The sequence below is a fragment of the Triticum urartu genome, chromosome 6 (genome assembly GCF_003073215.2).
Source record: "Triticum urartu cultivar G1812 chromosome 6, Tu2.1, whole genome shotgun sequence".
Classification (NCBI taxonomy): Eukaryota; Viridiplantae; Streptophyta; class Magnoliopsida; order Poales; family Poaceae; genus Triticum; species Triticum urartu.
The window spans coordinates 412,506,509-412,576,290 of NC_053027.1; the positions used below are offsets into that span (position 1 = coordinate 412,506,509).

The window sequence follows — 69,782 nt, forward strand, 5'->3', positions numbered from 1 at the left end:
GCCCTCGTCCTCGACCCCATGATCATCACACCTCGGTGCATGTGCAAGTTCTCCCGGGTGCTCATCGACGGCGGCAGCAGCATCAACATCCTCTACCGCGACACCATGACCAAGCTCGGCCTCGAGGCCAAGGACTTGGAGCCGACCCAGATGGTTTTCCATAGCATCGTTCCCGGCCTCTCCTGCTCCCTGATCGGCCGGGTCCGACTTCACGTCCTATTCGGCGACAACAGCCACTTTCGACGCGAGCCGATCTGGTTCAAAGTGGTGGACCTGTCCAGCGCGTATCATGCGCTGCTGGGCCGGCCCGCACTCGCCAAGTTCATGGCGGTCCCCCACTACGCCTATCTGAAGATAAAGATGCCAGGTCCGAAGGGACTCATCACCATCACTGGCGACTACCGCAAGTTCGTGGAGTGCGCCCCAGACGGCGCCAAGCTGGCCGAGTCACTGGTCATAGCCGAGGAGCGGCGCCAGCTTGACCGGATCGTCCCCCTGGCCCAAGAGACATCGGCCGCACCCACCCCGGCCGAGGACCCGGCCGACGAGGCCTCGTTCAAGCCCTCCAAGGAGACAAAGAAGGTGAAGTTGAACCCGAAAGACCCCGGCTGCAGCAAGTACGTTGTCGTAGGCACCCACCTTGACAACAAATAGGAAGGCGAGCTCGTCGACTTCCTCCGTGAGAATCGGGATATCTTTGCATGGACCCCAAAGGACATGTCGGGTATCCCGAGGAAGTATGCCGAGCACAAACTTCACGTCCGCAAGGACGCCAAGCCCGTCCGTCAACCCCTGCGACGTTTTTCCGAAGAGAAGAGAAGGACCATTGGTAAAGAGGTCGCCAAGCTTTTGGCAGCCAGCTTCATCATGGAGTAAGCTGGCCGCTCCAAGATAGCAATACGCTTACTCGGGCTATCACCAGATCTTACGGGCTAACTCGACGAACTCACAACACAAAGGACACAAGATTTATACTAGTTCGGGCTACCGTTGTGGTGTAATACCCTACTCCAGTGTGGTATGGTGGATTGCCTCTCAGGCTGAGGATGAATAGTACAAGGGGAAGAACAACCTCCTGAGGAGAGGTGTTCTTGTGCTTGGTGAACTTGTGGTTGTCCTGGTCTTTCTCGATCTGACCTCTCCCCTTTTTTCCCTTAGCTACGGTGGTGGCTAGTCCTATTTGTAGAGACCATGGTCCTCTCCCCAAATATTGAGCGGGAAGGGAGCCAACAACGGCCAATTCGAAAGGGGATAGCTAGTACAGCTTATCCTGACAAAAGCAGTCTTCGCCTGCAAAAGGCTCTGGTGGTGACATCGTCTTGGGCTCCACGATGACCTCCATCTTGCCGTCCTGCTGGTCTTGGTCTTGTTGCACCGATATGGAAACCTTTGCTTGATGCATCGGTACTCCGCGCCTGCGCTTGCTTCCTTAGCACCAAAGAGGAAATAAGGACACTGTGCATGCTGGCACCTGCCTGGCGTCCGCCTGATCTCGATCGTCATGGCTCACGTCATCGGAACCTCGCGAGGTTTGCCTGGCCTTGACCTCTCCACCCCTCGCGAGCCAGTCTGGTGAGGCCGCTCCTGAGGAGGTCTTGTGTCGTACGCCTCACGAGGCTTGGCCCCTTGCGAGGGTCTTGAGTCCTCACTGGTGAAGATGGGTCATACGGGCCCGCTCGTAGGGCCACGTCGTGGGCCGCAGGTAGGCAAGTCTGGGGACCCCCGTTCCCAGAACGCCAACAGTAGCCCCCGGGCCCAAGGCGCTCTCGGGCTTGGCTTCGAGGCGAAGCCAAAGGACAAATGCAGAGCACCGCGGGCCCCAATAGCCTGCGTCCTTGGTCGACACATGGCGTTTGATTGGACGTGGGCGTCTCCGCTTCCCCTCGCTGCCTCGACAACTGCCCGACTTGACAAGTCCCTGCTGCATGCAAGGAAAAACCATCATTATTACCTTAGATTGTGGAGGCCGGCGGTTGGCCTCCCCTTGGCTATAAATGGGGGGTGGATCCCCTGTCGCCCATCTCTTCCCATTCCGCTTGCTTCTTGTGCTTTGCTCCATCGCCAGTTGCAACACCAATGGTGTTGTCGAAGAGGTTCTCGGCCACAGAGAAAGGGAAGGCCCCTCGCGAGGGGCCCGGCTCTCCGGCGCCCAAGCGTGGACGCGGCCGTCCCCGCAAGCACTCTGCGACCCTCGCCGCGGCCCCGCGTAGCCATGGCGGTGCCGCTCCGGTCGTGGCGGTCCTGTCGATGAAGGGAGACGTGCCGTGGTCGCGCGGCCTCCCCGGTCGCGCTTCCACTTAGCGGAGGTGCTGCCAGAGTTCGTCATCTAGTCGGAGAACCCGGCCGGCAACTGGCTTTAGCTCCTGCGTTTCTTCGCCGATGAGCTGCCAGCCTCTGGTCCAGGCGGGCTCTGGCTGCAGGTGGACGCTGCTGCAGCAGGGCTTCCTGGGTCATGGTCGAGGTCTCGGTTGCGGGCAACATAGCCCTTGCCCGTGGCTGGCAGACATTTGTCCGTGCGCGCAGCCTGAGCAGGCGGTGCACCCTCCACTTCAAGTATGACGGTGACGCGCCCCTCTACGTGAGGGTGTTTGGGGAAGATGGTCGTCGCGTCGGGTGCTGCCCCAAGGTCAATGATGGCAAGGAGGTTCTCGACCTTGGCGATGGTCGTGATGAGGACGAGGGTGAACCCGCCCTTGGGGCCAACCATGTCTCGTCCAGTTAGGGCGGCTCTTCCTCCAGCGACAGCCCCAGCAGTGGCGGTTACGACCAGCCGCCATGCCGCCGCACCCGCTTTGAGTGCGGTAGTGGGTCGCCTCATCGCCGCGCCTCCGTGAAGCGCGAGGAGGGGTCCGGCTGAGCTCAAGACGACGTCGGGAGCCTGCCCCCGTGAACCGCTGTAGGGGCAGACGCCGCTTTTATTTTGTTCTTCCTTTCCTTCCTACATCAAAAAGAAACCAGAATGGGCCCCAGAGGGGCGTGTATCGAACTATGATGTCAATCACTATGCTATGTTTGTTGCTCCTGTGCTGTGTCGCAACTTCGTCGTTTCGCGTAGGGATAATTTAGCTTGACTTGTTCGGAGTAGCCTCCTCCTCACGAGGCACTTGCTTGCTTCCCGGTGCCTGTCGAGGCTTCCTTGACCTGATAGGCGCTTAGGAACTGCAAAAAAATTCAAGAGGTTTATCGTTCTCCCGAGGCTTGGTCGCGGGCGCCGCTGGCCTTGACCCAGCGCTTCGTATCGCGGTACCCGAGGGGCACGGATTGAGAGAGAGAGAGGTGCGCCAACTTGTGGGCTCGAACGAGGGTACCTCGCGAAAAACAGAAGAAGGAAGCTCACGAGGGTACCTGTTCATCCCCCTCGCGAGGAATGCGAGAGAGAGTACAAGCCGACCAAAGAAATGAAGGCAGAAAAACGAAAGGGCAAGACCGGCAAGAGACACCAGAAAGAAAATTTCAATTAAAGAGGGGCAAGCCAACTTCGGAAAGCAAATGAAAAGCCACGTCTGGCACCTAGTCTAGTCTTCGACGTCTTCTCACCAGCGCGGAGCTAAGTGTTGCCACTAAGACGTGGGAGGGAGCCCCCGAGGCCCAAGGGCGGCACTCCTGAGACTCCGGGGTGTGTACAGCCCCACTCGTTATTACGTGAGAGTGTCACAGGCGCCGATCTTCACAGGCGCTGGTCCTTCTTCACAGGCGTTGGGCCTTTCTTCAGGGGTAGAACTTCTGGAGGTGCTGGATGGGTACCCCGTCCTGTGTCTCCAAGCGCGCGGCGCTAGGCCTGGAGACATGGACGACCTTGAACGGGCCCTCCCACATGGGTTAGAGCTTATGCAGCCCTTCCATGGAGAGGACCCGCCTCAGAACGAGGTCACCCACCTCGAGCGTCCTGGAGAGGACGCTGCGACAGTGGTACCGCCGCAGCGCCTGCTGGTATCTTGCCGCCCGTAGTGCTGCTTCGCGGCGACGTTCCTCCCCCAGCACGAGGTCCATCTCCCGCCTAGTGTCCTGCTGCGTTTTATCAAACGCCAGGACCCGTGCGGAGCGATGCCTGACCTTGTGAGGGAGGACTGCTTCCGCTCCGTAGACGAGGAAGAACGGGGTCTCGCCCGTCGGCTTGGTGGCGGTGGTGCAGATGGACCACATCACGGACTGGAGCTCATCGTGCCAGCCCCTGCCGCATGCCTCGAGCTTCTTCTTGAAGGTCCTGGTCTTGAGGCCCCTCAGGACCTCCGCATTGGCGCGTTCGGCCTGGCCATTGCTCCTGGGGTGCACTACCGAAGCGTAGCAGATCTGCGTTCCAAGGTTAGCACAATATGACTTGAAGAGATTACTAGTGAATTGCGAGCCATTATCGGTGATGATGCGGTTGGGGACCCCAAAACGGCTCACGAGGCCCTTGATGAACTTGACCGCAGAGCCAGCTGGGATGGTGCGGACGGCTTCAACCTCCGCCCACTTAGTGAACTTGTCGACGGCGACATAGAGGTATCGATAGCCCCCAGGCGCCCGAGGGAACGGGCCCAGGATATCTAGCCCCCACACTACAAACGGCCATGAGAGTGGAATGGTCTGGAGGCCCCGAGCTGGCTGATGGATCTGCTTGGCGTGGAATTGGCAGGCCTCACAGGACTTCACCAGCTCAGTTGCGTCATTGAGTGTCGTAGGCCAGTAGAATCCGCTGCGGAATGCCTTGCCGACGAGGGTTCGCGATGACGAATGGTGCCTGCATTCCCCACCGTGTATGTCGGCTATCAGCTCTTTCCCCCGCTCCCTGGAGATACAACGCAGTGAAACGTCATTTGGCCGCTTCCTGTATAACTCACCGTCGCGGATGCAGTATGTTGTGGCCTGCCGGGCCACGCGCTCCGCGTCCTCCTCCTTCTCCGGCAACGTCCCTTGCATCAGGTATTCCTTGAACTCCTTGGTCTAGCATCCCTCCTGGGGCTCGAGCGCCAAGAGTAGGCGCGCTCCCGAGGTTGGGCCACAGGTCGAGGCTCCTGTGGTAGGCGGCTGCAGGAGTTCCTCCCAAGGCTGAGCTATTCTTGAAAGCGGTGGCATTGCTGATGGCTTGAAGAGCCGCTCCTCAAAGATGTCGGGCTCCTAGGGCTGTTGCTTGGATGCTCTTCTGGCGATGTCATCAGCTTCCTTGTTGGTGCCATGGGGCACGTGCTGCAACTCCAGGCCCAGGAATTGTTTCTCCATCTTACGCACCTCTGCGAGGTATGCTTCCATGTGTTCGTCCCTTGGCTCGTATACCTTGTTGGAGAAGTTGACAAGGAGCTGCGAGTCGCCCCTGACGGTGAGGAGCTTTACCCCCAGAGCCGCTGCAGCCTTTAGGCCGGCTATGAGGCCTTCGTATTCCGCAATGTTGTTGGAGACCTTCTCGCCCTGCTGGAAGCAGAGTTGCACGGCGTAGTAGAGCTTGTCCTGAGTGGGCGAGATGAGCACTGCTCCATGATACGTCCATTTTGCATCATGCTTTTATATCGATATTTATTGCATTATGGGTTGTTATTACATATTATGTCACAATACTTATGCCTATTCTCTCTTATTTTACAAGGTTTGCATGAAGACGGGGAATGCCGGCAGCTGGAATTCTGGGCTGGAAAAGGAGCTAATATTAGAGACCTATTATGCACATCTCCAAAAGTCCTGAAACTTCACGGGAGCACGTTTCATAATATATAAAAAATATTGGGTGAAAGAAGTTTCAGAGGGGCCCCACACCCTGGCCACGAGGGTGGGGGGCGCGCCCTACCCCCTGGGCGCGCCCCCTGCCTCGTCGGCCCCCTGGTGGCCTTCCGATGCCCATCTTCTGCTATATGAGGTCTTTCGTCCAAGAAAAAATCGTAAGCAATCTTTCGGGAAGAAACTCCGCCGCCACAAGGCGGAACCTTGGTGGAACCAATCTAGGGCTCCGGCGGAGCTGTTCTGCCAGGGAAACTTCCCTCCAGGAGGAGAAATCATCGCCATCGTCATCATCAATGATCCTCTCACCGGGAGGGGGTCAATCTCCATCAACATCTTCACCAGCACCATCTCATCTCAAACCCTAGTTCATCTCTTGTATCCAATCTTTGTATCCAAACCTCAGATTGGTACCTATGGGTTGCTAGTAGTGTTGATTACTCCTTGTAGTTGATGCTAGTTGGTTTACTTGGTGGAAGATCATATGTTCAGATCCATTATGCATATTAATACCCCTCTAATTATGAACATGAATATGCTTGTGAGTAGTTACATTTGTTCCTGAGGACATGGGAGAAGTCTTGCTATAAGTAGTCATGTGAATTTGGTATTCGTTCGATATTTTGATGAGATGTATGTTGTCATCCCTCTAGTGGTGTCATGTGAACGTAGACTACATGACACTTCACCATTGTTTGGGCCTAGAGGGAGGCATTGGGAAGTAATAAGTAGATGATGGGTTGCTAGAGTGACAGAAGCTTAAACCCTAGGTTATGCGTTGCTTCATAAGGGGCTGATTTGGATCCATATGTTTCATGCTATGGTTAGGTTTACCTTAATACTTATGTTGTAGTTGTGGATGCTTGCAATGGGGGTTAATCATAAGTGGGATGCTTGTCCAAGTAAGGACAGTACCCAAGCACCGGTCCACCCACATATCAAATTATCAAAGTACCGAACGTGAATCGTATGAACATGATGAAAACTAGCTTGACGATAATTCCCATGTGTCCTCGGGAGCGCTTTCCTTCATATAAGAGTTTAACCAGGCTTGTCCTTTGCTACAAAAAGGATTGGGCCATCCTGCTGCACCTTATTTACTTTTATTACTTGCTACTCGTTACAAATTACCTTATCACAAAACTATGTGTTACCGATAATTTCAGTGCTTGCAGAGAATACCTTACTGAAAACTGCTTATCATTTCCTTCTGCTCCTCGTTGGGTTCGACACTCTTACTTATCGAAAAGCTACGATAGATCCCCTACACTTATGGGTCATCACTCGAGCCCCCGCGCCCTGGCGCGCGAAAGCACCATCGAAATACATGACCCAGCCGTCGGGGGCCTCGCTTCCCGACGAGAGGGACCGGTCTTCGCCTACTTCAAGTGCCGGGGCGTCTGTCCATTCTGCCACGAAATCAGCGAGCGCGGCTCCCTTGATGACCCTGGTAGTGCTGAACTCCAACTGGAATGCTTGCAACTCGATGTTCCACTCAGCGACCCTTCCAGCAGAGTTGGGGCTCCTGAGCACTCTCTCCAATGGGTAGGCTGAGACGACCTTGATGGGGTGGCCTTGAAAGTAGTGCCGCAGCTTTCGTGAGGCCACCAGGAGCGCGAGAAGGAGCTTCTGAGGCATGGGGTATCATGCTCTTGTGTCCCGTAACACCGTGCTGACGAAGTATACCAGGTGCTCGACGAGGGTAGGCATGCTGATGAGGCTTGCATCTTCCGGAAGTTTGGGTGCCTCCTGAGGTGGTGGAGCCCCCGACGCTTGATCGCTTGTCGAGGCCTTTGGGGGTTCGAGAGCGTCGTCCTGCTGAGCTTGCTCTTCTGCTGTTGTTGCGGCGGCCCTTGTGGCGCCCTCCTGGTCTCATGTTGTCTCTGCTGGGGGTGTAGCTCGGCGCTACGCGCCCTTGGCTTGGTGTTCTTCCCGAACCGCTACTAGGGCCGCGCTGGCGGAGTAGGGAGTGGCGGCAAGATAGAGCACTAGGGGCTCGAGAGGCTGTGGCGCCACCATCACTGGGGGCTAGTCAGGTATCTCTTGAGGTCTTGAAATGCTCGGTCCGCCTCCGGGGTCCACTCAAACGGGCCCTTCTTCTTCATCAGCTTGAAGAAGGGTAGGGCTCGCTCTCCCAGCTTGGAAATAAAGTGTCCCAACGCAGTCACCCGTCCAGCAAGCTTCTGCATTTCCTTGAGGGTTTGCGGTGGACTCATGTCTTCAATGGCCTTGACCTTCTCTGGGTTGGCCCCGATCCCCATGTGGGACACAAGGAAGCCCAGCAGCTTGTCAGAACGGACGCCAAACACGCACTTCTCCGGGTTGAGCCACAAGTCCACCTGGCGGAGGCTTTCAAAGGTCTCCTCCAGGTCTCGGATCAAGGTCCTCGCCTCCCGAGACTTCACCATGATGTCGTTGATGTAGGCTTCAGCGTTCCTCCCGAGCTGCCGACCCAAGGCGACGTGCATGAGCCGCTGGAAGGTTGCGCCTGTGTTGCACAGTCCGAAAGGCATGCAAGTGTAGCAGTACACCCCACACGGGGTTAGGAAGGCCGTCATCTCCGCATCTTCTACCGCCATCTTGATCTGGTGATATCCTGAGAACGCATCCAGGAAGCACAGCAAGTTGCACTCGGCAGTGGAGTCGACGATCTGGTCGATGCGCGAAAGCGGGAACGGATCTTGGGGGCAGGCCTTGTTGAGGTTGGTGAAGTCGACGAACATCTGCTCCTTCCCGCCTTTCTTGGGAATGACGACGGGGTTCGCCAGCCACTCTGGGTACCAAACCTCGCAAATGACACCCGCAGCCTCTAGCTTGCGGGTTTCTTGGACGATGAAAGCTTGCTTCTCCGTCGACTGCTGCCTCACCTTCTCCTTCATGGGGCATACGTTGGGGCACACCTTAAGGTGGTGCTCTATCACCTCTCTTGGGACCCCCGCCAGCTGATCGGGCTCCCAAGCGAACACTTCCTTGTTTGCGCGCAAGAACTTCACCAACGCCTCCTCCTGATCAGGTTCGAGGTTGGCGCCTATGGTAAAGGTCGCCCCTGAGGACCCGTCCTCCTCGACTCGCACTCGCTTGGTTTTTGCTTTGTCCTGAGTGAAAAACTGCTTCTTCTTGGTTGGTGCGGCTCCCTTGGCCTTGGAGGTGTCTGAGTCGGGGGGCTGCACTGCTGCGGCGGTCTTGAGGGTGAGCTTGAGCGTCATCAAGGCTTCCTTGTCATACCCCTTGATGGTGAGGACACCCTCGCTCCCCGGCATCTTCATGAGGTTGTAAGCCGGATGGGTTGCTGCCATGAACTGGGCTAGAGCTGGGTACCCGAGGATGGCGTTGTACGGGAGGCCGATGTGGGCGATGTCAAAGTCGATGAGCTCGGTGCGGTAGTTGTCACGCGTGCCGAAGGTCACGGGGAGGCGGATCTGCCCCAAGGAGCGGGCGGAGCCTCCACCGACCCTCGAGAAAGGCTTGCTATGGCGGAACCGCTTGATCGGTACGTGAAGAAGGCTGAAGGCCTCGACAGAGAGCATGTTGAGGCCGGCACTGCCGTCAATGAGCGTCTTGGTGATGGATATGTGGCAGATGGTGGGCGTGCAAAGCATTGGGAGCGCACCCGAGCCGACGGTGGAGGCGGATGATCCCCTGAGTCGAAGGTGAGGTCGGCCTCGGGCGCGGCCCAGCCCGGCGGAGCCCCCGGACGCTTGGAAACGGCTCCGATCTGGCAAAAGAACGGCTTGACGTGACGATTTGAGGGTGGTGCTTGCGAGCCGCCGAGGAGGGCCGCAACCGCGTGGTGCACCGGTGCCCCGTAGCGCGCAACGAAGAGGCCGCACAACTCCTCCCAGGATGCCACTGTGGATCCGGGGAGGTTGAGCAGCCCGGTGCGCGGTGCGCCAGTGAGGGCCATGGGAAGCCAGTTGGCCATGACCTTGTCGTCGCCCCGACCTTAAGGACGGCTTCCTCATACGCCAACAGGAAAGCCGATGGGTCCGCCGCGCCGTCGTAGCGCGGCGGCATCTCCGGCTTGAATTTGGGTGGCCACTTCACCTGCCGCAGGGCGGGAGCAAGGGCTCGGAGCCCCCGAGCGCCACTGTGGGCATCCGTAGATCCAGCCGACGAAGCGGCGCCAGCCATGGAGAATGGGCGCGAAGATGGTGGAGCACGAATCAACGGAAGAAAAACTCCGATGCACCCCTACCTGGCACGCCAAATGTCGGATCATGGGTTCCGGCAAAACCCTCAAGGTTCGAACACTGGGGTGCGCGCGAAGATCTCCCCCAACCGATCCACGCCCTGGCTTTGCTAAGATCTTACGGGCTAACTCGACGAACTCACAACACAAACTGACACAAGATTTATACTGGTTCGGGCCACCGTTGTGGTGTAATACCCTACTCCAGTGTGGTGCGGTGGATTGCCTCTCGGGCTGAGGATGAATAGTACAAGGGGAAGAACAGCATCCTGAGGAGAGGTGTTCTTGTGCTTGGTGAACTTGCGGTTGTCCTGGTCTCTCTCGATCTGACCTCTCCCCTTTTTCCCTTAGCTACGGTGGTGTCTAGTCCTATTTGTAGAGGCCCTGGTCCTCTCCCCAAATATTGAGCGGGAAGGGAGCCAACTACGGCCAATTCGAAAGGGGACAGCTAGTACAGCTTATCCTGACAAAAGCAGTCTTCGCCTGCAAAAGGCTCTGGTGGTGACGCCGTCTTGGGCTCCACGGTGACCTCCGTCTTGCCGTCCTGCTGGTCTTGGTCTCGTTGCACCGATATGGAAACCTTTGCTTGACGCCTCGGTACTCCACGCCTGCGCTTGCTTCCTTAGCACCAAAGAGGAAATAAGGACACTGTGCGCGCTGGCGCCCGCCTGATCTCGATCGGCATGGCTCACGTCATCGGAACCTCGCGAGGTTTGCCTGGCCTTGATCTCTCCAACCCTCGCGAGCCAGCCTGGTGAGGCCGCTCCTGAGGAGGTCTTGTGTCATCTGCCTCATGAGGGTCTTGAGTCCTCGCTGGTGAAGATGGGCCATATGGGCCCGCTCGTAGGGCCACGCCGTGGGCCGCAGGCAGGCAAGTCTGGGGACCCCCGTTCCCAGAACGCCGACACCAGCGTTGCATGCAGAAGTGCCTGTAGTTGCAACTCGGCCGCAATATCATGGTGAAGACCGAGAAGCACCTCACGCTCCTCGACGATCTAAAGGAGACCTTCGCCAACCTGCGCGAGTACAAGGTCAAGCTCAACCCGGAGAAATGCGTTTTCAGCGTCCCGGCCGGAAAGCTACTCGGTTTCCTCGTCTCGGAGCGCGGCATTGAGGCGAACCCGGAGAAAATCAAGGCCATTGAGTTCATGCGGAAGCCGGCTCGGCTGCGCGATGTCCAGAAGTTCACCGGCTGCTTGGCCTCGGTCAGCCGGTTTCTCAGCCGGCTGGGCGAGAGGGCCCTGCCCCTGTATCTGCTGATGAAGAAGACGACGCCATTCGAGTGGAACGACCAGGCGGACGAAGCCTTCTGGGACCTCAAGCGCATGCTCTCCACCGCACCAGTCCTGGCCGCAGCGGCCGAGATGGAGCCGTTGTTGCTCTATATCGCCGCGACCTCGCGGTCGGTCAGCACGGTGATGGTGGTCGAGAGACCAGAGAGGGACAGGGTCCAAGCCGTCCAGTGTCCCGTCTACTACTTGAGCGAGGTGCTCTCCGCCTCGAAGCAGAACTACCCGCACTATCAGAAGATGTGTTATGGCGTGTACTTCACCGCCAAGAAACTGAACAAGTACTTCCAAGAGCATGTCATCACCGTGGTTAGCACGGCCCCTCTCGATGACATCATTAGGTGTCGGGATGCCTCTGGCTGGGTCGCCAAGTGGGCGCTCGAGCTAGCCGGCCATACCATCCTCTACGAGCCCCACACCACAATCAAGTCCCAAGCTTTGGCTGACTTCCTCGTCGACTGGACCGAGGCCCAGTACCTGACGCCGCCTCCAGACTCGATGCACTGGCGCATGCACTTCGATGGCTCGAAGATGCGACTCGGCCTGGGAGCCGGCATAGTGTTGTCCTCCCCCAGGGGAGACCGGCTCAAGCACGCACTACAGATCCACTTCGCCGCCTCCAACAACATCGCCGAGTACGAAGCCCTTGTGCACGGCCTCCGGCTTGCCAAGGAACTCGGCATCCGGCGCATCCTGCGCTTCGGCGACTCGGACCTGGTGGTGTAGCAGTGCTCAGGCGAGTGGGATGCGCATGACTCCAACATGGCGAGCTACCGCTTCCTCGTCCAGAAGCTGTCCGGATTCTTCGAGGGCTGCGAGTTCCTCCACGTCCCGCACGCGGAGAATGAAGCGGCCGACATGCTCGCCAAGATCGCCTTGTCTCGGCAGTCCATCCCATCCGGCGTCTCCCTCAAGCATCTGCACAAGCCGTCCGTCAAGACATCTCCGGACTCCGAGTCCATCCAAGTGCCAACCGACCCGGCCGCGCCTCAACCCGGCCCGGTGACTGCTCCAACCGACCCGGCCGCGCCTCAACCCGGCCCGGGGACTGCTCCAACCGACCCGGCCGCGCCTCAACCCGGCCCGGGGACTGCTCCATCCAACCCGGCCGCGCCTCAACCCGGCCTGGGGGCTGCCGAACCCGGCTCAGGGGTCGCCGACCCAGAGCCAGAAATAGTGGCCGTCTTCGCCGTGGTGACGGTGCCATCCTGGACCCTACCCATCTCGGAGTTCCTGGAGAACGGGGTCCTCCCCATGGACGAGACAGAAGCTCGGCAAGTGCAGCGTCGAGCGTCCGCCTACAACATCATCAACAACGAGCTCGTCTAGCGCAGCTCCACCGGCGTGTTCCAACGCTGCATCGAGCAGGACAAGGGTATTGAGATCCTCCTCGACATACACCAGGGCGAGTGTGGGCACCACACCGCCTCGCGGTCCCTAGTGGCCAAGGCCTTCCACCATGGTTTCGACTAGCCCACGGCCCTCGAAGATGCAGAGTCACTCATCAACAAGTGCGAGGGATGCCAGCGCTTCAGCAAGCATAGCCACCAGCCGACGTCAGCACTCCGGACCATCCTAATCGCCTGGACCTTCGCGGTCTGGGGACTCGACATGGTGGGGCCCTTCAAGACCGCCCGAGGCAGCATGATGCATTTGCTTTTGGCGGTGGACAAGTTCACCAAATGGATCGAAGCAAGGCCAATCAAGAAGCTGGAGGGCCCGATGGCCGTTCGGTTCATCAAGGACATCGCGGTGCACTATGGCATGCCGAAGAACATCATCACGGACAACAGCACCAACTTCGCCAAGGGCGCGCTCGCGCAGTACTGCTCCTTCTCCGGCATCCGCCTCGACCTGGCTTCCGTTGCACATCCGCAGTCCAACGGCTAAGTTGAGCGGGCCAACGGCCTCATCCTATCCGGCATCAAGCCACGGCTCGCCGAGCCACTCGTCCGTTCCCCCGGCAGCTGGCTCGACGAGTTGCCGGCCGTCCTCTGGAGTCTCCACACCATGCCAAACCGGTCAATCGGGTTCACCCCGTTCTTCCTCGTCTACGGAGCAGAAGCCGTTATTCCGACCGACGTCGAGTTCGACTCATCGTGTGTCACGATGTACATGGAAGCCGAAGCCAAAGAAGCTTGCGAAGACAGCGTCGACCTGCTCGAAGAAGCATGCCTCCTAGCGCTCAGTCGCTCGGCCATCTACCAGCAAGGCCTGAGGCACTACCACAGCAAGAAAATCAAGCCCCTCGCCTTTCATGAGGGAGACCTCGTCCTTCGCCTCGTCCAGCAGCAGGTCGGCCAGCACAAGCTGTCCTCCCCATGGGAGGGTCCCTTCATCATCAGCAAGGCCGTGTGTGATCGCGACGCGTACTACCTCATCGACGCCCCAAGTCAAACAAGCGCAAGAGGGACACCGCCGGCGAAGAAACAACCCGGCCATGAAATGCGGACCTCCTCCGCCTGTTTTACAGTTAGCCATATGCACGTATGTATCACTGCCTTTTGTAACCATCTGGAAACTATGGGACCCCCGAACAACGCTCGGGGCTGCCCTTTTTCGTGACCAAGCTATTGTGTCCCCTACATTTCATGCATTACTTTCCTTGTAAGCCAACCCGACCGCCGGATCGACTCGCTTGACCCGGGGGCTCGGGGGCTGGCCGACTTGGCCACCCGCCGCTTCCCTTAGCAACTCCTGACGCGTCGGACCGCCGCGGACTCTCACTTCGCCCTAAGCCGCAGAACCGGCTTCGGCTGTTGGCTGACAAGCACATGAGACCAGAGCACCGGCGCGCCGCGAGCACTAAGTCAAGAACCGCCGGGTCATCCAACCCGGCCCCGCCACTTTAAAAGTCGACGCACGACCGGCTGCTCGCCAACCCGGCCCCGCCGAATTGCCGCCAGTCGGCCCAGTGGGTGTTTCGCTTACGCTCAATGTTCTGAAAGGCTAAATATCGCGTGTTCCTCCCAAAGGCCGAACCCCTTGTCACGAACCGGAGCCTCGGCCGTCAGACTCGCGGGGGGGGGGGGGGGGGGAACCCAAAGGAGGAGAAGTCGCGAGAAAAAAGTTTCACAGACAAAGAGCAAGAGCGCTGCCATCCATGAGTTTTTTCGCATACTACCGGGTCGCTTGACCCGGCCCCCACCACTCCAAGCCGCCAAGCGACCGGCCGCCCTTGCCGGGTTGCCGCCGGCCGGCCTAGTAGGTGTTTTCGCTCGCGCTCAACGTTACGAAAGCCTAAGTACTACACGCTCCCCTCAAAAGGCTGAACCCTTTGTCACGGACCGGAGCCTCGGCCGTCAGACTCGTGGGGGAGAAGCCTAAGAGGGAAAAATGCAGGAAAACGGCTCGAAAAAATGAAAAAGCAAAGGCACAAACATTCACAAGGCTCATACATCATAAATTAAGAAACAGGCCCAAGGCCAGAGTTCATTACTCCCAAGTCAACCCCCAGTGGGTGGGTGGACCTGCTACCTAACAGAAATTTTTACAAAGTTAAAATCAGGCATCTCCGCCGCCGGATCGCACAGCCCTCGAATCCGCCGAGGTGCCGGCATCGTCCTCTCCGGCGTCCGCATCGCGATAGATGCCCGTCTCCTCAGAGTTGCCCTCCAGGTCATCCAGAAGAAGGCCGTAGTCCTCAGCGGGCACGACTCCGCCATCCTCCGCCCGCTCCGGCTGGAACTCGTCGTGGAAGGTGAACCCGGCGATGTAGCTGGCCCAGGCGGCGATCCGTCTAGCCTCCGCCTGCAGCTGGCTCTCCGAGCCGGCCAACTGGCCCATCAACACGTCCACGCCAGGTCCGAGTGCCAGGACAGCGCGAACCGAAGTGCCATCTCAACACCAGCTCGGGTGGTAGAAACCCGCCACTCATGAAGACGGTCCGGGCCCGCCACCAACCACCTCGCCAGCCGCGTGAAGCTGCTCGACGTGACGGCGCCCGGCCAGAGGGTCGCCGTCATTGCCGCACCGGCCTTAGAAAGCCACCCCATCTGCTCACCCAGGACTGGCGGACGGGCCTCGGCGGCGGCCACGATCTCCGAGAAGGTCCAGACCACCTACGGGTCAGTCCTGGAGCCGACGACTCCTTCCGGGTCACGCTGAAAGCGGACCGCCTCCTCCGCCAGCTGACGCGTCTCCGGGAAGGTCCCTGTCGAAGAGAAAAGCAAGTCAAAAGAAAGCCACTAAGGAAGAAAAGCCGCAGTACCAACCCGGTAATGACAAAATCGAAGGAAAGCACTTACTGGAGAAGGACTCTTCCAGGTGCTGCGCTTTGAGCAACGTACCGCGCCGCTCTCGGGCGATGGTGCGGTCATGCTCCTGGAGCGCCTTCTCCAGCTCAGCGACCTTGGCAAGGACCGCCTTAAGCTCGGCGTCCTTGTCCTCGGCCGCCTTCCCGGCCTCCTCGCGACGCCGGGCCTCCGCCTGCCGAGTCTCCTCTGCCGCGGCCACCAGCGCCTTCAGGCGCTCCACCTCGGCCTGGAGCTGCCCCTTGTCATCGGCCAGCTGGCCAACGTTGCTGGTCCGCCTCCGCAAGGGCCTGCTGTGCCTCCATGACCTTGGCGGCCTCCGCTTTGAGGCGCTCCACATCGGCCTCGAGGCGGCCCTTGTTGCCCTCCAACCGCTCCTACAACCGGCTGGCTCCGTCAAGCGCCCGCCGGGCTCCTGTCACCTCCGCCCTCGTCCACTCCACCTCGGCTCCAAGCCGACCAGCGTCAGCAACGAGCCGGTCATAGTGGAAGCCGACCCAGACTAGCCGCATCCTCCAAGACAGCACCTCGGCTACAGAAAAGAATCTCAGAAACGAAGTACTACTTAAGATTTGACCCAACTGCTATGCAGTTGTCCCGAATATCGGGGGCTACACCCAATGGGTGCGCTAGCGCGCCCCTACTAGAAAAGAGCGTGCAAAACAAGTACCTGTCGCGGCGCGGAGCTCCTCCTCCTTGGCGGCAAGCCGCTCCTTGAGACGACGGTGCGTCTCATGGAGCTGGTTGAAGACGCTAACCCGGTAGGCGTCCAATTGCTGCAAAAAGAAGTGATAAATACAAGACATCAAGATACGATTCGACCCAACTGTTGCACAGTTGGCCCGAATCTTGGGGGCTACACCCAATGGGTGCGCTGGCGCGCCCCCACGAAGTAAAGGCAATAAAAGGAAAAGAAGAACGCAAAAGGAACTTACAAGCACGACGCGCTCCAGCTCCTACGTCGCCTCGACCTCGGCCTGGGCGAAGGCCTGGATCCGGTCCGCCCGCCCTCGCAGGCGCCGAGTCACGGTGTTCATCGCCTCCTCCTCCTGGGTCGGGGCCCCGAAGACGACCTCGCCGGTCCCGCTCCGCGTCGGCTGTGACTCGGTAGCCCGGCGGCCCCCGGGCTTGAGCACCAGGGCATGTTCCGATGTCGGCTCCGTGGGCCAACTGGCCCGCAGCTCCACCACCAGCGGTGTCTCGCTCGCCGGCGCCATCTGCGACGCCTCCCCCAAGACGGTGCCTCCACCGCCTCCGTCGGCTCCCGCCAGCTCGACCATGTCGGTCCGTGGCGGGACGCCGTCCCCAACGACCAGGACCTCCCAGTCAAGGTCCATTACGTCAACGCGGCCACCGTAGCCGCGCTTCCCCTCCGACGACGACACAAAGGCCGTGTCAACCGCCACCGTTCCCGCCGACATCTCCGTCCACACCGGTTCCTCGCCGGCTCCCGCCCACGCCATCGCCATGCTAACCCAGGCCTGGGTCCCCGCCGCCTCTAGCTCCGCCTCGGCCCGTTACCGGTCCCGCCAGGCCACGCCTTCGGCGTCGGACGGGTCCATACCAAGGTCCGGATCCGCCCGCACCTCCTCCTCCTCGTCCCGGTCGACGGTGCCAGACCGGCTCCTCTGGAACGCGGCGCCCTCGGCAGACGCCGCGTCCGCCGCCGCCACTGCCAGCGAGATCGGCGACCTAAAACGCAAGATGAAGTAAATACAAGACAAGCAAAGCTGCTCAATGACTCGGTCTGAGCTAGAAGAAAAGCTTACCCCGGCACCACCAGGACGGCGGGTCTCGCCGCCCTCTCCTGCGGCGCGGCGCGCCTCCTCTTGGCGGCCGGCTTCGCCACCCCGACAGGGGCTCACGGCACAACGTTGTCCTTCCCATGCGGCCGCCTCGCCGCCGACGCTCCCCGAGGCAACCCGGCCCCAACCACGCCGCCACCTCCTCCACTCGGCGCTGCTGCATCAACGGCTCATGTCGGCACCTCGACCCGGCAACCCGGTGATTCAAAAAGAAAACACAAGAACGCTCAAGGCTTACCAGCTTGGCGCCCCGCGCCCGCGTCGGATGCCGCCTCCTCCTCTCCGCCGTGGGCCTCGGGCTCCTCCAAGGCAGCGCGCACCACCTGCGCCCGGGCCCAGTCATAAGGATGCCGGATGGCATTCAGAAGCACTTCTCGCGTTGCGTCGGGACGAACAAGAAGATAAGCGCCAGCAAAGAATGGAGACCAAGGACTCACCGCGGGTGCCGGGTTCACGCAACTATACGGGGCCTTCCCGAACTCCCAGTCTGTGACACCCCAAGACCGACACTCAGTTGCCCTTCCTTTTATTTTAGTTGATGATGTGTGTTTTTTTATGTTTGTTGCATTATCATATTTATTTTTGCATATTTCATTCATGTATGTCTTGCCATGATCATGTCGAATGCCTTTGTCATATTTTGCATTGTATCATGATCTTCTTGCTTGTTGTTGCATGTGCATTTTATTTGTGTATGTCTTGGTGTGATCTCTTTCTCTTCTTCTCCATTGCTTTTGGCATCTTCACCCCTTCAAGTTAGTCCATCTCCAAGAAAACCCCATCTCCTTCTTCCTTTCTTCTAAATTCTAGCCATTTACTCGAGTGACATTTTTCCTGCCTCAAATAATGTTCACTCTTTCCCTGTAAATCCAACACGTTTCATTTAACCTTTCTGTCAAGTTTCAGCTCTTTTGAAGATGATTTTGTTCGGTTCAAAAATGACTCAAGTTTGAAGTTAATTCAAACTTGGTTTATTTTTCTACCTCTAAAAATGGCCAAAGCAATTTATTCAAATAGTGCATATCTCCAGGAGCTCATTTTAATTCTCATCCTTGCTTCTACCTTCTCCATGCTCTCTGTGCTTTTCTGTATCTTTTTCCTGTCTGAAGGAATTCAGAAAAAGAGAGCAGCAGCTCAGTGCGGCAGAGAGCAGGCCCAGCAGCGCGCAGCCCAGCAAACCCACAACCTTCTAAGGCCCAGCCGGTGCCCTCCCCACTGGGCCGGCCTCCAGGCCCACCTAACCTAACCCTAGCACTCCTGGCCCGATCCCTCTTCCTTCGTTCCTCTCCCCTCGCGCCGCCAGGGGCCTCGATCCCATCTCTCCCTCGCAGCCACTCCCTTCCCTCGATCCTATCTCTCTCGTACGCCGCGCCATGCTCTCTCGTCTTCCCCTCGCGCCGCCAGGAGGCAGAGCGCCTGCCTCGCTCGATCCCTTCTCCCACATCACTCACAAGGGAAGCGCTTGATCCTCCTCCTCTCGCTCGTCTCCCTTCCCCTCCTTCCACCTAGCGACCTCACCGCCCGAGCTCCACCTCCTCGTCCCCATGCCCGCAATAGCAGAGCAGGAGCACCGGCGCCCACCTTCCTCCGCCTCGCCTGCGTCCTCGGCTACCCTGTTCCCGCGTGCTCCGTGGCGCCCTCCAGCGCCGTCGCGCACGTCGTCCACCCCCGCTCCGGTCGTTTTCGCTGGGGCATCACCAGGAAGGCGGGCCCTGTGCGCCATGGCTGCCTCCCTCCTTTGCACCTGTGCCACCCTGCCCTCCTCGACGCTCCTGTTCGTCCAGCGCCGCACCGCCTTGCCTTCTCCCATGAGCGCCACTCTTGCAGCTCCTCTATCGGTTTCTCACTCATCATTCCCTGCTTCGACAGGCCTAGCCTCGGCTCCGTTCGAACCCCTGCATCTCTTCTTTGCTAAGGATCTGAGCTCCATCCTGACCGGTGCCCCTCGTGCTTCTCTGTTTTTGTCGGTTGTCCCGAGAAGTACCCTGTTGAACGACGCCAAATCCCAAACCTAGATCATGTTACACCATCACAGGATTTTGCCAAGTGCCCGAACTATCCAGTACCCCTTCTACCATCTACGAAATTGTCAAGACCGAACCTGAAGGACCAAGGATACGCCAAGTACTAGTTCTACGAGGACCGCCAAGTTCGTCCTCCCCCGTCTCCGAAATCGCCAGGTACCACGATGATACGAGAACAACTACCGTCGACCTCGAAGACCTTGGATTCACCAAGTTCCCACGACGACAAGTGTGACCCTTCGGATGCGCCAAGTTCGTCTACATAAAAACGCCTCATGTCGGCAAGACCCGCAAGTCGGACCCCGAATGATTGAAGTCTCGTGGACCGTGTACAACTACCGTCGCCCCGAAGACGTTGGAGTCATCAAGTACCTCTCCGAACGAACGTGAACGACTACTGTCGCAAGAACAAGACAGCCAAATACCCCCCCCCTCGGATCAGCAAGTTCGACTACCGCCGCCTCCGGAAACCTCGGATGCGTCAAGTACCTCTTTAAAAATGAACGGTTACCACTACCGTCGAAGACCGATAGAACCACTACTTCGACTACCGTCGCAGAACGACTACTTCCTCTACTTCCCTCGTCGAACCCGAACCGTCCCGAACGCATGCTTCAAAGGTATAACCGCCGAGAACGACGCCCGTGAACGAATGAATGCATCTTGTATGAGATGCTCGTGCTTGCTCCGTGCTCGAATTGTCGGTGCACGTTGCCCCTCTTTTGCCTTGTCACCATCATTGACTCATGGGACACCCGGTATCCGGGAGTGCCCCACCATCTTTTGCACGCATCCGCACACTTCTCCTTTGCATCGGTATCTCAATCGAGTTACCGGAACCGGAATGTTGTCGTGGCACCATTTCCGTTGTCGTTGCCGTCGCACCCCTTTCGTTTCCGCCACGATGAAAAATGCCTCATATCTTATCATGCCAACTTTTTCATAAATATTGCATAAAACTTGCTCATGTCATCCACATCATGATAACAACAATTAAAATGTTTAAAATTGTTGTTGCATTAAATTACTAAGGCATATGGGGATTTACCGGAATCGTTATTTGTTATATCCGGCCCCATTTAAATTGTTTTAGATGGTGTAGTTTTGTTATGCCTCACCTCTTGCCATGTTTAACAATATTTAATATTGTTGGGTACATAACCGAGAGAGAACTAAATAAGTCATGTGGTGTTTCGTCAATATGCAACTCGTTGCATATTGAGCTCCACTTAATTTGTAGGATTGCTTGTGCACTTTGCCATGCCATGCCTCATTAAACCGGACATGGATCATACTTGATTGTGCATCATGCCTTGGTTATGTGTTGGTTGTTTACTATGTTGTGTGCTTCTTTTCGGTGTTGCTTCTTCGGGTTGGTTCCGATAATGTTGCGTTTGTGAGGATCCGTTGGACTACGTCCGTTTGCCTTCTTCATGGACTCGTTCTTCTTCCTTGCGGGATTTCAGGCAAGATGACCATACCCTCGAAATCACTTCTATATTTGCTTGCTAGTTGCTCGCTCTTTTGCTATGCCTATGCCGCGATACCTACCACTTGCTTATCATGTCTCCCATATTGTTGAGCCAAGCCTCTAACCCACCTTGTCCTAGCAAACCGTTGCTTGGCTATGTTACCACTTTGCTCAGCCCTTCTTATAGCGTGTTAGTTGCAGGTGAAGATTGGAGTTTGTTCCTTGTTGGAACATGGATATTTTGTTGGGATATCACAATATCTCTTATTTAATTAATGCATCTATATACTTGGTAAAGGGTGGAAGGCTCGGCCTTATGCCTAGTGCTTTGTTCCACTCTTGCCGCCCTAGTTTCCGTCATATCAGTGTTATGTTCCCGGATTTTGCGTTCCTTACACGGTTGGGTTATAATGGGAACCCCTTGACAGTTCGCTTTGAATAAAACTCCTCCAGCAAGGCCCAACCTTGGTTTTACCATTTGCACTAACAACCTAGCCTTTTCCCTTGGGTTTCGCGGATTCAAGGGTCATCTTTATTTTAACCCCCCCCCCCCCCCCCGGGGCCAGTGCTTCTCTAAGTGTTGGTCCGAACCGAGTAGACTGCGGGGCCACCTCGGGGCAACTTGAGGGTTGGTTTTACTCGTAGGATGTCTCATCTGAGTGTGCCCTGAGAACGAGATATGTGCAGCTCCTATCGGGATTTGTCAGCACATTCGGGCGGCTTTGCTGGACTTGTTTTACCATTGTCGAGGATGTCTTGTAACCGGGATGCCGAGTCTGATCGGATTGTCTTGGGAGAAGGAATATCCTTTGTTGACCGTGAGAGCTTGTGATGGGCTAAGTTGGGACTCCCCTGCAGGGTTTTGAACTTTTGAAAGTCGTGCCCGCGGTTATGGGAAGATTTGAATTTGTTAATGTCCGGTTGTAGAGAACCTGAAACTTATCTTAATTAAAATGCATCAACCGCGTGTGTAACCGTGATGGTCTCTTCTCGGCGGAGTCCAGGAAGTGAACATGGTGTTGGAGTTATGTTTGACGTAGGTTGTTCTAGGATCACTTCTTGATCATAGTTTTTCGACCGCGCTTTGCCTTCTCTTCTCGCTCTCTTTTGCGTATGTTAGCCACCATATATGCTAGTCGCTTGCTGCAGCTCCACCTCATACCTTTTACCGTACCTATAAGCTTAAATAGTCTTGATCGCGAGGGTGTGAGATTGCTGAGTCCCCGTGACTCACAGATTCCTTCCAAAACCAGTTTGCAGGTGCCGATGAAACCGTGCAGGTGACGCAACCGAGCTCAAGGAGGAGCTCGATGAAGATCGTGTTCGTTATGTTGTTCCGTTTCCAGTTGGTGTAGTGGAGCCCAGTTGGGACGATCGGGAATCTGTGTAGCATTTGGGGTAGTCTTCTTTTATTTTGGTTCCGTAGTCGGACCTTGATTGTATATGGATGTTGAAATGTTATATTCATGTATTGTGTGAAGTGGCGATTGTAAGCCAACTATGTATCTCTTTGCCTTATGTATTACATGGGTTGTGTGAAGATTACCTCACTTGCGACATTGCTTTCAATGGCGGTTATGCCTCTAAGTCGTGCTTCGACACGTGGGAGATATAGCCGCATCGAGGGCGTAACACAGTCGCCTTAGAGATTGGCCTTGGAGATGTCGTTGACCCGGCACGCGACCAGGTCCGCGCCCAGCCGCGTGTTCGCCATGCGGTTGGGATCCTGGAGGCCGGTCATCTCCCCGATGAGATGGCTGCGCTGCTGCAGCGGTGACACCCGGCGAACGATGAAGGTAGTGATGAGGTCGGTGCCGGTGAGCCCCTCTCGCTCCTTCATCACCGATACCCGTCGCACAGGTTGAGCACCTCCTGCGACAGGCGTTTGGGGTAGTACCCCCAGTTCTACTTCTCCTTCGGCGACAAGTTGACGAAGGGAGGCAGGTTGATGTGGTCCTCGCCAAGGTTGCGGACGTAGAAGAAAGAGTTCTGCCATTTCTTGGTAGAATCCTCCAGTGGCATCTTCGGGAAGTCAGGGCCCGACCGTTTTGAGATGACGGCAGCCCCACACTCCGACATCTCCCCGGCCCTCGGCCCCTGTTGCTTCAAGGAGAAGAAGCGTACCCAGCGGTCGATCGAAGGTTCGACCCCCAGGTACCCCTCGCAGAGGGTTATGAAGCCGGACATCTGCACAATGGCGTCGGCGCCCAGATGATGAGGCTGGAGCCCGAAGAATTCCAGGAAGTCGCGGAAGAAGCCGCTCGCAGGAAGCCCGAACCCGCGCTCGAAGTGCGGGAAGAAGACGACCCGCTCCATGCCCTCGGGCCGCGGCTCCCACTCGCCCCGCGGCAGGCGCGCGGCGACCTCCGTCTCCGATGGCAGGCGCGCGGCGACCTCCGTCTCCGATGGCAGGCGCCTGGTGGCGCGGAGCTGGGCGATGTCCTCAAGGGTGACGGTCGAACCCATCCACGAGCCCGACGGCAGCGCCATCGACGAAGAAGCAAGAGAAGAAGAAGAAGGCGACTGCAAGGCCCTGCTCGAGGCAGCGGGTGTCGCAGCGCGTGACGTTCGCAAGCAGCAGAAGAAGGAAGGCGAAGGCAGGAGGTCACGGGTGCGAATGGTTTCCACCGCCCCCTCCTCGCCCCAATTTATAAGCCACGGTTCAAAACGTGGGGAAGTGGGATCGTTTGCGCTCGCCTCCCCCACTTCCCCGCAATAACTGCGCACGTACACATGCAATAACTGCCTCGATAATGGCAACCAACTCGCAGGTGCCACAATAAATCCGTGCGCGTGGGCCGTGGGCGCGCGGCCCCGGGCCACTGTGCGTCGCCCTGTCCTATCGCGCGCGTGGCTTGTCAGGCCCCTCCGGCTCCCGGATGCCACGTGGCACCCGCGCGAGGCCCGAAAGATTGCCTCCAAGATTCGGCGGACTCTTCGGTTTCCCGCCATTATCAAGATGATGCGATCCGGCTTCCGGAAGCCGGCACACAGTGGGTGTTGTCGGACCCGGCGGCCTCAAGATTCACCTCCATCAAGGGGGAAATTGTGAAGGCCCTTCCACCCGGAGACAGCGGACCTTCACATCTTCGGGGAATACTGTCGGGGGGATGGACCCCGGGCAGGAAACGGAACCCGGATCCTTTGAAAAAACAATGAGGCCGACATCGCCCCTCAAGACGGCTCACGCTCGGCCACGTCGCTCAACCAGGCCAAGCCCTCTCAACCCGGCCTAATCCGTGAGACTTCTCCAACAAGCTAGCCCAGGGCGGCCGAGCCCGGTGCACCAAGACTTACCCAACAAGCCAACACCCCTTGGTGTGTACTCCAACCCGGCCAAGGGTCAGTGGCCGTCCCATCCCAGCCGTACGATGGGACGAGTCGCCACCAACTGATGACCGAAGCCACAGTGTCCTGCCCATGCCTTTGGTCAGCCGGACGAGGCAACAGTGCCCCCCACCTACCCGCTGTCCAGGCTCGGCATGGCGACAGTGCACCCGTCGTCACCCATGACGCCAGCAAGCGGCGACCTGACGGAGCGCCACTGTAGCCGACTCGACTCGGCCACGCCCTGACGATCGACAAGACGGCCAACAGTGCCACCGTACCCGGCGGGCCCCGCGCCCGGGGAACCCGGCGAGACCTGGTACCCGGCGGGTCCCAGCATCGGGTCCCCAGACGCTGACAACCCGGCCCCGCGGCCCTGTAACATTACCATTGTACCCCTGGGGGTTGACCTATAAAACCCCCCAGGAGGCCTCCATGCACGGGGGTGAAGAACGCAGTAGTAGAACACCCACATACAGGGAGAGAGCAGCCCAAGCCTCGGCCTGCCTTTCTTCCTCCCCGATACAGCTCAAGGAGCAACTCTGTACTGTAACACATAAACCACACTCGACGGGACTAGGGGCGTTATCTCTCCGGAGAGCCCCGAACCTGGGTATGTCTTGTGTCCCGTGCTCGCTCATGCTGACCTCGCCTCTGGAGCCCACCAGTGCCCTCGAGCCTCCTCCTCTCTTTAGCCATCCCATGGCATCTGTCGTGCGCCCACCACGACACTCTCCCCTCTCGTTGCTATGGATCCCTAGATAAATCTTGCGTGATCATAGGAATTTTTTTGAAATACTGTGTTCCCCAACAATATACTACTACGCTTTGAACCAAAAGCCTATAAAAGGCATCACATTGGGAAATGGTTGTAGTACCCTAAGTTGTAAAATCTTGTTATTAGGATTTTGTGGCCATGGTGTGATATAATGCATATCATTTGATGTCATCTTAGCATGATTAAAACCCCTCTAAATTAAGACTTTGTAGAAATGCTCGAATATAATGGATGATCAATGCACTGTTGATCTCATGATCTACTAGGGTTCATGGAAGATAGCATAGAGAAAGGTGGTCCCTGAAGGGATCCCATCGGCAATGATGGCGACACAATAGTTTCACCCAAGTTCTAGCCAGCGGATGGGTACTAGCCCTAGTTATTGCCTCTAGTGTGTATTAAACAAAGGGAGGATTGCAGTGGTGTAGATCCAATTTACGAGAGAGCTAATTTACATGTGTATGCCTCATGGAACAACATGACATTTGACATCTTTGATGGAGGGCGGTCAACCCTACATATACATTGACCAGTGTTGGTAGTTAGGTAGCGATCTTCGTGGAGATGTGATATAATTATGTGATCCCACGGTTACAGAAACGATATCTCTTGTAACGTGTTCGGGACTTAGCGCGCACATTATTATCCGTTTCAAGTGCCTACTCAGGCACGCCTGGGTGCAAGTCTGAGAGGTCCCTAAATACTCGTAGATAGACTTGATACGTGCACGTCCGTAGGGTATTCCCATCCAATTATATTACTATACTCACACACAAGTAGACCTACACACAAGCCCCCTCTAGTACCTGTAAGTAGGCTACAATGTTACTCAAAGAAGGTGGGTCCTTCCTCTAATATAGGGAGTTGTTGGACCCCCAAGTGCAAAGTTTATAAGTAAGTAAGAATTTTCCTCAAATGGAGTATGAGCGCTTGAACGACAGTCAATGATCAGCGCCTGCACACAACTACATTACTTGTTTGGTTCCAATGAAACCAGTGAGATTGTCAGTCCTACTAGCCTTACTAGTTATAAGGATTAATGTAACTTGTGGTTGGAAGTGATAATTGGAACGGAAAAATTAAACGGATCAGGTTGTAAACAAGAAATAAGTAGCGAGATCGAGGTGGACAACAATAAGAATGAATGGGCTAGGATCCATAAGTTTACTAGTGACATGTCTCCATAAAACATAACATGGCATGATGAAGAAGTTACAATTGTGTGTCGATTAAATTACAGTTTGTATAACTATGATCATACATGGTATAATTGCATATATGCATCATGTTTGTGCATCTATAGACCATAATCCAACTACATCTATAGCTAATACTCCACCCGAAGACCTCTATCCATCATGAAATTAAAGGTATTAAGTAAAACAAAGCATTACATTAAGCATGATGACATGTTGTAGATATTATTTACCTATCATTCATCAGCAGGACAACTGTTCAACTATATTTTATCCTTACTGGTAGCAATATAATACAAAGCCTTTCCACATTCTATCTGTACAGTAGATCACTTGCAAGATTGAACCCATCTAACATATACAACTCCCTCTTGGTGGAGATCATTCATATAAACATGCCCAATGCAAGACTTGTAGATCCGAGAGCATATATGTTTATAAATTATGGAGCAAAGAACTCTTATGAATCCATGAATAAAACATGTAAAAGTGATAATTGATGACATCGCAACAAACACACCACCAAAATTACATCATATGGATCATAATCATGTAAGATACCTCAGGCGATCATTGTATTTAAGAATATAGGAGTGACTAGGAAAATTGCCCGTGCGTTGCAACGGGAGAAGGAATTCATACACCTACCGAAAGAAAACAACGCATATCACCAATCGGGATCATCCCAATTTTCTGACATGAGAAATCAAAACGAAACTGCTCTGTAGACGACACTTCATACACGACATCCAGCCGACACTGTATCGAACGGTGGACCTGTCCTGCCGCTGGGCACTGCATGGTATGATCTTCTGCATCGTCTTCAAATTGTCTGGAAATCGTCGTGTGTATAGCAGGGCTCAAATCAAAATTCTCCGAGTGCACATATCTAGCAACGCAATTAAAGTAAGTTAACATCCCAACTCCTTGAGATCCCTGATAGTGGTGCAAATACTCCAAATCATAATCAAAAGATAACAAAAAGGATTTCATTTCCTATTACAATGATAAAAGTGCATAATATGGCCATCAAGAAAAAAGAAAAGTGCTTACACTGGAGATTATCAACAAAAAACACATTTATAACCCAAATATATATTTATATCAAAAAATTCAATGCACTCCCCTAGCCCAGTAACCGTGGCAAAAAACATTACTCTTTATTTGATTTATGACCCACATTGATTATTCCGAAAATAAAGAAAAACGCGCTTTCAGCCAAATCATCTTTGCAAATGCCAAAAAAATGTATGTTGTTAGGTTTGCGGTGATTTTTTATGACGCACACGACTAAGTATTTATTTTGAAAGGAAAAACTTGAAAAACATGCATGGTGCTTTAATTAAAACAAAAGAGAACTGCAACCCTATCAGCTTTTTTTTAGCATCGCAAACCTATCAGCTAGGTATCTTCTGAAAACAAAAAGGGCTCTTCCTAACATGATGAAGACAATAAAAACAATGTAATAAAGTATATTATATTATAATAATATAGCTTCATATTCTGAATAGTGCTGGAAAAGTGTTTTGGTTGAATATTCTATAAATCTGCATCTGTTGTACATAGTTCAAAAGTTGTTGCCTGTGAGAACTTAGTACATATATGCATTTTAGGGAAAGCCTTCATAGCGGTTTTTATTCATACGGCAAAACACTTTAAATCCTTTGTGATAACAGCCATATATGCAATTAACTATAATAGCGTGGACTAAAATCACCACCAATAACTGAATGAAAAACATCAAAGGGTACTTACCAAAACCATAAAGTGGTTCAATCTTTCTTCTGCAAAGTAGAACCTTATTATCGTTGCAACAACCAACAGTGCAGGCATGTGCATCGGTGAGGCCGGTGGGATCCGGTCGCTATTGGAGATGCTCTTATTGCAGTTAATGTTGCTACATGAATTTTTTAAAGAAGAATCAGTTTGGGTCCCACCAAAAGTCGAGAAAAGGACAAGATGCAGAAGAGGGATTTCGTTTTTGGATGATTTTCCGACTTCTCTTAGGGTTTGTGTCTTGCTTGAAGAGACGAGGCAGCACCGACTCTCTAAAGATGGAATAAAGTTCTCCCCGTCTAGCCCCCGTTTTCGATGGTGCTTCTAGCGCGTTGGAGGGCGCACGGAGGTTTGTCTTCGACGGATCTTGCGGGATTCGGTCGACGTTTGTTTTTGATGGATCCGGTCTTTGTTCGTGTTTTGCCGGGTTGGATCCTTTCGATCTACGCTTCTCTTCAACGGCGGTGGTTGCTATTCTGGTGCGCCGGTCCTATAGTGCATTAGCACGAGGACTTCCCGACTGTCTACTATAACAAGTTTCCCCGGGCTCCAATGAAGAAGGGGCGATGACGGTGGTGCGCCTTCGGCTCGCTCCGTGCTTGTAGTCATCGCTAGATGGTTGACCAATCTGGATATAATTATCATTATAGCTGCTATTCGTTTTACTGTTGTGATGATTGATAATGAATAGATTGAAAGTTTTTTTTTTAACAAAGACAGAAAGATCTAAGCACATGTATGAGTCAATCTGGGCCCTCAATCTACAACCACAAGAGGAGGAGGAAAGGGGGAAAACAACAGGAAAAGAAATGATCGCTGCCCCCGTCTCTGGCGACATCCCGACCGGAGCGCCGCCGTCGCCAGCTCCGGCGGCGGAGGACTCTCCGCCGTACGGCTCCGTGGTCCTAGGAGGCACCTTCGACCGCCTCCACGACGGCCACCGTCGCCTCCTCAAGGTGGCTGCTCCAGAACATAGAAATGAGCAGGATTGTTTCTCTTTTCTTTTTTGCCTTCCTTCCGATTAAATCTTGCTTCGTTGTGTTGTTTGGGTGTTGGGTGGTAGGCCTCGGCAGATTTGGCGAGGGATCGGATCGTGGTGGGCGTCTGCACGGGCCCCATGCTCGCCAAGAAGGAGGTGAGAAATCTCGCCTTTTCCCCCAAAAGGTGCTTTTTATTTCCACCCATGTTCATCAGTTCCTGGAGTCATGATGCTTCTTGGTCGTGTTCTTGTTCCCATACCTAGTACGCTGAGCTTATCGAACCCGTGGAGAAGCGCATCAAGGCCGTGGAGGATTACATCAAGGTTTGTCTGTCTTGCCTCCTTGTTTTCTGCGATTTCTGGTAGCAGAGACTTAATAATGATTGGGCGGATAGCTAGTGATGAGGTCGATTTGGTTGGTAACTAGATCGGCGTGTTGCTTTTGTTTGACGTTTGTGTGGTCCTGTATGCAACGAAGCTGTGGATGTGATTAGGTTGCTGAACTGGTGCAAGGTACCAGTAATTATTGGTTGTTTTGGTCTGAGGGGTGGAAATTCTGCAGTCATGTTGAGAATTTAGTTTCTGGCAGACAAGTATTTGCTTTTGTGCATCTTGATGCTTTCAGTGAGAATTTAGAATTTCAGTAGTGAGTGACTTTGAAATGAAGTTTGTGGCATTTGAGGACTGACTTATTACTATCTGTGCATGCTGTTCTACTCCCTCCGTTCCATATTAGTTGTCGCTCAAACGGATGTATCTAGCACTGAAATACGTCTAGATAGATACATCTGTTTCAGCGACAAGTAATATGGAACGGAGGGAGTACTTGTGAATGTTCTTTTGTTTTTACGCTTGATAGAGAATCTCCTTGTACCAAAGAGCTCTTCCTTGTTGACTTTTTTTGTTTCTTTAGCATTGCAATGCTACATTTGTAAAGAGTTTCTGGAGATGAAATTAGCCTGTACTCCGATTTCAGGTACAGGCGACTTTTTATCGTTGGGAACAAATGCTTATGGACTCTGAACTTTTAAGTGCTTGTCAGTTCTGTATTGAATCGTTAGCTATGTGTGGGGTACCAGAAGGAGCTACCAAAAAGAAAAAAAATGCCCATGTGTTTGTTGTTTGTCTAGTGACCATTACAACATATTGCAAAAGCTCATGACTGGTCTGTTGTAAATCGCAGTCTATTCAACCAGAACTGATAGTACAAGTGGAGCCTATTGAGGATCCATATGGCCCATCCATTATTGATGATAAGCTGGATGCCATTATTGTCAGGTATGTACATTTGCATTATAGCTTTTCTGGCATTTAGCTATTGATAAATATGCCATTTTGTTCTTTCATGCATGCGATCTTACCAAAAGCTAAAAGTCATCCTTCCACTAATTTCAACTCTGTACTATAAGCATCTGAAATATATTGATGTTGAACTTGCATATTACAGTTCCATTTTGGACTTGAAAGTATGATGTTCCAATATGGGCCATCCTAATCATGCATGTCCTTGTTTACTTTAAGCTTTGCTTGCTGTGCCTCATTGATGTGAAAATGTTATTTATATTTAGCAAGGAGACACTAAGTGGTGGACTTGCTGTAAATCAGAAAAGAGAAGGGAAAGAACTGCCATTATTGAAGGTGTGCTCATGTATTCTATATTTCCTATGAAGTTGCAACTTGCAAGTGTATGGAGCACATAGCCGAACTGATGAGCTTCATTGCAGGTTGAGGTTGTTGATCTTTTATCTGGAGATACCGAGGGAGAAAAAATGAGTTCATCTGCTTTAAGGAAGCTTGAGGCTGCACAAGCTCAACAACAGAAAGCAACCATAGCTAATCAGAAAGGTGTTTAGAGAGGAAACATACTGGAATCTTGAGCTGCATACATAAATTTGAAGTGGTCCGCTGAAGCTTGTTATCAACAAAAAGTAATTAGAAATGGCATTTTGCCTTCCTATTTGAATGAGAATGGTCTTCAAACGTCGACCTATGGCCCTGTAACACTATATTGCTCTACTCTGAAGGGTATAAACTTACAAAGTCAATGTTGGTAAGCTAGGCTAACCAAATGTACACATATTTTGTCCTGGCATTGCCATCTAGTTGTAAAGTCACCTTGAGGTCGTTTGGAATAATGGTAACCAACTAAATGAATCCGGTGCCTCTTCTGTGATGTGTACATCATATAAGTCATGCAATATAACTGTAGCATTTGCTCCATTCCGATCAACTGTTGTTCTTGGGTCTCTTGGCAGAAACCAGGTACGCACGATTTACTTTGGTTGATTACGAGTTAACAAGAGTAATTGTCCTCATGAGTCATTGCAGTTAAGAGGTACCCACTTATAATTTAGGGCCATTAAATTATTTCTAGGGAAAGGACCAGTAATTATCTGATGCAAATTGTAACAATGCCTTTGTATGCTGTTTTTGTTGTAGTATAAATTTATGCAATAAAAAATGCTGGTAAGACTTGCAAAACAGAAGATTAATTGCTTATATAGAATATATCCAGCAAATAAGGTGTAATATTTGAATAGCAAGTTCAAGATATGAAGTGGCAAATCCACAACCATAAATTTACAACCCCCATGTCCACATCAGTAGAAGCAGAACAGACAAAAACCATCAAAATTCTGAAGGAATAGAAACGTCAAAGCCTTTTGCTGCAGCACACAAGTTCTCACACACAACACACACAAATCTTGCACACATGTCTGCTGGTAGTTCTCATGTTTCTATGGCCTGAAGTTATCCCGGACTTAGAAATGAGTTGACAAAGGCCAAGAACTTGTCTCCATGGCCACCTCACAACTCACAGGAGCACTGGTACTTGACCTCTATTTATTTTCCTTACAAGTATATGGAAGAACTCGCAAAGATTTGTGTAGGAGTTACATAGTTATTTCCCCTTTTGCTGGGTTTTTGTTTATTATATCCACAGCATTTTCTTGCCCCTAGGAACTAACCCATTCACAATTTGATCTAACATTGCATACAGAGATCAAGAAATGGCTTGTTCATCCACATATAGAGTTCCCAGTGGGTTAGGATTCTTGGGGCCTTCCAAGATTGGTCGGAATCCTTTGAAAAACAAAGGTGGTGTCCGGTCAGGAGCAAAGTATGTGGTACCAACGTGTGCAGTCTCCTCTGCTAGGCCAGCGTCACAGCCTAGGTTCATACAGCACAAGAAGGAGGCCTTCTGGTTCTACAGGTTTCTTTCCGTAGTATATGATCATGTTATAAACCCAGGGCATTGGACTGAGGACATGAGGGATGATGCATTGGAACCTGCTGAACTATACGACAATGAGTTTAAGGTTGTTGATGTTGGCGGTGGAACTGGGTTCACTACATTGGGGATTGTCAAGCATGTGGACAACGACAATGTGACTCTGCTGGACCAGTCACCACACCAGATTGAGAAAGCTCGGCAGAAGGAGGCACTGAAGGGGGTGACCATCATGGAGGGTGATGCTGAGGACCTCCCCTTTCCGACTGACACATTTGACCGCTATGTCTCTGCTGGAAGGTGATGCTCTTATCAATTGTATGGATATCTTATCTTATAGTACCTCTTTGTATATACTGATCTTATGCCAGCTTGAGTAGGCTAGTATTTTCTTGACCTTCATCCTTTCCTGCTGCTACTTACTACTATTAATGTCAATACCTTGTTATTTCCTGTCTTAATATATCTAGATTTGTATACCAATCCGGTTTTAGTTGACAAAATCCATCTGACCGCAGTATAAACATTATAAACACAATGGTTCAGTTGCCTGCCAGGATATATTGGTACTGGTGCAATTTGAAGCAAATGATAATGCTCTTGTTTCCAGCTGTCCATGATTCAAGAATTGTTATTGAAGTCCTGATACTCTGCTGGAAGAAATGATCTAACTATCTTCAGATCTGTAGACATGTACAGATACCTTTGGTTAATCCTTTCCTATATGTTAAGCTGCTGCTTGAACATTGAAAGGAGTGTATATTTGCGACCTGGCTTAGATTTTATTATTGTGAGTCGAATGCCATATCTCTTATGCCTCCGTTTCATCAGCCATGCTTATAGATGGTGTTATTCTCCAGCATTGAGTATTGGCCTGACCCGCAGCGAGGAATCAAGGAAGCTTACAGGGTCGTGAAGCCTGGCGGGCTTGCCTGTTTGATTGGTCCAGTTCACCCAACATTCTGGCTATCTCGCTTCTTCGCCGACATGTGGATGCTCTTCCCCACAGAAGAAGAGTACATAGAGTGGTTCACCAAGGCAGGGTTCGAGGATGTCAAGCTCAAAAGGATCGGGCCCAAGTGGTACCGTGGTGTTCGTCGGCATGGCTTGATCATGGGATGCTCCGTGACAGGCGTGAAGAGAGCTTCTGGCGACTCCCCTTTGCAGGTACATTCCATGCATCCGTAGCTGCCAGACTTTGTTTTCTCCATCTCAATGTTCCAAGTGTGTTGATATCACTTATCATTGGTATGTTGTTGCTGCAGCTTGGTCCCAAGGCTGAGGATGTTGAGGAACAGGTGAATCTTCTCGCCTTCCTCTTCCGCTTCGCCATCGGGACGATATGCGCGTCGTACTACGTGCTAGTGCCTATCTACATGTGGATCAAGGATCAGGTTGTTCCCAAAGGCCAGCCGATTTAAGCAATGGTAGTGAAGATCCAATTTTGGCTTCTGTATGTTAGCGACCTGTAGTGCTTGCAGTTCCCTACTCATGTATGTTTGTGCTTTTCTTTCCGTCAAAATCTTGTTTATGCAAAGGGACTTTGTTCACTAGCAGAATTGTAGAGGCTAGGGATGTAATATTCCCATTTATCGGATGAAATGCAAAGGAGCTTGATGAAGCGTCAAAATGCATCCTCTAACATGGTGAAAATTGCCATCGAAATAAATAAGAGCTCTGAGACCAAATTTTGAACTGAAAATTCGGTGGCGAACTTGTTAGGTTCAAATTCGGTAAGTCTCCTTGTTGTCTTTCATATATCCTGTATTCCTGTATTCCATACCTACATATGCCCACATTACCAAGACCACACACTGGAAGAGGAAACAGGCATGAAGTCGTTACATCAGACCGCGAGTCAAGAAGAGATCATATGCTCTGAACATGTCATGCAGAAAGCCATGAAGTCGCTACATCAGACCCAACAGACATTACAAAAGAAAAGTAGAGCAGCTATATGATTCAACATGTATGATATCATGGAGAGAATATTACTGCAAGTAATTGTTTGATATCAGACAACGTGAACAATGCATGCTATATATGTACCACCAAAAATCTGTCTTTGCAGTTACATGTATGCAACATGAAGAGTAGCTCCCAGCAAAAAAAGATAACATGAAGAGTCGCAAACTTAACTCACAGAAAACAGGACACATTTTCAGAACATAATGAAAAAAAACAACTACACAGAACAGATCACCTCCAACGCCATAAGATTGAGGTGCTTCTTATGCCCCGAAACATCCGAGAAGTTTCTTGGGAGCCAGCCCGGTTGCACGGTACTTTGCTGCCATCTCCTCGGCCTTGAGAACTTCTTCACCACGCCGGGCCACTACCATTGCTCTCTTCTCTTCAGCTTCCCTGTGGGCGATTGCCTTTCTGTTCTTCATCTTCTCAGCGTATTCGGCCTTCTTCTTTTCCAACTCTTCCTGAACGCTCGTAAAATTCCAGAACATTAGCCGATCAGTGGACGCACATAAAATTCCTCTAGGAGAAGTGGCTACATAGCATATTGAATAGATAGACAATAACTTCTCAGCTAGTCAAGGTCACCAGAAGACATAAACGAGTTCTCTTTTTTTTTTCTAGAGAAAGAAATAGTGAATTTTTATATATGCACTGTTCATATTATGTGCCAAGGTGGAGCAGGTGGCCAAGGAGATGTTTACCCAGCATGGACAATGTTTTAGTCTTTCGGATCGGTCTTCCAAGACCTTAAGCTGTTTCCTTTTGTGTTTAAACTATGTCGTTACATGTTATGGCTGAACTTTATTGTTGGCCTGTAATGTTGTGTCTGTGGGATTCTACTTATGCATAGGCTGGGAGTAAACTCTTATGGTTGTATTGCCTTGATGTGGCAAGAGTCGATAGATTCTTTTTCTCGAAGAAAAGAAGAACTTCCTTGTTTGCATCCTACTCGAACATATCACTAAAGTGTGAAAATATGAAGTTCAATGGAAGTATTGTAAATGTACCGGTAAATATGCAGACCACTCATGGTTTGAAAAAAAAAGGCAGGTCATTCAAAATCCCCAGCAATAAAGAAAGGGAATAACGAACTTGGTAAGAATAAAATATACCAGAATCATAACTTGACAAACATGAAATTGGAATGGAGGACTTACTTCCTTCCTTTTGAGTTGAGCATCTATGGTTGCCTTCTTTGTGTTCTCCCATGAAAGAATGGACGATAGCTTCTTAGCAGCCCTGTTGTGACATAGACAGCAAGGGATTAAATTTATTGTTTTCAATTTATTTGGAGTTATGATTTGCAACTTATTTCCTCGATATATATAGGGTGTTGTGACGCAATGGGGGCAGTGAATAGCAAAGCTTCCAGTGACAACTTTCCGGTTTTAAGTCTGTGACAGAGTTTTCCAGGGCTGGCCAGTGAAACATTCAGATTACTGAACAGGGAGGGGTGCTAAAAAGGATGGATGCTTGATCCAGCTAACTGACAGTCCCAGTGCAGAATGAAGGGGTGACAATGGATCTATTGTTCAGAACTTACTTGTTCTCAGCCTTGGCCTTCTCGTTCTCCACCCATGCTTTGATCAAAGAGCTCATCTTCTCCGTCTCCACCTTTGCAAGAGCGACGTCTGAAAGCAGGTTATATTATGTATGCTGTCAGCTTAGTCGGCTGTATTCAGCAGAGACGAGAAGAAGGAACGGAGTTGAATCATCATTCAGTCACCTCTTTCATGTGCGCCCCTGTGGATGTTCTTCTCAGGGTGAGGTTTTTCGGCAGCTTCTGCACAAGAAACCGGAGCAAAGTGTCAGAAATCAGGTGCGGTGACTTGACTGACTGAACCTTGTGGAACAGATAGAAAACATGGCGAACAGGACAGGCAATAGTTGATGCTTCCACATATGAACCCTCTTCACAGTTGAGAATGGTTAGCATGTCTCAGAATAGATCCTTGGACAACAAGTAGAGTAGTATACTCACTGCTGTCGACGACGACGAGGGCCTTGGAGTCATCGGCCACGGCCGGTGGCTTGGCCCCCGGGGGAGGCGGGATGACCACCGGCACGTCCTTCTCTGCGGCCGCCTCCGGCGCCGCAGCAGCCGGCACCGCCTTCTTGGCTTCCTCCCCGGCCATCACGCACGCACGCGCACAGGTGCTTGTTGCGGTGAGAAACTTCCGCAGCTGCTTCACTGTCTGTCACGCTAGCGATACTCAACCGCGGCTTGACGCGGAGCAATATATAGAACGGGTTTAAGTGGCTCCGCTGCCGTTAGCCTGGCCTAGAGGAAAAGTTTTTTTTTCTATATTTTTTTGACAGGAGCCTGGAGGAAAGGTTGGCCAGCGGGGAGGTGGAAGGAGGAGGAAATAAATAATTAGTAGGCTATATATCCGGGAGCTTATTTAGTGGGGCTGCTTTTAGCAGGTGCGTGCGTGGGTGTTGACACACCCACGGGAAAATTCAATGAAATGACGCGCGCCTCGGCCTTGGTCTGCCAACGGAACGGAGGCCGTCCATCGGTGGTTTTCATGGCGCACACGCGCGGGCCGTGCCGTCCGGCCTCCGGGCGTCCGCCTCCTCCGACGCATCGGACATCGCGCGGCCGTTGTGCCCGAAGGCGGAAGGACCCGGGCGGGCAGGGACAGCGCAGCGTTGAATTGGCACGTTCGGGGAGTATAATTCTCACAGGTCCAAGTAGGTGGGAGCACAGTACGGTACAAACCGGACTATCGAATCCTAGGGATATATTCGCCGTCAAGCTGCGGACGCGGCTTAAAAACGATCGATCCACAGCTGGAAAACAACACAAGCAAGGGCTGTTGCCTTTGCCTTGTGTTGGTACAATACAATCGACGTCGATGCTAATGATCATTCCTAAGCCGCCTTCTTTTTCTCATCCCACTAATTGGGTCGTGCATCATGTCTCCACTTTAATTATCTTCGTCCCTACGTAAACAGACGGTTGTAAGCCACACTAAACTGCTACTACAGCGCGATCCTCCAATCTCTGGGCTGTATTTTGCGCATTAAAGCCCACCACGAGCCCACCTGTTTTCGTGTCTCCGGTCTCACCAGCTCGTCTCTTTCCCGTCCCGCGTCGTGCCGGACCAGCCTGTATCGACATTTTCAGACTTTCAGTTCAGGCAGCCGCTGGTCTCTTCTTTTTCCAAGAAGAAACCTTTCCAGCACCGTGATATTCAGAATGCAAACGCAAATACCGTCGCCATGCAAAAATACAAGGAAACAATGGCGCTAGTGGAGTGCGTTTCAAGGCATTTTGGCGTACCTACTCGACTACTATATCTCATTTTTTGATAAAGACGCAGTCTTCACATCAGTTGTGATGTGGAAACCATCTGGCTGCTCGCTCATGTAGTGACATGAGCTGTCGCCGGCGCTTTGATTATTGCTTCCTGCCTGCTTTGTTGGATCGCCAGTAGGTCTATTCGCAAAAAAAAAAGGATCGCCAGTAGGTCTGGAAAGCAAGTAAGATTTGGTGGCCTGCCAACTTGGACGAACCCCGCTAGACAGAGAGAGAGAGGAAAAAAAAACTAACACAGGACCAAAATATGGCTAGACAAAGAGAAAAAAACCAAAGCGAACAAAACAACTACTGTAACTTTTGCTTTGTGGAATACTACAACAACAACCATCAGACACCAATCATCTCACTACGACAAAGTTACTCCAAAACCAAGCTAGCTTGTACATGGGAGAAAGTTCGCAAACAGACCGCTGGAGGCGGGATGCGAAGGGAGTCACAAAGAAGAACAAGGGACCATGAATAGAAGCCGAAAAGACTGCAGGTTTCATTGTTGCTTGAAAACTTTGAAACATTTTCTACATTTTCTAGTTCCGAGTCAACTGAGAAATAGTTTAGTTAACCTTAGTCGACTGAGAAGTAGTTAAATCTCAGCCAGGGAGTTAAGCGTTGTTTTTTCTGCTAATATTAGCTCCGGCTGCATCATTTGTGGATGTTTTTTTCCTGAGAAATATTCGTTGTTCGTTTGAGTGGCCAGATTGTTCGTGTCTTCGTGGGTTGTTGTTTTATTTGTCTTGTTGGGCTTTACTTGCGATTCTTTTGGCCCATAGGTTGTGTTGTTTTATTTGTCTTGTTGGCTTTTCTTGCGATTCTTTTGGCCCATAGGTTGTTGCAGAAGTTCAAAATAGTAATATTTGTTGCAGTTTTTTGTGTTCAATTGATTGGGTGAGACTGAAGCACTAGAAAAAGCGGTGATCTGCAATGGGCTCGGTGGGTTCAACAGTGACCATCGACTAAGGGCCGTCAATTGGTGCTTGCGGCGACTTGTGGTTTGTTTTCACTGTAAATGCTGAGATTTCTGAGATGTTGTTGATCCCCTTTGCTGACTTTGCTTTGTGAAATTTGCCCCGTACCACTCGGTCTAGCTGTTTTCTTGATTGGACTGTTTCCTAATCTGTAGCTATGTGGTGAACAACATTACCATTTGTTACAAAAAAACGTGCATATCATATGGTAAAATGGGCTAGGGTTTGCCGGTCCAAAAGAATAGGTGGGCTGGGGATCAAGGACCTCCACAAGCAGAACATTAGTCTGCTAACTAAATGGTGGTGGAAGCTTGAAACTAACGATGGGTTGTGGCAGCAAATTATTCGTGCCAGATATTTCAAAACAAAACTGTGGCTAATATTCGTAGTCGTTTTTCGGATTCCTCTTGCTGGAAAGCGATTATGAAAGTTAAGGAGACTTATATGGCAGGAAGGGCTGTCAAGATTAATAGTGGTAACTTGGCTAGGGTTTGGCATGACCCATGGTTAGATGTTGCCCCCTTGTGTGAAAAATTCCCTATCTTGTTCAGCATATGTCAGGATTAGGATGGGACTATTGCTGATTTTGTGGCAAAAAATTACAAGATGGGCTTCAGGCGCAGGCTGTTTGGGGAGGTTAATGATCAGTGGGAGTGGGTGGTATCTGTGGCAAAAAAATATGCTTTAAACACTATCCCTGATACTGTGTTTTGGAGTCTCAGTAAGAACAAAAGATTTACCACTAAATCTGTGTATGAATGGTTGGAGAGGGATTTAGCTGGTCCTAACTACAAGTGGATCTGGAAAGCTAGTATCCCATTGAAAATCAAAATATTTCTGTGGCAGCTATTTCAAAATGCTATGCTTACTCGGGATAATTTGCGGAAGAGGAATTGGCCCGGGAATCCTGTTTGCTTTTTCTGCACTAACATAGAAACTGCAAACCATCTATTCTTTACATGTTCTGTTGCTCGAATGGTCTGGGGAACCCCGGGTATCACGGCTGGAGCATCCTGTTGCCCACGGTCTCTATGGCAAAGCTGGGCGTGGTTATATAAATTCTTCCCAGGTGGAAAAAAGTTCTACATGATGATTATTGTTGCTTTGTGTTGGGGGATCTGGTGTCTTCGAAATAAAGTCACTTTCGATAAATATAATGTTCGTTCTCCACTGGAGGCTGTTTTCAATGCATGCTCTTTTATGTTGTATTGGACAGGACTGCTGAAAGAAGAAGATACGTCGAAGTTTCAGGCGGGCGTGAAGAGGTTGGCGTATGCGGCAGCAGCTCTGGCGGACAGGTCTCACTCGCGAGGTGTGATGCTTTTGAAGGATGGAGATGGGATCCAGATCGGCTAACCTGCTCGTTTTCCAGTCCACTGGGGTTTGATGCCCGGCCTGGAGTGATCTGTGTTTTTGGAGGATTATCTCTTTATGCCCTGAGTAGGCTATGTAACCTCTCAGGTTTCGCACTATGTCTTTGTGGTTAGGGTAGTGGCTAGTCAGTGTCGTTAGGTTTTCGTCCCATGGCGGTTGATCCGTTTTAGGGTCCTTTTGCGGTGGGTTTCCTGTCGATGCTCCAGCTCGCTCCTCCCCTTTCAGTCTTATTTTGGGTTGTTGTCTTGGAAAACTACTGGAACATTGTATTTCCGTTGATTGCAAAATTAATGGAAAGGGGTGCAAGCCCGGTTGGAAAAAAACAAGTACTTCAATCTGTCCAGGAAACTAAGTAGCCCTTTCTGTTCAGCAGTTTATGTACTTGCTTCTGAAGCACTAAACTCAGCTATATTTATAGAACAGCAGCAACAAACAAATAATAGTAGAACACAATAGAACTCATCAGATCAAGACAGATATGTAATTTGTAAAATAGCTGCTTACATAGATGTTTCAATTATACATTGATACATGGAAGAACAATATGTACTTGTATGTATTTACATATACACAAGGAGGATGCACAACATTTCTTATCAGATCATTCATTTTTCAAATCGGAGAGATACTGGTATCACAGCACTATGGTGACAACAAACTTAGTGAATTTCTGTTTACGTAGTACACTTCACACATACTAGTTTTCTGGGATTGGAGCATAATCCTGTGGCTCTTCAAGGCGAGCTGGGGCAACAGCAGCTACAACAACTGAGGCACCAAATAGCACAACAACCAATGCCGTGAAGTTCACCAGAAATGACTCTGGTCCATATTTGTCGATGCCCGAGCTTTGGAGGAAGGTGAGCTTCTCCAGAAACCCAAGTTCTGCCGTTGCCAGGGCTAAAATGTAAACGAAGATCCCAAGTAGTACGTGCCAAGGAAGAGCACCCTTCCTCACATTTGGCGCAGCCTTGGGGAAGAAGAAGGCCAAGAATCCAAATATCCACTGTCACAAACGCAAATTAAAGAGCACTGGTCAAAACTCAATTAAAAAAATCTACAATTCTTTTGACTTCAACTATAATGCAACTTCCTAGTTCAACAATTGTGGCATGCATCAGCTCTAAACCAATCCATTTTTCTTTTTAGAGTAATCCAGTACTCATACTTTAGTAAATGCTTTAAATATTGTCTGCCTGTTCTACTGTAAGTGAACTGTGTCAGCGGACTCATAAAAGGTTAAAAAACTACAGTCATCTACAAATACGTAAAACCAATGTGATCAAATGAACCAGGTTGATAAATGGAACAGAGAATTGCCACGATATCGGAAGTCGAAAAGTCATACCTGAATACCATATAGAGAAATTGTTCCTATTCCAAGCCAAGAATGCAGACTGTAAAGGTTCGCAATTCCAGTTTCATTGTGATTCTTAAAAGCACAGTATATCCCGACCGCACCGAGCACAAGCGCAATAGCATGGAGCACTAGATGGATCAACTTAGTTGTATCATGGTTCACCGTAGGTAGTACCTTGTATATCATTATAGCTGCCAAAATGGACAAAGTCTTACAAACAAAAGAAAAATCACAAGCCAGAAAAGTTGAGGAATTTTCAGCATTACCTTCACTGCCAAGAATAATAAAGCCAATCAACATAAGAACAGGATGAACCTGTAATGTTTAACATTAGTAACATTCTCGAAATTGCTAAATGTAAACAAGTTATTATCCTAAAAACTGTTACAAACAGCAGGGAGCACAAGTAATTCTGAAGCTCCAGCTCTCACCGAGGGAGTCTTTGGAAATCCATGTCAGGAATTGGGGGAAACAAAGGACAACGATTATTGGTTTATTAGACATCTCCATCTGCAATTAACTCAGAGACCTGGATGTTTTTTAACTGAAACGGACATATAGTACGGCAGACACTAACACTTACTAGACATTTTCAGATGCGTTAGAGAGCAGTTAGCTAATGACCCTAACAGAAATGTGCAGTTGAGATTTGGAGTACAATTGATGTGCATCAGCACACGGACGCAATGACGTGTGTATCCATTTTGTTCAGATTGACTTAAAAAATTGCTTAACTATCGGTGCATATATAACGCAAACAGAAGTTGTTCTTATCACAAGTTCATATGGCTAGAGCCAAGCATCATCTAATCTAATCTCCATGGACCATGGAGCCAATAACAGAAAATCACCAAGCCAACGCTCGCAGCAGAAATTCAAGCAGACGCTTTTCTAAATCGCACGGACACGACGGTCAAATCAAATCTTGGCGCTCACTTCCTCTTCCACGATGCTAGCGTACCTACCCATCCCCCACAGCCCCACTCGATGCGATTTCGCCTTTTCTTTTCCTCTAGGGAGCAAAACAAAAAGGCGGAATCTAAAATTGTCTGCCGCCAGAGAAGAAGGAACAGGTGGTTCTCACGTTGAAGATGAGGTTCTTGTTGTCGGCTTCGAAGGCGAGGCCGCCGCGGAAGTGGATGCACCAGTACAGCACCATGGCGGCGGCCACCACGGCCAGCGCGTGCGCCACGTACGTGAACGGCGCCGCCCTCACGCCCAGCCCCATCGCCTCCGGCCCTCTGCTCCTCTGCCCCTCTCCCCTGCTCCTCTCTCGCCGGCGCTGCTGCTGGTTTCTTTCCCCGGCGGACGGAGCGAGTGGAGACAATGCGGGAGCGTGGCGTCCCCGCGCCTCTTTATAATTTATAAATGATATTTTTTCTCGTGTATTATCTGTTGATTTCTCTCCATAAAAATCGCGATAAGGGCGACACGCCTGGTAGTTGTCGATTGCTCTCGCTATATGATGAAGAAGAGGCCCACGTCGCACATCAACGTCAGACATTCAATGGCTACACGTGCAAAATTACCAAAGACATTGATAACTTCACAAATTTCTGTATTGTTCTGGACAAACTGTAGCCTTCATCAATAACAAGTACTCCCTTCGTAAACTAATATAGAAACGTTTAGATCACTACTTTAATGATCTAAACGCTTTTATATTAATTTACAAATAAGGTACTAAATACATTTCGTAGCTGCTTTGGCGGTGACACATGGGACCTATATTATAGTTAAACATAAATTGACTCCTTCAATGCCCGCGTTGGAACGCTTGGTTTCCGACAAGGCCATGTTACTTTTTACCTGCGCAATACAAACATGCACGGAATGGCAAAAGTACAAACATACACATAGGACCTACCACTTTTTACATGCGCAATACAAACAATGAATGCTCATTAATAGTGCATGTGTGATTTCCTAGGGCTAACTAAAAAGTATCATGCACAAGGATTCGAGAGAATTAGAAGGGAAAAAATTATCGGGACTGGATGGCAAAAGGGGGTATGAGAACGAATGAAGCCTAAAAATGACGATGGCGGAGTTATGTCGAAGTTGGGGAGGGGGGAGGTCTTGCTTGGAGGGTTTTGTTATTTGGGGTAATTTTTGCTAGCTGCGCCACAAGCGTACGTAATAAAATAATTTCTTTTATATTTCTTTATAGAGGGAGTAGATATTAAATTAAGTTTGCAAAAGCTGGATGTTACAAGTAGCTATATGTGAATTAAAATTATAATTTTTGTCTATTAAAAGCATAGAAGGTGGCGTATGTGTGTGTGCGCGCGCAGTGGTCGGAGATGGACAGTCGTGCTCTATGCTGCACTGTTCTGACTACAGGGGATGTGTGGCCTGCCGTTTAGGTCACTTGAAGTCAGCTTAGTCTGAGGACACTTTAATTAAGTTCCAGCTTATTAATTAACATAACAGGGCATTTGGTCTAGTGGTATGATTCTCGCTTTGGGTGCGAGAGGTCCCGAGTTCGATTCTCGGAATGCCCCTTTTTTTTCTTCCTTTTGTCAATTTTATTTTGCTTGCATAGGTCTTCTTTTTGCGGGAGTTCTGGATAGGTCTTTTTTTTTTCGGGGAAAAGGGAGATTTTTATTACTTATGAAGGCAAATCAGCCATAACCAAGTTTACAATGTCACGCATACTCGAGCCCAACCATACCGCAGTACGGGGGGGTACTCCTGCCATACTCTGCAAGAGTGTGGCTAACTTTATTTTGCGAGCGACTAATAAAAGTAATAGAGATCTCCCTAGCTTCAGCATCCTTCATCCTCTTGATCTCCTCAACTGGCATGCGGTGCCTCAAGCGGTCCCTTCTCAAAGCGTTCAGCATATTCAAGAAGGTAAATCAGCCATAACCAAGTTTACAATGTCACGCATACTCGAGCCCAGCCATACCGCAATACGGGGGGTACTCCTGCCATACTCTGCAAGAGTGTGGCTAACTTTATTTTGCGAGCGACTAATAAAAGTAATAGAGATCTCCCTAGCTTCAGCATCCTTCATCCTCTTGATCTCCTCAACTGGCATGCGGTGCCTCAAGCGGTCCCTTCTCAAAGCGTTCAACATATTCAAGAAGGTAAATCAGCCATAACCAAGTTTACAATGTCACGCATACTCGAGCCCAGCCATACCGCAATACGGGGGGTACTCCTGCCATACTCTGCAAGAGTGTGGCTAATTTTATTTTGCGAGCGACTAATAAAAGTAATAGAGATCTCACTAGCTTCAGCATCCTTCATCCTCTTGATCTCCTCAACTGGCACGTGGTGCCTCGAGCGGTCCCTTCTCGAAGCGTTCAGCATATTCACAGCTTTCACACTATCCATCTTAATGATAATGGGCAAGTCAGACCGGTGTAGGGCCAATTCGAGCCCCTCCCTACATGCAGCCAACTCGGCTTCCAGGGCATTATCACATGTGCGAATTTCCCTACAAGCAGTGAAAATTATGCCTCCCCAGTCTGACCGCAGGACCATGCCTCCTCCAGCTGCTCCTGTTGCTGGTACATAGCTACCATCAACATTCAATTTTGTCCAGCTGGCTGGAGGTAACACCCACCACACTTCGGCCTTCTGTTGTACATGTTGTGGTGGCGCCAAAGCATCAACCTGAACCACCATCTTCCCTTTCTCCATGTTACTTTGGGGCCAGTGGTGGATGCATAACAAGGAATTGATGTAGCCTTGTAAAAATCTACGTGATGCTTCCGTTGTGGGTGGGGACTTGCCATGAGTTATTTCATTCCGCACATACCACACACGCCACATTGTCATGAGGACAATCATACGTGTAGTATCAGATAGCGGTTCCAAAAGTGAGAACAACCATTCTGGGCCGGTGTGCATGCCGTCCTCCACCTTGGGTATGGGCCAGTCACGTGCCATAGCACGCCACAACTCTTTCGCTAGGGGGCACCTGCACATAGCGTGGAAACCATCCTCTCGTTCCACACCACAAAGGGGACACACATCAAAGAGTTCGAGGTGTCGAGAGAATTTATTTGCCCAAGTAGCGAGCGAGTTGGAAACCAGCCTCCATGCAAAGACTCATACCATTGGGGGAGCAGGGCACCCCCATATGATCTTCTAGATGGCGCGATGACCATCCGGTGCCCTGCTCGTTGCGGTCGCCAATGGACGCCCGCGCTCGTCCATGGCAAGGCGATATGCAGAGCGAACGGTGAAGATGCCGTTCTTCTCCGAGGCCCATGCGATAACGTCGTCGGTGATGTGGGGTGGCGTGCGAATGCTGGTGATGGTCGCGACATCCGCCGGGAGAAAATACTGTCGCAACACATTCGTACGCCAGGCGCCGGACTCGTCCAGGAGCTCTGAGACCCGCCGAAGACGGCAAGTCCCTTGCCGCGTGATCGGCTGCCCCGTCGGTTCCGTTGGGAGCCAACGGTCACGCCATATGCGTATATTCCGGCCATCGCCGACGCGCCATACAATCCCCTTCTTGAGGAGCTCGAGGCCGTACTGAATGGTCTGCCACATGGGAGAGGCGTTCCCCGAGAAGACAGTGTCCTCAAGTCGACCGTCTGGATAATATCTGGTTTTAAGGACCTGCGCACATAAACTGTTAGGGTTAGAAAGAAGTCGCCACGCCTGTCGCGCCAATAAGGCTTGGTTAAAGAGATGGAAGTCTTTAAACCCCAAGCCGCCCTTCATTTTATGTGCAAGAATATTCGGCCAAGCTGTCCAATGTGTTTTCCTTTTTCCCTCAGACGAACCCTACCAGAAGTTCCGCACCATCCTGTTGAGGTCAACGCACACTGACATTGGGAGTTTAAAAACCTCCATAATATATGTTGGGATCGCCTGTGCAACAGCCTTGATCATAATCTCCTTACCAGCCAGTGACAACGTATCTCCCCATGCAATGATCCGCTTGAGAAGCCTCGGCTGCAAATTCTGAAATTTCCCCCGAGACATACGCCCGTCCGGGGTAGGCAGGCCCAAATACTTTTCCTCAAAAGTGGTTAGGCTGACATGGAGCATCGCACGAACCTTCTCTTGATTGTTCTCGGTACAAGATTTACCAAACAGTACGCTGCATTTGGCCGGATTAATACACTGCCCCGTTGCTTTCTCATACGTGTTGAGTAGCTCATGGACCTTCATTGCTTGTTCCTCCTCTGCTTTGAAAAATAAAAGCGTGTCGTCTGCAAACAACAAGTGGGAGACACCAGGAGCCCGTCTGCACACCTTTAGCAGGGTAAAGTTGCCCCTATCTTCTCCATCCTTCAACAAAGCCGAGAGCCCGTCAGCCACAAAAAGAAACAAAAACGGGGAGAGAGGGTCACCTTGCCGAAGCCCACGCGTCGGTGCAAACGAATCCAAGAGGGTCCCATTAAATTTAATTGTATATCTCACCGAGGTGACACAAGTCATAATCCAGTCCACTCACCGGCGAGCAAAACCCATCTTTTGCATCGTTCGCTTCAAGAAGGTCCAATCTACCCCGGCATAAGCTTTGGACAGATCCAATTTGTAAGCGCAGAAACTTTTTTCCGGGTCTTTCTCTTGCTGAATATGATGTATACACTCAAAAGCAACTAGAGCATTATTAGTGATCAGTCGTCCAGGGACAAAAGCACTCTGAGCAGGTGAAATAATGTCATCCAAAAAAGGCCTCAACCGATTAACCAAGCATTTAGCAACTACCTTGTAAACGACATTGCACAAACTGATAGGTCTGAACTCGGTGAGTTTTTCTGGGTTATCTACCTTAGGGATGAGAACAATGGAGGTGTTGTTCACCCCATCCGGCATTACGCCCGTCCTGAAGAATTCTTTCACACCGCTGATTACGTTCTCTCTCATGACCGCCCAATTCCTCTGGAAGAAGCGGGCAGGAAACCCATCTGGCCCGGGGGCTTTAAGCGGCCCTATCTGGAACAGTGCATCTGCAATCTTCTTGTCCGAGAACTCTGCACATAGCTGGACATTCATGTCATTAGCAACTCATGTATTAATCAAATCAATAACCGGATCAGCACATAATGACATATCTACGGCGAACAGTGAGGCGAAATAAGAAGTCGCCATAGCAGTCATGGACTCATGGTCTTTGTGGGTAACTCTGGCGTCATCCACAAGGGCCTTGATGCGATTTTTCCGTGCTCTCCAGACCGCTTTCCGGTGAAAGAACTGTGTGTTTCAGTCTCCCTCACGCAGCCAAGCAATGCGAGATCTCTGCATCCGCAACATTTCTTCATGGTACAGTAGTTCATTCAAACGATCATTGACCTCCCTTATCTCTTTGCGGTCTGCATTCATAGACATGAGCTCCTCAAGGCGAGAACGAGATTTATTAATTTCTTTCATCACATTACCAAATTTCTTGCGGCTCCAGTCTCGGTTCTGGAACCGTGACTAAAGTATCTTTACTAAAGCCTCCCCCTTTAGTCCCGGTTCTTACACGAACCGGGACTAAAGGTCGTTCACGTGGCCGCTGTCTGGAGCTCCACCTTTAGTCCCGGTTGGTAACACCAACCGGGACTAAAGGTAATTTTACGAAAAAATTTGATTTTTTAACTTTTTATTTTTTTTATTTTCAAATTTCTGAATTATTTTTCAATTTAATTTCTAATCACCCATCATCACTGCTCTATTTAACCTCTAATCTCTAATCACCCATCATCATTCCAAATCATCTAATTTCTCGGCCGGTCACCCATCCTCTCACTACTCCAGCCTGAGCACGCTAAACTTTCAGGTTCTATTCCCCCTCGTTTCCAAGTCTGCACTTGTTGTTTTCCTGACAATAGTAAGATGTCAATCCTATTAACCCTCATGAGTTTAGCTATCGCATAAAGTCATACGTTTCACTGTTTGAGTTTGAAACTATTATTCTAAAAAATAACAATTATTTAGTAACACTAATATTTCTTAAATAAGTAGTTTGACCACACTTTGACCAGATTTGACCAAAACTCAAAAAATTGAAATAATTATTTAGTAACACTAATATTCTTGAATAATTATGTAGTAACACTAATATTTCTTAAATAAGTAGTTTGACCACACTTTGACCAGATTTGACCAAAACTCAAAAAATTGAAATAATTATTTAGTAACACTAATATTCTTGAATAATTATGTAGTAACACTAATATTTCTTAAATAAGTAGTTTGACCACACTTTGACCAGATTTGACCAAAACTCAAAAAATTGAAATAATTATTTAGTAACACTAATATTCTTGAATAATTATGTAGTAACACTAATATTTCTTAAATAAGTAGTTTGACCACACTTTGACCAGATTTGACCAAAACTCAAAAAATTGAAATAATTATTTAGTAACACTAATATTCTTGAATAATTATGTAGTAACACTAATATTTCTTGAATAAGTAGTTTGATCAGATTTGACCAAAATTCAAAAAAACTGTAGTAATTATTTAGTAACACTAATATTCTTGAATAATTATTTTAGTAACACTAATACTTCTTGAATAAGTAGTTTGACCATAGTTTGACCAGATTTAACCAAAATTAAAAAAAAACTGAAATTTGAGCATAACTTTTTTTTTCTTTTAGAATTTGAGGATTCTAAAAGATTTCAAACAGGCCATAGGCTGTCAAAATCGGATGTGGATTTTCATGCTGAACATTTTGATATATTATACATTTTTTTCCGACATCGTATGCAAAAGTTATAGCCGTTTTACTTTTTCATGACACTTTTTTGCAAAACATGTCCAAATTTAAGTTTTTTAATTTTCCTAACTAGTAGATGTAGTAATATAACTACATCTCGAAGAAACATGTCTCAAATCAGGACTAAAGGTCTAATCTCGAACCGGAACTAAATGGCATCGCACCCTTTAGAACCGGGACTAATGGGCTTATCTGACCCGAACGAAAGCCCTGTTTTCTACTAGTGGAGTCTCCTACTGAGTAATATTAAATCCTTGATAAGAACCCCATATATAGATCAAAACCATGTGGTCATCTGTTCAAAGTTGTGATCAGAAACGTGCTTCCAAAACAAATATATATTCCTAATAACATGTCAATAATTTGCCACCAAGTATTTTGTGATTTGTAGCTGTACTACACATGTGTGGTATCCTCGAAGACAATGCGAAGGTGCAATCCATTGTTCTGCCTTGCATCTTAAGCAGAACCCCATATAGTAGATCAAAACCACGTGGTCATCTGTTACTTGTGATCAGAAACGTGCATTCCAAAGTCCAAAACAATATAGATTCCTAATAACATGTCACTAATTTGCCACTAAATATTTTGTGATTGTAGCTATCTTACATATGTTTGCTATCCTCCAAGACAGTCCGAAGGTGTATGCACACAAAAGATTCGGAGTTCTATGAGAATAATAAGGAAAAGGAAGTGAAGGATACTAGTAATGAATAGTAGCCTACAGAGTTGTGCCACTGCGTGCGGCTTGTGAACATATATATAGCTGGGCCGATATCACTACCAAACGCTAGAATACCATCTGGCCTTAGCGTTGGTTCATCTCGGAGCTCTGATCCGTGTCACCCGACTGCGACACCGGCTGACTGGTGCTCCCATTTCCACCCCCCGCCGGCGCATCATTCAAAGCGGCCTGCGTCGGGAACCGTGCTGGATGCAACGGTGGCGGGCGCCCCAGGAACGGGCGGGGCCGCTTGGCGATGGCCCGGCCTTGGAACGGGCGGGGAGCGAACGGGCGTCCCAGGTCGCGCGAAGCCGGCGGGAGAAACCCGAAGCGTTGCCTCGCGAGCGGGCGCTCCTGGAACGGCCGCGGCCGGGGCAATGCCAACGGTCCTTGTTGGAAGGTGAGCGGCGCCGGCGGCGGGCGGTGCTGGTGGTGCTGGAGCGCATGTGGTGGCAGATCGCCTATGGCCACCAGGTACTCCGCGGCGAGGCGGCCGGCCTCCATGAGCACCGCCTCCCTCCTTTGCGGCGTCATCTGCTCCTGCTGCTGTGGCGGCGGCTGGCGGTAGGCCATGTTGCTCCCGTCGCGGAAGCAGGCGCCGCCGTGGACGTAGTACGCGCCGGATGGGGCCGTGCTGGGACGGGGCGCGTAGCCTCCTCCGGGCTGCATCGGTCTTGGTCGCCGTGTGCAAAGCTCGCGCTGTTTGAAGCAGCGCAGAGAACGATAAAGCTCGACACGATCCAACTCGACGCGAGGTCAGCGTTGCCACGAGGGCCGGTTCCTGATTTTAAAGGCTCATACAAAGACGAGTCGGTGTCGGATTTCGACTCCGAGCCGGTGGTGGGTTCGAGGCCTTGAATCTTATGCAACGGCTAGCAAGTCGGACGCGAGTCACAACAATTTCAAATCGTTCCTGTAGCTGGACAAGGTAGAGCAACATATCTGCAGAGGCTGGCCGGCATATCCAGTCAGCGAACAGTACGTAATGCGAACATGGTGGCTTTGCTTTCTTGACACAAATAGCTAGGGTGAGCGAGCTTGAGAAAGGGAGACATCTTTCAGTATAATCGCTCAAGTGTAAAAATCAGATCAAACGTAAGCAAACACCAGAGAGATGAACCTTGCAGTTTTAACAATGAACAAGACAAACATTCCCTGTCCCCTCTATCAAATGATGGACAAGTGACACCGTATTCAATCGGAGGGAGTATTACTTTGTGCACATTCTACCTCCAACAAAGTTCATACATACATACTAAAAAGTGTTGTTAACACATATTTCCATGGGATATATTTTATCAATTATTAAAACATCACCACTAATTTACATCAAGGACCGAGGACCTCTAACCTACATACCTTCTTCTTCCCGGTATCTTTTCCGGAAGCCACACCCAATGCCAGGGCTATTTTGATTTCTCCAGATCAGCTTGCTCTGTTTTTCCTTCCCGTGAGTTGCAAATAAAAGTTTCTGCACAAAATCATCCAGATTAACTTTATTATGCGTAAACACTAGCAGCAGTTTTATGGCATCAGAGTCTGTTAGCATATATACCTGTCTCGCTCTCTTGTCGACGGGAGTCCATGTTGGATCAATGGACGGCTCCCTCCTGTTTTCATGACTTGCACTTGATTGCATCTTGAAATCTTTCCTTGCCCTATGGGTATGCGCTTTAGGTCCTTCTCTGGCTTTCCCATAACGTTGAATCCCAACAGATGGGCTCCGATCCCTCAAAGGAGTTTCTCTATCCCCTCGGTATCTGAAGGAATCAATAGGTGGAGGACTTAGAATCTTGGAAGCACCATCCCTCATCCTCGAGCTTGACATCATTGCTGGTGTATTGCATCTTGATCTCTCCTGACGTGCTCTTCTTTTCTCGTTCATTTGCCTTAGATAATCCATTTCCCAGCCTGAGCCGTGTGAAGTTGCATGAGAGCCAGAATCCTGTTTCAGAAAAGCAAGCGAACTTCCTGGACTCTGAATTATTTCCTCTCTTGGTTCACGATATCTGCTGCCCATTTCATTTCTGCAAGCAGTTGAATTATCCCCACCCTTCCACGTGCGATGCGTACCTCCTGGAATGTCCCAGTCACCAGTATCATCATTGATCTCCAATGCAGCTGGAAATACTGGATGACTGTAAGTTCTATTGAATGATGGTTTGCTTGGGGGAAAAGAGTTTTTGATTCGTTCTTTACCCACTGATTCAGGTTGCCAAGAGATGTCATATGTGTCGACCATACCGCTAGCCCTTCGGTCATAATGCCTCATATCTGTAGTCAAACCATTGCTGAAATGATCACTCATGATCTGATTGCCAATTATTGCATCAGTATCGTGCTCTCTTGGTACACAAGAGACCCCTTCACCTCCCCTACTCAAACTTTGATCAAACATAAAGACCTCTGGGAACTGAGGCATTGCATCCTCCACATCAGAGCACCTCCTGAACTTGGGCTGTGAGAATACATTATGTTCCACATAGTTACCAGGCAATCGGTTTAGAGGATCGGGATGGAGGCGATCACTAGTTGGTACTGCAAAAGCTTGTGAGGCACACTTTTTCCTTTTCCTTGGAGACTGCAACAATGCACTACAGATGTCTGAATCTACAGAAGAGCAATCGGTCATTACAGACTTAGATTCACCTAGCTCACCAAATTTGCACAAAGCATTGAACAGAGAAATGCTCTGCGGAGACAACAGGTACTTTTCAATAGCCTGAATGCGGCGCTCATGTGACCAATTGAGGAACTCCACAAGGCTGCCTCCACAAGAAAGAATAATGTATGCAGACAAGGGATTGATTGAAGGGAATTTTGTGAGAAATGATTCAGCCAAGCTTTCTGATTCAGGTATATCTGGAGAAGGAGCTTTATTCAACCTATTCACATTCCTAATGCAACTGAGAATTATCTCATCTGCCGACTTGGGGGTGCGTGAGAAGAATAGCTGCAGGTTCATGCCCAGACTAGCAGCTGCAGCATATAGAGAATCAGATGACTCCATTACAGAAGAAAGGGAGTGAGCTTCACCTTCAAAGACCTACAAAAGTAGAAACAGTGAAACGGTTCAGTTACTGCAGATATAACTCAAAGACAGGAATACCATGATGACTCTATCAGGAAAAAGCAAAAATCTCAGGAGTTCAAAACCAATTACCATTATGCAACCACAGAAACAGAAACTAATTGACATCAGAATGTTGGTTGCGATGGTCTCTATAAAATTTGTTATACTAGATGCTTCTGTTGACGCTGTGAATTCATTGCTCTCAAAGATTTTGGTCTCAAACCATACTAAGCAAACTGAAGCGCTGAGTATTAGGTCCACCGGAAGATCAACATCTCGTTCCACAACCTGCATTCCTCCTTTCTCCAAAGATAGTATCTGCTGATAAGATGATCTCCGAGAGAAAATCATATTCTTTCCGTGACTTCCAGTATTTACAACAATCACCGGGTTAGATAATCTTCCAGGAATGATGCTGCCAACTTTTACACTCAAAGGCAAGTCAGTAGCAGATAGATTGTCTTGTGGGGCTTTTATCACATTTGCAGATACAGAAGTCGAGCTGCTCTTCTCAAGTGCAGACACAAAATGTCGTGAATGGAGAACAGTTCTTTTGCTCAACATTTCCTCTATGTGCCGCTCTTCAGCTGCAGGCACAAAATTATGTGCATCAACAATATTCTTTTTTTCCAAATTTTCTAGTCTGAGCAGTTGATCATCTGCAGGTGTTTTTTTTGTTGAATCAGCAGTGAGATGTTTGCATAGATTTTCCTGCCGTTCTTGCAGTTGAGTAGTTGCTGGCACAAAGTTCAATGAATCAACAATACGCATCTTGCTCATCTTCTCTTGCAAATCCTTCTTAAGTGCATGCAGAACCGTATCCTGCAAATAATCAGCACGGATTCTTATTTCTTCGTAGGCATTTATGTTTTGCCCCATCAACCATTGGTAGCACCCTAATGAGGGTCTCAGAAACAAAATCTGAAGAATTCAAATGAAATGTACACCACCCACAAGATCCGGCATGTAAAACCAATGCTCAACAAAAGTATGCAGCCATTGATGAACTTGGGTTCAGAAACCTATAATTATTTGCATATCACCGGTTGCTTATTTCTGCAAATTTTAGTAGATGTGTATGAAGTTCAAAAATAATACTCCCTCCTTTCCAAAATACTTGTTGTGGTTAGAGTTCAAATTTGAACTAAAACCACGACAGGTATTTTGGAACGGAGGGAGTAATAGTTTGCATTATTGCTCTAATCATCTACCTTCCATTTTGCAGGTGGCCTTTCATATTTAACATGTGCATGGTAAAACAGTAGTGAGTTTCCAAACAGCTTGACCAACATATGGTAAAACCAAAACATCAATAAGTTCCTAATATCATGACCAACATAAGAAGATCAAACTAATGCAAGTGTGAAGAAGTAATCGACAATCACCAATGTGGTTTTCAACTCCTGGTCTGTAGGGTTGTCCTCAACAAGTGCAAGCGAAGGGTCTTCAACATCCACTTTGACACAGAGGAAATGTAGTGGTGGAAAACCCTCTAACTTAGGAGCCAGACACAACAAGGTAGATGATTTATTTGGACCTCCATATTCCAGTATGATGCCAAACTCGCTGAAAGGGAATGAAGCTGGAATGTTCCTTCAAAATTGAGACCAAAATAAATATTTGACAAGTCACACTAAAAGTATTATGTGTGCAGAAAAAAAAAGGCATCTACCTAGAAATACAAATGAACTCTATTACAAATTTTCACACCTTAAAAGTTAAGTTTTTTGTCTCTTGTGCATGTCCTGTAATTTATGTGTTATGATATACCATAAAAAATCTCCACATAAATAGAAAAAAGTGAAGGCTCAAAAGTATTTTGGGAGGGCAGTTTAATCATCAATGGGAACAAAAAATGCAAGATGGCTCATTAAGTACCAAAGCATTGGCCCTTCTGAAAAATCCAAATCCTTTTACAAATATACTTATTGAGTTGTAAATTTTAATCTGTCTAATCAGTTAGAAACAAAAGCCAAGTGACAAACATGCATGAACTGTTCATACAACGCATGCGCGTCTTTGCTCACAAGATTGAAAACAAATTTAGACTTGGTTCCAGTGAAGTTCAAATGTTGCAAAGCACTCAGCCTGTTCAAAACTATAACCACTATTTTATGGTTTCTTGTGAATAACTGGTTTCAACATTTTGATTTTTAAAAGGGTCCGACATGAAAAACAAGTGGATTGCAATTTGCAATACCGCAATGACACAGCTGATTGGATCTTATTCTTATATGAATTCCCTTAAGTGGTTTACTCATTCTGTATGCTAAATGGAATGGAACATTTTGGTAGTGCTTGCATGAAATTGTTCCATGAGTTGGTTGCGAGATCTTATGGGTTTCAGCTCTAGCCTACCCCAACTTGTTTGGGACTAAAGGCTTTGTTGTTGTTGTTGCATGAAATTGTTTCATCAAGGTTAACCAGATTATTTGTTTCTAGAAGTAACTTGGTTTGTAGAACTCAGTAAAACAAGAACTGGAGCAGATAATTGGCATAATTTGTTTATCATATGCACTTACTTATTATCTAGCAGAACGCAGTCTGATTTTGGTAATCCTCCCAGCACCCAAGTTGTAGGATTTGGATCCAAGTAAGATGCAGCAGGGTGTTTACCGAGCTCAACAAATGTCATCTTCATCGAAATTAATTTTTGACCCAATGGCAGCCAGAAAGCTCTATCGGCAACTACAAGGATCTTTTGGCTGATACACGTATTAGATCTCAGGATCATCTCAATGTCATGCAATGATGGGTGAGAGTCAATCTGATGCTTCTCAGCTTTCCACAATGCTTCGCCGATGAAACAATGACTATTTTTTAATCTCTCGGGAATATTTTCAAAGCTTCCAATCAGGTTGTTCATGTACAGATGGGCAGCATGCAAACCAAAGAAACATAGATAATATGCAACCTGTTTTAATCCATAGAGTACAATGAGTTCCATCTTATCTCCGTGTTTACAGTGACTATCAAGGCCATCTGAACCTCCTTCAGTTATCAGTCCAAGAAGCTTCTGCTTTGAAATGCTTAAACCCCCATCCGAGAAAGTATGCCTCAAATATGCACTTTCTTGCAAAGCAGATGTATAGCTTGTATGGATGTGTTTGATAAGGACTCGAATAGAATCTGAGAGGCTGACAGGATGAATTTCTATGAGCTTGTCAACTTTAGGCCTGCTTGGAAAAGAAACTGCTTCTTCATTTAAAGTAGGGATATCCAAAGTAGAAATACTTTGAGCACTAGTTCCTCTCTTGGTGCCGCTTCTGACATTCAAGTAGAAATTTAGTTCACTGGATTGTGTCATTGACTCGAATAAGGAAGTTGCCTTTTCTGAACTCGACTTTTTCATGTGACTGTGGCCTCCAGTATCACTTTCTTGTCTGTATTTCTGAGCTGTTTCCGCTACAGCAGGTGGATCATGAGGTAGAGGGATAGGAACATAAGTATTGTTCTGTTTGTCATCATCTTGGTGCTTTGCACTTCTCCAAAAATACTCGAGAAAATCAAAGCCAAGTGCTGATGTCTGCTGACAACTGACTTGCAGCTCAGAGTTTAACTGGCAACTTTTTACCTCCTCAACCATGCTGGCATAGGTAGAGCAGATCTCCCGGTTGCATGGACCTCCCAATAAAAGATGCCAGTCCAAATAAATTCTGTCGGCTGCAGAGAGAGAATGTGGTTTCAGGGAGTTAAGTATTTCTCCCATGGGGGGGACCATAGACCTCAGTGTCATATCTTCATCAGTTAAAATAGGTGTAGGTAGTGATCTGAATGTATCGTCAACCAGCACCAACTCAGAGCTAACCACTGATTCATAGAAACGTCTTGCTTGATAAAAGTCGTCTTTGAATATTTCATCAGATGTATTCAGCTCAGCTGCATCTGACTGAACAAGCATTCTGAAGACATCCTCTGAAGGAAAATCAATGATCTCTACTTCTTCTAAAAGAACTGAACAAGGCAAGTCTGAAAAGGTCCCATCGGGCTTGAGAGGGTATAGTGCTGAGTTTCTCTCAAGTAGAACATTATCATTGATCCTCACAAGATCCATTTGTACTGCAGCCTTGACTGTCGTTGGTTTATCTGCTTGATAGTCTGCACATGGGGCATCTTTGGAAACAAAGGCCAACATGTCCATATCAGTTGATCTCAAGAACTCAGTTGAGTTCAACACTGGATGCTGAACTTGTGCTTCACCCAAATGTTCGACAAGGTTATGAAAAATATTGGATACCTCTGCCTTAGTGGGACACTCATTAAGCTCCCAGGAATGCCTACTAACCTCCAGTTGTGGTATTGCTACACCACAATCTAATGCTGCAATCGCTGAGAAGTTACTATTTCTTGCAGACAAAAGGTCCTCATCATCATTATGCTTCACCGGGATTTTCTCTACTTGATAAATTGATTCCGCAAGTTCTGTTGGATATCTCAATGTCATCTCAGTGTCAATATCAATGAAATCCTACAATAAATTCAAATAGAAGATGGGACTATGAGCACATTGTATTAATAAATATCATGATGCTTTGAGTTAAGAGAACACAAGGGAAGCAGACCGACAACATACTAATACTAACCACTAATCGATGGGTGAAAGCAACCTTAACTGGTTTACATAATTGGATATGACTTTATGGTAATGATAGAGGTTGCTATATATAGTACTTGTACAGAACAGTGGCAAGATGAATGTAAATTTTTACATCTGAAACCATGCTGGATACATAAGGTACAAGGGAACCCTGCTTCACGCCATTCCGTATATAACTGTAACAGTACGCAGTAAAGGAACAGCAGTATCACAACCTCGATATTCTATACACAATATTTTGATCTGCCTCTTATAACTAACTGCAGGTCTAAGCACAACGTAGATTCTAAAAAAAAACTAACTGCTGGAAATTTTGATGAGATGATGTAAAGTACCAAGTGAATTTTCACATCTGGAACATGAAAGGATAAGGTAACACCATCACCCGACTGGTCACCACCAAAGGATGCACCTTCCAAAACCTGCGGGAGATCGACCTCTGCAACCTCAAATATGTGCTCCTTCAGCAGTTCCCATCTCTAACATCACCAAATGCAGAAATCACACACTGATCTCCTACGAAACAGTCACAACACAATTGAACAACACAGGAACAAACTGTAATCACCTTTGTATCAGTGGAGGTCCCCGATCTATCTGACATGGATATGGATCCGTCTCCCTCCCCTTCCTTCTCGCGGTTAATCTCGTCCAATCCCTTCAATAAACACAAAAATTGTTCACAGATGTTACATGAAAAGAGGGGGGAAACCACAAATGCAGGGTATACAAGCATTAAAGCTTCACTTACATCAGGAATTTTCAATGCAACAGACTCCCTCGAGCTAAAACCCTTGCTATACACGCCCCTGTCGTAGAGGAAATCATCCAATCCCTGCGTGAAGCATCCAGGCCGTTGCAATTCAGAAATGCCGCACGAATTGCCTCACAGAGTAACCAAATTAACCAAAACAATACGAAGCGCCCCCAATCCGAGCTACTTAGATTAAACCAACACGAGTAGAGAACGCGAACCACCGCAGAAAAGCCGACTCACCTCGTCGGCGGCGGGGGTAGTCGGCACAGGCAGGGGCTGCGGAATGACGGCCGCGAGGAACTCGGACAGCGCGGAGGATATGGGGAGAGAGTCGAGGCCGTCGCCAGAGATGCTGACTGCAGGGAGGTCGGCCGCGGCGGGGAAAGGGAGAGGAAACGGAAAACGCGGGTCGGGAGGAAGGGAGGGGACGGGAAGAGGAGGGAAGCGCAGGGCCGCTAGGGCTAGGGCTCGGTCCGAGCAGGAGGCCGCCGGCACCGGAGAGAAGTAGTCGGCGGCGAGGAAGCGAGTCCGCATTGGGAGGCGGGGAACGAAGTGGGAGGAAGGAGGAAGGCGAGTGATTTGGTTTGAAATGTCGAGACGTTTGAAATTGAATCTCGCTGTGTCGTCGCGATGTCGTCGACCGTGCTCTGGCCTTGGGCAGCTCGGTTTTGATTGCTTTCGGCGGTGCCTCATCAGCGTGAGGGAAATGGTCTAAAAAACACGCACGATACCTGTACTCTTGTGCAAAATCACTTTGATCACTATATTATGAAAATCACAAATTAAAGTCGTTAGAGCAACTTGCTAGATCCTGCAAAAACGCGTCCGGTAAAACAGTATACAGGTCCCTAAAACGAATTTGCGGCACCGTGCGGCATCGAGCGAAAAAGACCTCGTAAACTAGGTAAAAGTTTTTTCCTTCTTTTTCTCCTCACGTTTCTTCTTCCACGTGAAGCACGCACCAATGAACTCGAACTCCGACCGGCCGGTACACACGTATGCAGTTACTGGCTGGCCGTAACACACGCACGTAACTGCTGCCGGCTCCGTGCTAGACCGCCACAAGCTCGGTCGGCTGATCCGGCGCCGCCCTGGCAGGTCGCATGCTCCGGCGGCACTCCAGATAGCCATTGCCAAGCTCTTCCGCATGCTCGCGTAGCGCCGCCAGGCCGCCTACCCCAGCGTTGACCAGTTTACGGGTTTCCTTAAAAACGACCTCGAAACCTCCAAATATGAGGTATGCAGGGGATAATATACGGGGCATGTAAACTTTTTTTACGGGATTTGTTTGGTGAGTTTTTTTCAACTTATACTGTAAATTTAAAGGTCTGACCATTTTTACGGGATCTGTTAGAGATGCTCTTATGATTGCACTGGCTGCTTGCATTATGCGAAACGGTCGTATGCATAGCTGGCATGGTTGATGTGGAAGGAGTGTTGCGTTCTTTGCACTTAGGTCCCTATTGCCTCGTTCATTATCACCCTTCAAATCCCTAGTTTCCATTCCTCATCCGAACCAAATTTCTAGACTAGTCATTCTCGTCAAGCCAATCATGCTTCGTGTCTTGGCCAAGCCGTCGTCACCCTGTCTGTCGACTTGCCCTGCACCTCTGCCGGCACGCAAGATACTCTATCTTGTCTTATCCTTCGCCACGAGCTCGTCCATGAAGGCCATGTCCACCGTGAGCTTGTCCAGGACAAGCCGCAACGATGCTGCTGTTGTGCTCCTTCTGATCAACCTGACTACGGTCTGGTGGTGAAGCAGTTCTTCTCGCTGTCGGTGTCAAAACCGGCAGATCTCGGGTAGGGGGTCTCGAGTTGTAGATCCTGGATCGATGGGGAACAAGGAACGCGGAGACAATATTTACCCAGGTTCGGACCCTCTCGAAGAGGTAAAACCCTACGTCCTGCTTTATTGTATTGATGTGTTTGTATGATAGTTACAGAGTTGATCTACCACGAGATCGGACGAACTAAACCCTAGACAAATAGGATGATGGTTCTAGCCTCTACGAACTAAACCCTTTGGTTTATATAGACAGTAGGGGTACCTAGGGTTACACATGGTCGGTTACCATCAGGCGATAAACATGCCAACTCCCTTGTCTTGACTTGGAGGATACGCCAAGGCTTCAGAGGTTTCCTGCCCGAACACGGAATCGCTTATAGCTCGGCCTTCCAATGATGGATCAATAGTGGCCCAACTGTTTGGCCCATGAGAGATGAACCGGCAGCCCAAGGACCCCTGATACGTCCATTTTGCATCATGTTTACCTACTGTTATTCATAATGTTTTTATGCATAATAATGCTTTTTGGAATAATTCTACTGCCTTTTCTCTCATAATATGCAAGGTTACACAAAGTGGAGAATTCCGACAGCTGAAAATCTAGACCTGAAAAAGCTACGTCAAGCTACCTATTCTGAACAACTCCAAATAAGCTGAAACTTTACGGGGAATTTTTATGGAATATATAAGAAATACTAGAGCTAATAAGTACCAGAGGGGCCCCACCAGGTGGGCACAACCCACCTGGGCGCGCCAGGGAGCCTAGGTGCGCCCTAGTGGGTTGTGCCCTCCTCAGCCCACCTCCGGTGCCTATCTCCTGGTATATAAGTCATTTTGACCTAGAAAAAATATGGAGAGGACTTTTGGGATGAAGTATCGCCGTCTCGAGGCAGAAATTGGGCAGGAGCACTTTTTCCCTCCAGCGGAGCGATTCCGCCAGGAGAACTTCACTCCTGGAGGGGGAAATCATCGTCATCATCATCACCAACAACTCTCCCATCTTGGGGAGGGCAATCTCTATCAACATCATCTCCTCTCAAACTCTAGTTCATCTCTTGTGTTCAATCTTTGTACCGGAACTATAGATTGGTACTTGTGGGTGACTAGTAGTGTTGATTACATCTTGTAGTTGATTACTATATGGTTTATTTGGTGGAGTATTATATGTTCAGATTCATTATGCTATTTAATACCCCTCTGATCTTGAGAATGATTATCATTTGTGAGTAGTTACTTTTGTTCTTGAGGTCACGGGAGAAATCTTGTTGCAAGTAATCATGTGAACTTGATATGTGTTCGATATTTTGATGGTATGTATGTTGCGATTTCCTTAGTGGTGTCATGTGAACGTCGACTACATGACACTTCACCATATTTGGGCCTAAGGGAATGCATTGTGGAGTAGTTATTAGATGATGGGTTGCGAGAGTGACAGAAGCTTAAACCCTAGTTTATGTGCTATTCCGTAAGGGACTGATTTGGATCCAAAAGTTTAATGCTATGGTTAGATTTATTTTTAATACTTTTCTCGTAGTTGTGGATGCTTGCGAGGGGGTTAATCATAAGTAGGAGGTTTGTTCAAGTAAGAACAACACCTAAGCACCGGTCCACCCACATATCAAATTATCAAAGTAGCAAACACAAATCAAACCAATATGGTGAAAGTGACTAGATGAAATTCCCGTGTGCCCTCAAGAACACTTTGCTTATTATAAGAAACTGTTTTGTCCTGTCCTTTGCCTCAAAAGGATTGGGCTATCTTGCTTCACTTTTGTTACCGTTACCATTACTTGTTCGTTACAAATTATCTTGCTATCAAACTACTCGTTACTTATAATTTCAGTGCTTGCAGACATTACCTTGCTGAAAACCACTTGTCATTTCCTTCTACTCCTCGTTGGGTTTTGACACTCTTACTTATCGAAAGGACTACGATTGATCCCTATACTTGTGGGTCATCAAGGCTCTTTTCTGGCGATGTTGCCGGGGAGTGAAGCGCTCTTGGTAAGGAAAAATTATTACTACGTGCTGAAATTTATTGTCACTTATTACTATGGAAAACAATCCTTTGAGGGGTTTGTTCGGGGTATCTTCACCTCGACCGGAACCACAATTAGTCACCCCTCAACCTACTTCACCTACTGAAAATATTGGTTATGAAATTCCTTCGGGTATGATAGAACAACTGCTAGCTAATCCTTATGTAGGAGATGAAACCGAACATCCTGATATGCACTTGATATATGTGGAAAAATTTTGTGGATTGTTTAAGCTTGCAGGTTTACCTAGAGATGAAGCTAAGAAGAAGGTTTTCCCTTTATCTTTTAAGGGGAAAGCATTGCCATGGTATAGGCTGTGCGATGATATTGAATCTTGGAATTGAAATCGGTTGAAATTGGAATTCCATCAAAAAATTATCCTATGCATCTAGTTCATCGTGATCGGAATTATATATATAATTTTTGGCCTCATGAAGGAGAAAGTATCACTCTAGCCCGGGGGAGGCTTAAGTCAATGTTATATTCACTCTCAAGAGAAATTATCATTCAGAATTATTATGCTCGGCTTTCTCATAATGATCGATCCATGCTTGATACTTCTTGTACTGGTTCCTTTATGAAGAAGACTATTGATTTCCGGTGGGATCTTTTAGAAAGAATTAAACGCAACTCTGAAGATTGGGAACTCGACGAAGGTAAAGAGGCAGGTATTAAGATTAAGTATGATTGTGTTAAATCTTTTATGAATACTGATTCTTTCCAAAAGTTTAGCACTAAATATGGACTTGACTCTGAGATAGTAGCCTCCTTTTGTGAATCTTTTGCTACTCATGTTGATCTCCCTAAAGAGAAGTGGTTTAAATAGCACCCACCTATTAAAGAAGAAATTAAAGAACCGGTAGTAGCTAAAGATGAAACTATTATCTATAATGTTGATCTGGTTGTTCTTACTGCTTATATTGAAAAACCACCTTTCCATGTTAGGATAAAGGAACATGCTAAAGTTTTAACTATGGTCAATAAAAGTAATATTAGAGCACCTAAACCAGCTGAACAAATCAAGGTAGAACCTAGTTTTGCTATGGTTGAGGATCTCTTGGTCGATAATATTGATGAGCATGTTATTTACTTCATTGGTGAAGCTGCTAGAACTGCCAAACCCGACGGGAAAGATAAACATAGACCCGTTGTTGGCATGCCCGTTGTCTCAGTTAAAATAGGAGATTACTGTTATCATGATTTATGTGACATAGGTGCTAGCGTGAGTGCTATTCCTTTTACCTTATATCAAGAAATTATGAATAACATAGCACCCTCTGAAATATAAGACATAGATGTTACTATTAAAGGTCTTCACTTGCTAATTTATGGCAACTCCCTCCATCGATGATGACCTTGACGGACCTTACATTGATGCCGGCCTTGGTATGGAATATGTGGCATCTTTGGTCTTCTTCCTGGCGATGTTGAAAAGTCAAGACCTTGGAGACAACGAGAGCGGGGCTTGAATCTTCGTCACAAAAGACTTGTTCTTCTTCATCGTTGTTCACTTGCCGGTGCATGGCGACTTGCTTAAGTGCTTCCGTTTCTCCTTCACTCATGGAGTCGTATGTACCATCATCGTTGAGGATCATGGTTCGCTTGTTGGTACACTCAAAGGACTTGTGGCCTCGGCCTCTGCATGTGAAGCATTTGAAGGAACTTGTTTTGGCGGTCCCATTGGTTGGGGTAGATGATGAAGCTCTCGGCTTGAAGTCGCTTGTAGTAGGATGATGACTTGGAGTTGTCGAAGTTTTCTTGTAACTCGACTTGTCAGCATTGCTTGTAGAAGGCTTGGTTGATGTAGAAGGTGTTGGAGTCGTTGAAGCTTGCATGTTGGAGAAACCATAGGACTTGGATGAGAACTTGGCATACTTGAAGTCATTTTGCACTTGAAGTTCCTCTTTGGTAGCTTGATGCACTAGCTCGATGAGGTTCAAGTATGGTTGGAAGTCGACGGTCTTCTTGATAGGATGATTGAGTCCATTCAAGAAACATGCCATAGTTTGCTCATCATCTTCCGTGACATTGGCTCATATCATGGCAATCTCCATTTCCTTGTAGCATTCTTCAATGCTCTTGGTTCCTTGCTTGAGGAGTTGGAGTTTCTTGAAGAGGTCGCGGTTGTAGTATGTAGGCACGAAGCGTGCTCTCATGACATCCTTCATTTGCGCCCAAGTAGTGATGGGTGGTTCACCTCTTGCCTCGCGGCGCTCAATGACTTGTTCCCACCAAATGAGGACGTAGTCTTGGAACTCAAGGGATGCCATAACGATCTTCTTCTCTTCCTCATAGTTGTGCAAGCGGAAGATTTTGTCGACTTTCAATGCCCATGATAGGTACTCTTCGGGATCATTGCTTCCATTGAACTTGGGCATGGTGAACTTTAGCTTGCCGTAGCGTTGCTGAAAGTGCAACTATCCCTATGTGGTTTTGGTAATTCCTAACAACATATAGCTCATTGAGCTAATGCTATTTCAAGATTAATATCTCAGGAAAGCTCAATGATTGGCATGGCATGGATGAGAAAAATGGACCCCTCAAAATGCTAAGGACAAAAGGATTGGCTCAAGCTCAAAGCTCAAGACTCTACATTTTCTATTTTAGTGATCCAAGATCACATTGAGTCTATAGGAAAAGCTAATACTATTAAGGAGGGATGAGGTGTTGCTTAATGAGACTCTTGCTCAAAGTGCTTAGTAATATGCTCCAAATCCCTCAACTACTTTCTCACATCCACATATGTCCTAAACCAAAAGTCAAACTCGGCCCCACCGATCCTTTCTATCCGGCGCCACCGAGTTCAGATGTCATAGCCACTGCCACAAACCCTAAGCAAATCGGTATTACCGATAGGGATCTCGGTCTCACCGAGATGGGATTGTAATCTCTCTGTTTCCCTTCGTAACGTTTCGGTCCCACCGAGATGAGCGATCGGTCCCACCGAGATTGCAATGTAAACTCGCTGTTTCCCTTTTGTAACATTTCGGTCTCACCGAAATGAGCGAATCGGTCCCACCGAGTTTACCTGACCAACTCTCTGGTTAACTTATTACAAAATCGGTCTCACCGAGTTTGTGTAATCGGTCTCACCGAGATTACGTTATGCCCTAACCCTAACCATATCGGTCCTACCGAGTTGCATGTCGGTCCCACCGAAACTCCTAACGGTCACTAGCTTTGCTGAATCGGTCCGACCGAGTTTATCAATTTGGTCCCACCGAGATTGGCAAGTTGCGTGTAACAGTTAGATTTTGTGTGGAGGCTATATATACCCCTCCACCTCCTCTTCATTCGTGGAGAGAGCCATCAGAACAAACCTACACTTCCAACCTACTTTTTCTGAGAGAGAACCACCTACACTTGTGTTGAGGCCAAGATATTCCATTCTTACCATATGAATCTTGATCTCTAGCCCTCTCCAAGTTGCTTTCCACTCAAATCTTCTTTTCACCAAATCCATATCCTGTGAGAGAGAGTTGAGTGTTGGGGAGACTATCATTTGAAGCACAAGAGCAAGGAGTTCATCATCAACACACCATTTGTTACTTCTTGGAGAGTGGTGTCTCCTAGATTGGCTAGGTGTCACTTGGGAGCCTCCGACAAGATTGTGGAGTTGAACCAAGGAGTTTGTAAGGGCAAGGAGATCGCCTACTTCGTGAAGATCTATCGTTAGTGAGGCAAGTCCTTCGTGGGCGACGGCCATGGTGAAGGAAATATGCCCTAGAGGCAATAATAAAGTTATTATTTATTTCCTTATATCATGATAAATGTTTATTATTCATGCTAGAATTGTATTAACCGGAAACATAATACATGTGTGAATACATAGACAAACAGAGTGTCACTAGTATGCCTCTACTTGACTAGCTCATTAATCAAAGATGGTTATGTTTCCTAACCATAGACAAAGTAGTTGTTATTTGATTAATGGGATCACATCATTAGTTGAATGATCTGATTGACATGACCCATTCCATTAGCTTAGCACCCGATCGTTTAGTATGTTGCTATTGCTTTCTTCATGACTTATACATGTTCCTATGACTATGAGATTATGCAACTCTCGTTTGCCGGAGGAACACTTTGGGTGCTACCAAACGTCACAACGTAACTGGGTGATTATAAAGGAGCATTACAGGTGTCTCCAAAGGTAGATGTTGGGTTGGCGTATTTCGAGATTAGGATTTGTCACTCCGATTGTCGGAGAGGTATCTCTGGGCCCTCTCGGTAATGCACATAAGCCTTGCAAGCATTGCAACTAATGAGTTAGTTGCGAGATGATGTATTACGGAACGAGTAAAGAGACTTGCCGGTAACGAGATTGAACTAGGTATTGGATACCGACGATCGAATCTCGGGCAAGTAACATACCGATGACAAAGGGAACAACGTATGTTGTTATGCGGTCTGACCGATAAAGATCTTCGTAGAATATGTAGGAGCCAATATGGGCATCCAGGTCCCGCTATTGGTTATTGACCGGAGACGTGTCTCGGTCATGTCTACATTGTTCTCGAACCGTAGGGTCCGCACGCTTAAGGTTTCGATGACGGTTATATTATGAGTTTATGAGTTTTGATGTACCGAAGGAGTTCGGAGTCCCAGATGAGATCGGGGACATGACGAGGAGTCTCGAAATGGTCGAGACGTAAAAATCGATATATTGGACGACTATATTCGGATATCGGAAAGGTTCCGAGTGATCCGAGTATTTTTCGGAGTACCAGAGAGTTACGGGAATTCGCCGGGGAGTATATGGGCCTTATTGGGCTTTAGGGGAAAGAGATAGGAGAGGTTGGGCGCCCCCCCAAGGCCTAGTCCGAATTGGACTAGGGGGAAGGGCTGCGCCCCCTCCTTCCTTCTCTCCTCTTTTCCCTTGCCTTGACTCCTACTCCTAATACATGGAAGGACTCCTAGTTGGACTAGGAAAGGGGGAATCCTACTCCCGATGGGAGTAGGACTCCCCTAGGGCGCGCCATAGAGAGGGCCGGCCCTCCCCTCCTCCACTCCTTTATATACGGGGGCAGGGGGCACCCCATAGACACACAAGTTGATCTTCGTGATCGTTCCTTAGCCGTGTGCGGTGCCCCCCTCCACCATATTCCACCTCGGTCATATTGTAGCGGTGCTTAGGCGAAGCCCTGCGACGGTAAAACATCAAAATCGTCACCACGCCGTCGTGCTGACGGAACTCCTCCCCGACGCTTTGCTGGATCGGAGCCCGGGGATCGTCATCGAGCTGAACGTGTGCCAAGAACTCGGAGGTGCCGGAGTAACGGTGCTTGGATCGGTCGGATCGTGAAAACGTACGACTACATCAACCGCGTTGTCACAACGCTTCCGCTGTCGGTCTACAAGGGTACGTAGATCACACTCTCCCCTCTCGTTGCTATGCATCACCATGATCTTGCGTGAGCGTAGGAAATTTTTTAAAATTACTACGAAACCCAACAGTGGCATCCGAGCCTAGGTTTTTATGGTTTGATGTTATATGCACGAGTAGAACACAAGTGAGTTGTGGGCGATATAAGCCATACTGCTTACCAGCATGTCATACTTTGGTTCGGCGGTATTGTTGGATGAAGCGGCCCGGACCGACATTACGCGTACGCTTACGCGAGACCGGTTCTCCCGACGTGCTTTGCACATAGGTAGCTTGCGGATGACAGTTTCTCCAACTTTAGTTGAACCGAGTGTGGCTACGCCCGGTCCTTGCGAAGGTTAAAACAGCACCAACTTGACAAACTATCGTTGTGGTTTTGATGCGTAAGTAAGATTGGTTCTTGCTTAAGCGCGTAGCAGCCACGTAAAACTTGCAACAACAAAGTAGAGGACGTCTAACTTGTTTTTGCAGGGCATGTTGTGATGTGATATGGTCAAAACGTGATGAGATATAAGTTGTTGTATGAGATGATCATGTTTTGATAAAGTTATCGGCAACTGGCAAAAGCCTTATGGTTGTCTCTTTATTGCATAAGATGCAAGCGCCAAATAATTGCTTTACTTTATCGCTATGCGATAGCAATAGTTGCAAGAGCAATAGTTGGCGAGACGACCGCATGACGACACATTGATATAGATCAAGATGATGAAGATCATGGTGTCATGCCGGTGACGATAGAGATCATAACAGTACTTTGGAGATGGAGATCAAAGGCGCAAGATGATGATGGCCATATCATGTCACATATTTTTATTGCATATGATGTTTATCTTTTATACATCTTATTTTGCTTAGTTTGGCGGTAGCATTATAAGATGATCTCTCACTAATTATCAAGAAGTGTTCTCCCTGAGTATGCACCGTTGCGAAAGTTCTTCGTGCTGAGACACCACGTGATGATCGGGTGTGATAGGCTCTACGTTCAAATACAACGGGTGCAAAACAGTTGCACACGCGGAATACTCAGATTATACTTGACGAGCCAAGCATATACAGATATGGCCTCGGAACACGGAGACCGAAAGGTCGAGCGTGAATCATATAGTAGATATGATCAACATAGTGATGTTCACCAATGAAACTGCTCCATCTCACGTGATGATCGGACATGGTTTAGTTGATTTGGATCACGTGATCACTTAGAGGATTAGAGGGGTGTCTATCTAAGTGGGAGTTCTTAAGTAATATGATTAATTGAACTTAAATTTATCATGAACTTAGTCCTGGTAGTATTTTGCAAATTATGTTGTAGATCAATAGCTCGCGTTATTGCTTTCATATGATTATTTTGATATGTTCCTAGAGAAAAATTGTGTTGAAAGATGTTAGTAGCAATGATGCGGATTGGATCCGTGATCTGAGGTTTATCCTCATTGCTGCACAGAAGAATTATGTCCTTGATGCACCGCTAGGTGACGGGCCTATTGCAGGAGCAGATGCAGACGTTATGAACGTTTGGCTAGCTCAATATGGTGACTACTTGATAGTTTAGTGCACCATGCTTAACAGCTTAGAATCGGGACTTCAAAGACGTTTTGAACGTCATGGACCATATGAGATGTTCCAGGAGTTGAAGTTAATATTTCAAGCAAATACCCGAGTTGAGAGATATGAAGTCTCCAACAAGTTCTATAGCTAAAAGATGGAGGAGAATCGCTCAACTAGTGAGCATGTGCTCAGATTGTCTGGGTACTACAATCGCTTGAATCAAGTGGGAGTTAATCTTCCAGATAAGATAGTGATTGACAGAATTCTCTAGTCACCATCACCAAGTTAGTAGAACTTCGTGATGAACTATAGTATGCAAGGGATGACGAAAACGAATCCCGAGCTTTTCATGATGATGAAATCGATGAAGGTAGAAATCAAGAAAGAGCATCAAGTGTTGATGGTTGACAAGATCACTAGTTTCAATAAAAGGGCAAAGGGAAGAAGGGGAACTTCAAGAAGAACGGCAAGCAAGTTGCTGCTCAAGTGAAGAAGCCCAAGTCTGGTCCTAAGCCTGAGACTAAGTGCTTCTACTGCAAAGGGACTGTTCACTGGAAGCGGAACTGCCCCAAGTATTTGGCGGATAAGAAGGATGGCAAAGTGAACAAAAGTATATTTGATATACATGTTATTGATGTGTACTTTACTAGTGTTTATAGCAACCCCTCAGTATTTGATACTGGATCAGTTGCTAAGATTAGTAACTCGAAACGGGAGTTGCAGAATAAACAGAGACTAGTTAAGGGTGAAGTGACGATGTGTGTTGGAAGTGGTTCCAAGATTGATATGATCATCATCGCACACTCCCTATACTTTCGGGATTAGTGTTGAACCTGAATAAGTGTTATTTGGTGTTTGCGTTAAGCATGAATATGATTTGATCATGTTTATTGTAAAACGGTTATTCATTTAAGTAAGAGAATAAATTGTTGTTCTGTTTACATGAATAAAACCTTATATGGTTACACACCCAATGAAAATAGTTCGCTGGATCTCGATCGTAGTGATACACATAATCATAATATTGAAACCAAAAGATGCAAAGTTAATAATGATAGTGCAACTTATTTGTGGCACTACCGTTTAGGTCATATTGGTGTAAAGCGCATGAAGAAACTCCATGCTGATGGGCTTTTGGAATCACTTGATTATGAATCACTTGATGCTTGTGAACCATGCCTCA

General features: G+C 48.6%; 5 protein-coding genes and 1 non-coding gene across 6 annotated transcripts; 3 read left to right on the forward strand and 3 right to left on the reverse strand.

Annotated features, from left to right (window-relative positions):
• Positions 1-28,518: 28,518 nt before the first annotated feature.
• Positions 28,519-30,998, forward strand: LOC125513850 (phosphopantetheine adenylyltransferase 1-like). Its single transcript, XM_048679057.1, has 6 exons — positions 28,519-28,755; positions 28,863-28,934; positions 29,043-29,102; positions 29,962-30,056; positions 30,347-30,416; positions 30,503-30,998. Exons 1-6 carry the CDS (start codon positions 28,534-28,536, stop codon positions 30,629-30,631), a joined length of 648 nt encoding a protein of 215 aa, XP_048535014.1. The 5' UTR covers positions 28,519-28,533; the 3' UTR covers positions 30,632-30,998.
• A 764-nt stretch (positions 30,999-31,762) lies between these two features.
• Positions 31,763-33,640, forward strand: LOC125513849 (2-methyl-6-phytyl-1,4-hydroquinone methyltransferase 1, chloroplastic; the record flags this gene model as incomplete). Its single annotated transcript, XM_048679056.1, has 3 exons — positions 31,763-32,310; positions 32,871-33,177; positions 33,276-33,640. Coding segments are annotated over 3 exons (1,011 nt in total), but the record flags the coding sequence as incomplete, so codon positions are not given.
• Positions 33,641-34,024: 384 nt separating this feature from the next.
• LOC125513848 (remorin-like) lies at positions 34,025-36,199 on the reverse strand. The gene is made up of 5 exons (XM_048679055.1): positions 35,963-36,199; positions 35,708-35,764; positions 35,525-35,612; positions 35,139-35,220; positions 34,025-34,442 (listed from the first exon to the last, which is right to left on the reverse strand). Exons 1-5 carry the CDS (start codon positions 36,114-36,116, stop codon positions 34,242-34,244), a joined length of 582 nt encoding a protein of 193 aa, XP_048535012.1. The 5' UTR covers positions 36,117-36,199; the 3' UTR covers positions 34,025-34,241.
• Positions 36,200-40,123: 3,924 nt separating this feature from the next.
• LOC125513852 (probable ascorbate-specific transmembrane electron transporter 1) lies at positions 40,124-42,390 on the reverse strand. The gene is made up of 4 exons (XM_048679058.1): positions 42,087-42,390; positions 41,269-41,317; positions 40,991-41,193; positions 40,124-40,648 (listed from the first exon to the last, which is right to left on the reverse strand). Exons 1-4 carry the CDS (start codon positions 42,228-42,230, stop codon positions 40,340-40,342), a joined length of 705 nt encoding a protein of 234 aa, XP_048535015.1. The 5' UTR covers positions 42,231-42,390; the 3' UTR covers positions 40,124-40,339.
• A 1,044-nt stretch (positions 42,391-43,434) lies between these two features.
• TRNAP-UGG lies at positions 43,435-43,506 on the forward strand. Its single transcript has one exon. It is a non-coding gene; the product is annotated as a tRNA-Pro (tRNA).
• A 7,069-nt stretch (positions 43,507-50,575) lies between these two features.
• On the reverse strand, positions 50,576-58,481 carry LOC125513853 (protein SHORTAGE IN CHIASMATA 1 homolog). The gene is made up of 9 exons (XM_048679059.1): positions 58,078-58,481; positions 57,832-57,915; positions 57,649-57,738; positions 57,416-57,559; positions 55,006-56,951; positions 53,869-54,076; positions 52,574-53,305; positions 50,966-52,456; positions 50,576-50,881 (listed from the first exon to the last, which is right to left on the reverse strand). Exons 1-9 carry the CDS (start codon positions 58,369-58,371, stop codon positions 50,762-50,764), a joined length of 5,109 nt encoding a protein of 1,702 aa, XP_048535016.1. The 5' UTR covers positions 58,372-58,481; the 3' UTR covers positions 50,576-50,761.
• Between the last annotated feature and the right edge of the window lie 11,301 nt (positions 58,482-69,782).

What these genes read in the sequence shown, in the direction of transcription:
- LOC125513850 (XM_048679057.1), top strand. Translation starts at nt 28,534, where the DNA reads ATGTATGAGTCAATCTGGGCCCTCAATCTACAACCACAAGAGGAGGAG. An exon ending in CCATGCTCGCCAAGAAGGAG is followed by an intron (nt 28,935 to 29,042) that starts GTGAGAAATCTC and finishes TCCCATACCTAG; the next exon opens with TACGCTGAGCTTATCGAACC. An exon ending in CTGGATGCCATTATTGTCAG is followed by an intron (nt 30,057 to 30,346) that starts GTATGTACATTT and finishes ATTTATATTTAG; the next exon opens with CAAGGAGACACTAAGTGGTG.
- LOC125513852 (XM_048679058.1), bottom strand. Translation starts at nt 42,230, where the DNA reads ATGGGGCTGGGCGTGAGGGCGGCGCCGTTCACGTACGTGGCGCACGCG. An exon ending in TATTATTCTTGGCAGTGAAG is followed by an intron (nt 41,194 to 41,268) that starts GTAATGCTGAAA and finishes CCATTTTGGCAG; the next exon opens with CTATAATGATATACAAGGTA. An exon ending in TTTCTCTATATGGTATTCAG is followed by an intron (nt 40,649 to 40,990) that starts GTATGACTTTTC and finishes CGTTTGTGACAG; the next exon opens with TGGATATTTGGATTCTTGGC.
- LOC125513853 (XM_048679059.1), bottom strand. Translation starts at nt 58,371, where the DNA reads ATGCGGACTCGCTTCCTCGCCGCCGACTACTTCTCTCCGGTGCCGGCG. An exon ending in CTACCCCCGCCGCCGACGAG is followed by an intron (nt 57,916 to 58,077) that starts GTGAGTCGGCTT and finishes TGCTTCACGCAG; the next exon opens with GGATTGGATGATTTCCTCTA. An exon ending in CAGATGTGAAAATTCACTTG is followed by an intron (nt 56,952 to 57,415) that starts GTACTTTACATC and finishes AATTTATTGTAG; the next exon opens with GATTTCATTGATATTGACAC.
- LOC125513848 (XM_048679055.1), bottom strand. Translation starts at nt 36,116, where the DNA reads ATGGCCGGGGAGGAAGCCAAGAAGGCGGTGCCGGCTGCTGCGGCGCCG. An exon ending in CAGGGGCGCACATGAAAGAG is followed by an intron (nt 35,613 to 35,707) that starts GTGACTGAATGA and finishes ACCTGCTTTCAG; the next exon opens with ACGTCGCTCTTGCAAAGGTG. An exon ending in AAGGCCAAGGCTGAGAACAA is followed by an intron (nt 35,221 to 35,524) that starts GTAAGTTCTGAA and finishes ATGTCACAACAG; the next exon opens with GGCTGCTAAGAAGCTATCGT.